Here is a 69,080-nt window from a genome sequence, read left to right on the forward strand (position 1 = left end):
GTCGAATTCTTCTCTGATTTCGTCAGGCAGTTGCCTGAAAAAAAGCATCTAAACTCATTGGAAGTAAGGGAGTAACCCTAAGAACGAACAAAGACGTAAAAGATGGCGCCCGAGTAGTGGAATGGATACGGATTATTTTTAAGCATTTTGGGCCACGACATTCATCAAGGAGACTGTGCTGAACGGTTGCACCTTTTTGGCAGCACAAATATGACAGCACAGTTTTTGATGGCCTGAAAAAAACCTTTCAAATGAAGAATGCAACAGTTGGCATACAATGCAAATAAATTTGGATGTCACAGATTCAAAATTGGTAGTCTGTTTAATTTCTCAATCTGTTTAATTTCTAACTTGGATGAAAGAAATTAAACGGTTAATTTTGCATTTCCTCTCCACAGAGTGGGGATTAAACCCACACTGCCTGGATTGGAAGCAGACAAATGAAACTGTGACAAAATAAGTGAGCCGTTCATTAAAACGCATTTTTGGAGCTTTTAGAAAGACGCCATAATCAGCCGTGTTAGGGTTTCTTTAGTACTACGACACGACCACAAGGTGGCGGCATAAGTACACGTTTCTTTTGGCTAGCCTGCATGACTAAAAAGGCAATAAACGTCACTAAGACATACACTCATCGGTTACGAGCAACATCAAAGATGTTGCACCAATCTTTTTCTGTAATTGATTGATCAGCAAGAAGTTGTTGAATTAAAAAAACTAACAAATAAATGAAGTGGGGCGCTTTTTTCAACAGCTCATGGCTTAATGTGGACAATAAATTCAATAGAGTCTTAGGGAGTCAGCTATTTTCTTTAGTTGTGCAATAGCTTGTACCATCCTTCGAATGAAGAAATGAACAAATGAGGACCTGTGGGCTCCTAAAAAGGGGGAAATCTAACCTGCTTGCCAAAGGCATATTGGTCACATCCAGTCGTACTTAGACTTGTCGTATTGATGACCTGGCAATACGGCCGCTGGCTCCAATTTTTTACTTTCAAAGCACATCATATCTAAGTAGTTATGTATGTGGAGACAGATTGGTGTTCGGCCCCCCCATCAAAACCCCTCTCCGCTTATGCTGGCAGTGCAATTTACAGCATCTGCTGTTTGGTGACAGGGCACTCCGGCCTGAGTGACGTTGGAAAATGACTGGTTCTTGGCCAAGTGCACCACGAAACACGAAACATTATTGATGAATGTAGAGGCAAACGTCTGGGGAGGTTTGAGAAGGCATTGCCTGATTTAAAGAAATGACATGGAGGCGAGTGCACTTCCTTCCACCGTCATTTATCGACACCAGAGAGGATGAAAACGTAATTCTAAATGTTAAATTTCCTTGCCCTCTGCATCATTGGGTTTTACACTGTGTGGTATGGCATTCGCTTGAAAGTGGTGTTGGATTTTCTACCAGTCAAGATGATCTTATCATTGGCATTCCATCGGGTTCCCGGTTGGAGAACATGACTACCTATGCAAAATGGTTTGTTCAGAAATAGTGTTATTTTTTTGGGGGGTTGCTTAATTTGGCAGTGCAGGCTCTCCCAAAAAAAAAACAGCTTATTGGTATGACAGCAGTGAAAATGTGATTTTTTTTTCTCATTATGACCCATTAAACAGTAAAATTCCACTAACGCTGGACAGTTAAATCGTGCAGCCAAAGACCATTTGCGGGTTAAATATCAAGTTAACATACTAAATTAATTATGAACAGAAAAAGGGGGGGTGAGGTGAGGAAGGCAACAGTGGAAATAAACATGAGAGGCCGGAAAGGAAACAATGCCACAAAAAAGAATTTTAGTATTATAAATCAAACCCCATTTTAAGTTTTGTCCTGCTTTGTGTAAACATTTAAAAAGTCAACGCAAGACTGCTCGTGTATGTTCAACAAAGGTTAAAATCGCCTTGTTTCGACTAGCGGGGGGGGGGGGTCATTTTATTTATGTTTAGTTTGTTGTCGTTTGTAAAACCGCCAGCATTTTCTAAACGGATTTTGCGTGGTTCGTAGATGCTTTTGAATTTTTAATACTCACCGTGTCGAGTCTGTCGACGTTGTCGTCTTCACAACGAGCAACTCGAATTCAGATTAGGTGCTTGGCACCTACACCCCAAAAATGACTGCCTGAGTCGTTTGGTCGCTCACTTCTCCTCCCTGTCGGTTGTTTTGTGCAAACACAAGCAAAGCAGCCAAGTGCAGCCAAAAAAGGGAGGGGAAGAGGAAATGCTAGTTCAACTGGGCTGTGTCTTCTTCAATCTATCCAGGCTGCTTTTGCTACGACATTCCTTAACTTATGAAGGAGGGAGAAATCTTTTGTGTTTTGTTTTGTTTTTCTACTCACTATCAAGCCACTTTTAGTTGCTTTCGGACAAAGGCGTGTAGTTTCCAACCAGAATGCCCCTACTAGGTTCCTGAATACTAGACGCCTGAAAATGGCTTCGATCGTCGGCAAAGTTGCCGGGAGACTTTTGGGAAGTGTCGGTTCTCGTCGACCGGTTTTCAAAACGCTTCCCCCGGCGACGTTTCCACACAAGGTAAATGGACGTTTCTTTCCTCGTGACGGTCACGGCGCTCGCACGTTTGCAAAACTAAGACGAGTGTTTTTCGGCGGATTCGAAACGCACAAAGTGTCGAAATTGCGAGTCGAATCCGAAACAGCGGAGTTAGGGAGTTTTAAACTGAAAGTTGTTCATGTTTACCTTTTATTGCAACAATACTTCAACTGCTTGGACGAAATAATATACATTTGACATGTGGGAGGGGCGTATCGAAAGTGCATTTGCGTTAAAAAATAATGTAATTAAAACGAGCTCAACACGTAATAATGTTATATCCTTAGGATAAAAGCGAAAGTTGAAAAAAAAAACATTCATCAAATATATTCTTGCTTGCTATTCCAAATGTACCTACTTGCCCCTTTCCCCCAACATCTCCAGTTATTTGCTGAACAAATTACACTTTTTTGTGCCCTTACTATAATGCCCCAAGTTGCTCCAAGATGACGCCAAAGCTTTGACTAATAGGAAAGTGATAGTTTGTGTTTAAAGCCGTATTGTTGTATTGATACATTTCGTGCACATTTTATTCCTGAATAACATAAACTGAGGCGATTATTTTTTTGTGGTGACCCCTTGAACGGAAAAGCCGAAAGGAAAAGAAGTTGTGAGATCATGTTTGACAACAATCACTGTTTATGGTGGAATTATAACATTTCGTGTCTCGCAAATTCACGGATGAGCACTGTGGTGATATACTGTAGCGTATTGGTTAGTATAATTTTTATGATTATTTTTATTACATGATCTACTTAAAACACAACATTGTAAAGTGGCTCAGCAGCTATTTTGCCTCTTAAGCATTACTATACGTAGTAGCATATTAGCAGTTTTTTTTACTGTTTGTGGATGGCAAACAGAACCCAATAAATTATTCATATCCATAACGACAGTGTGCAAGGATTTACAGTGTAAGACATTCACCTAAGCAGTGGCCGTTCAATTACTTTTCGGTCTGTGCCCCCGCCACGGAACACAAACCGCAATTAGGCTTTAAAATGTACTTTTAGACTAAAATAAATGTTCGGCCTTGCCCAATGCATTTTTTCCTCGGACACCGCCGCAATACCTCAGCAGAATGCTCAAGCGCCAGACTCTCCATAAAGTGACTCTCACACCGTGCCGAAGCATCTCCCGCCTCTGATTTATTGATTGACTGTTAAAGTGCCCCCCCCCCCCCCCCCGCTCCCCACTGTGATCATCCATGACTATCAGAGGGCGCAGAGGGCGGACCGATGTCTAATATCCATCAGCAGTAATGGCCTACCCGGTTGAGAGTGCTAGAAAGAAGCAAAGTATGCATTCTATCAAGATTCATTCTTGCCTCTCAGACTGATTAAAATGGAGCAATTGAGTTTGTTCCTGCACACTGGCTATGACCTCTGATTCACTCATAAATGTGCCCCCCCCCCCCATAGCAATATTCATTTATTGTGTCACACTTGAGTCACTGTACAAGTCACATTTTCACATTATAGGGAACAAATGTTGAAGAACATGATCTGGGATGCTTTAAACTATTCCTTTAGTAGTAAAAGGAGTCATCTTAACCGGTCTATTGTGGACATTTAACTCATTCACTCCCAGACGATGTGGAAAAAATGTGTCCACTCCAGTGCCAGGGTTTTTGTCATTTTCACTGAAATTACAAGACCCACAGAATATTGAGTTTTAGGACTACATAACTGTTCAATGCACCGTAAGAAACGTTAGACTATCTTCTTTCATCAGAAAAAAAAACGTTAATTCCTAAGTTATATGGGTCTGGAGTTATATGAGCTTGAAATGAGGACGGCTGTACAAAATACAATACAATACAATACAAACGTGTTGATTTCTATAGCGCTTTGATAACAGCTGAAGCTGTAATAAAGCACTAACATGGACAAAAGGCAAATGTTGCCCCCTTGTGGAAGGGAAAAAACATTGCCAGAGGTCTGACCAGCGCTTTATCAAACGCAAGAAAACAACAACCCCCCGAACAAATTCGGGAAAGCCGCTCCATGTCACACATTTCACACATCGTGCCATCTGAGTTGGGGTTGACGATTGCTTCCTGTTGATCATTGAAGCATGGGATGAAACAACAATAATGTGGATGTTACGCTTGAGTGTGTAGAACTGTTGTGGTTCTTATTAGTTTTTTTTACAATTTCCAGTTAACCCGCTGCGCTTTCCCCGAGCCAAAGCTGCTGGGATCAACGCTGCGCTGCCTGCACTTCATCACAATGACAGCTGGGAATAATTGAATTTTCTTCTATGTGGCTCTAACTTTTTGTTTTTTTCTCCACCCCTTAAGGCTTTTGCGGCTCAATCCCGCTACCCTGCAAGCTACAGCAAACTATTGAAATGAATGATCGGCCTACTGTACCCATACGTGCGAGGAGCATAGCTCAACGATTTTAAAAATATGGCTCGCCGTAAAAGGCTAAGTCGCCATTGTGATGATAATATTAATACATTTAATTTCTAAGCGCCTTTCAAAACTCTCAAGGACTTTATAGTCACGGGATAATAACTTATTTTTTTTATAATTATCCATCTATTTATCTAGCTAGCTATCAAGCTATCTATCGAGGTATCAAGCTCGATACCTATCTAGCTTCTTTTTAGCTAGCTAGCTTTTTTTTGAAACATTTTGATTTAGTGCACCTAAATTGTAATCATTTATTGAGTAACTGTATGCATTTTAATCCTGAATAAAACTTTTCTGGTCAAATCGGAGAAGTCTTTTTTTTTTTTTTAGCTCACAGTCGGTAGCAGTGCATGGGGCTATTGGCCCTCATTCTAAATCAATAACGATGGGGCCACTGCTTGCATAATCAAGTAGCTGTTACAAGGCAAAATTAGGATTCCGCCAGAGTAATGTTTTAACATTTGAGTCCACCTGGTGAACGCCAATCACTTCTCTGCTCTTTTTACCATGGGTGGCCTCTTTTTTTTTAATTTGATATTGATTGAACGGTATGCTTGCTGTAGGACAAATGGTGATGGGGGAACTGAGAGATCTTGTATGTGTGTGTGTGTGTGTGTGTGTGTGTGTGTGTGTGTGTGTGTGTGTGTGTGTGTGTGTGTGTGTGTGTGTGTGTGTGTGTGTGTGTGTGTGTGTGTTGGTTGATAGCTACATTAGTTTTTTTCAAAATATGACAATTCTTGCTGAAAGTTATTTTTCACGCCATCCCCGTAACATATCAACTCTGCACTTGTAGGTGTGGAGCTGTTGGGTCATGCTCACCCAGATACGATTTCCCCAGAGTTAAAACAGCTTGGGATCAAATTGACCCCTGCGCTTCACCAATTCCATCCATTCAAATATATGGAGAAAAGAAATGTTGTTTTTTTTCGGTTTTGTTTGCATTCCAATCCTTGTGAGTTCCTCCAGGTGGCAAAGAAACGCTCTTAGATCATGTTCGACTAATAAAGGTTATGTAATCTAATCTAATTATATGGTTTTTCCAGGTGCCTCTACTTGGAGTTTGTCAGGCTGTGTTCTGCAGCACACGCCCGCCCCCTTCAGGTAAAGATTGTTACTGCACTACTATGACATCTACTGGCGATAATACAATAAAAATGTTTAATAATAATAATAGTAAGAGATCAACTGTGGGCCATTTATGGTCCCTTTCCCTTGCAATATTTACTTCAGCACAAGAAATATAATATTCGGTGGAACATTTTTAACAAAAATTGCTTCATTAAATTTAGTTCATATATTTATTTTTCAGTTCTAATTTAACATTTAGTCACTAATTTGACTTGAGTCACCCAATTTAGGCTTCATGTATGCTCAAGTGGGCCATGACATATAAAAATAAATAAATAAATACAGCGACTTAACTCATTCGCTGGCATTCCTGAATTTATTCAGGAATTGAAAAGCATGACGTGGAGCGCCATTCCTGAATTTGTTCGGGTTTTCTTGTAGCAAAGTAAAAAACTGCAACTCTTTCTCACTTTGTCAGAAGTGTCGCTCACCTACAAGCACGGGCGCCTGGCTCTGGAGGTGCCATTAACGTGCAGGAGCGAGACGTGCCTTTTTTTCCTCCAGCCCATGCTGATGACGGTGGGCAACCTGGTCGGCGAGCTACAGAGGGAAGACCCCGGCGCCACCGCCACGGTGCTTTCCAAAGGTACCTTCTATTCGCTCTGCTTGGCATATAGTGTGATTGGTTATGTGACTTTTGTTAATTTGCAGGACGGTAAGTCATTTGGACGCTTGCCAGTTTCCAATGAGTTGAAATTGACTGTGGGCGAACGCATAATCTTTGCGTTACACCCACCTGACGTCTTAGCAAAATAATGCAAACAAACATAGAGCCGAGACAGTCTCGAATGGAATGCTTCACAAATCAAGTTGCCATAGAAACCGCTGGGCAATGGAAACCCACAACGCCTAATAGGAATAATAGATTTGAAGATTTTAGATCCAGTCACGGAATTTGTCATATTGAGTCTTGAAAGTTGTATTTTTTCATTCGTTTACCATTGCCGCGCCATTGTCACGAATAATTTGTGTTTCCGTGCGTTTCCCGGCACAGATGGCGAACGTGTGGCCTACAACACGCTGATCGAAGCCTTGCTGATAGACAAGCATTTCAAACTAGTCATCAACAACAACGTGTATGATGTTCATGCGCCAGAAAAAGGTACAGAAACATGTCCCCTCTCAAATTTTTCAAACCTGAACGACTTGTTCTAATGCGAAGGCTTAAAAAAATAAATATACAGTAAAGTCTCGTTATATCGATAGTACTGCTTATTACGATACTATTTCTATGAACGCAAGGAGAAAATTTACATGCCACAGGATCGGATATATCGATAGTCCGGTTATATCGATATTTTTTCCGACTCCCGAGAATATCGATATAACGAGACTTTACTGTGTGTATATATATATATATATATATATATATATATATATATATATATATATATATATATATATATATATATATATATATATATATATATATCTCATCCACTATTTTCGCCAGTGTGCAAGTCCAGTGAGCACGCCCTTCAGCTGGACGACATGAAGCATGTGGTGCACCTGCTACACACGGCCCTTCACTTGCCTGAACACCAACTGATTCAAGAGCGTCACCTACTGGAGAGACTGGACAGCCTCAAACAGGAGTTGTCCCCCTTGGAGAAGGTGCCCCCAAACATTTGATACCCACCAGAACCAAAGTATAATAATAATCATAATCATGTGTTCCTGGTTTGGTGAAGCAGCATGTGACTTATTTCACGGTCATTTGGATGTTCTGAACTTGTGGAATGTTTATGATTACAAGGTAGCTCAGTTTAGTCGTCAAATATGTCAGAAGGCCTTTTGTACTTCATAGGTGACATTCTTTATCCTCTGCAAAGAACGGCTAATATATTTAGCACTTACTGAACTCATTCACTGCCACACGATGTGCAAAAATGTGTCCACTCCAGTGCCAGGTTTTTTGTCATTTTCACTCACATTGCAGGATCCAGTTTTAGGACTGCATATTAGGACTTTTTTAGAACCGCAAATGTCCCTGCTGTGGGACTATTAAAGGCTCTCTGATTCTGATAAGCATTCAATTCAGCGTAAGAAACCTTAGACTCTCTTCTTTCATCAGAAAAGAATAGTTAATTCTTAAGGTATATGGGTCTGGAGTTATGAGCTCAAAGTGGTGGCGGCTGTACAAAATACAATACAATACATAGATATTGATTTATATAGCGCAAAAAAAAATAGCTGAAGTTGTGACAAAGCGCGCACATGGACAAAAGGCAAATGCTGCCCCCTCGTGGAAGGTAAAAAACATCACTAGGTCTGACCAGTGCTTTATTGGCACGCCCCACAAGAAAAGCCAAAACCCGAACAAATGGCGCTCCACGTCACACTTTTCAATTCCTGAATACATTCGGGAATGGCAGCGAATGAGTTAAGAGTTAAGATCAGTTCCATGTTGCGAATACACGTCAATGCTACTATGGTGACTTCCAGATTGTCATAAAAAAATGACTCCCCCTTCCCCCCCTTGTCTCTAAATATCACCGATGCTCCTCTACCACGTGGCCAGATGAAGGCACAGCTGTCTCAAACTGCCGAATTCCAAACATCCAAGGCGATTTGGACGGGTTTGGCGCTTTTGTCCGTGCAGGGCGGAGCACTGGCCTGGCTCACATGGTGGGTGTACTCGTGGGACGTCATGGAGCCCGTCACCTATTTTGTCACCTATGCCACCAGCATGGGGGCCTTTGCTTACTTTGTCCTCACGAAAAAGGCAAGCAAATCAAATTCCGTCTGGGTTACTCCATTGTTTGGTCGTTTTTCCTCTGCATATCATTTCCTCTTTTTTTCAGGATTATGTCTATGGCGATGCGAAAGACAGACAATTCCTGAATTACTTCTACAAGGGGGTGAGCAAGAAGAGGTTCAATGTGGAAAAGTACAACGAACTCAAAGATGAGTTGGCTCAGGTATGTTGTCATCGCAACAAGCGCAGACATGCCATGGAACAAGACGCAGCGCAAAGCTAGGTCTTGTCTGCTGGATGCTAATTTTGTTTTCTTCCCCCCCACACACTGCCGCATTCTGCTATCTTATCTGCTATTGTTAAATTTGCTCTTTTTATTTCGGCCCTAACCACTTTGGCTTGGTGACATAAAAGAAAGGTTGAAATTACACAGGCAAAAGGCAGACGGTGTGCAAATAAATAATTTAAGAAAAATGTAAAGATGCGCTAACTCTGCTAAAGGGTAGCTAATATCAGAAACTTGAATTTGAATGACACTTTTTTTAGTTATGATCATTTTGCGATCATTTTGTCACTATGATGTAAAGAGAGTTTTGAAGGGCGCTTGTAAATGAAATGTAATATTATTATTAGCTATCTCTTAGCTAGCTAGCTAGCTAGCTTTCTATCCATTTGAGTTACTTCCGGGTTGAGTGAACGCTGGCGCGTGTGGCTGCCGCTGCTCACCCACAGATTTTTTTTTTCCTGTGATTGTAAAGTGACCTTGAGAATTTTGAAAGGCGCTTATGAATGAAATGTATTGTTATTTATTAGCTATCCATTAGCTAGCTAGCTTTCTATCTATTTGAGTTACTTTGGGGTTGAGTGAACGCTGGCGCATGTGGCTGCCGCTGCTCACCCAGAAACCTTTATCCTGTGACTGTAAAGTGACCTTGAGAGTTTTGAAAGGCGCTTAGAAATGAAATGTATTATTATTATTAAAAAATAAGCGCTTCGTTAGCGTGCGGGCCTATCCAATTTCCCTCCAGACAAAATTTGTGAGGCTCAATACTAACGGCGTTTTGCACCAATCGAAATTTGTCAGACATTTAATTTTCCTCAAAGTCCAGGAAAAAAAGTTATTTATCGTTGTTACAAACCAAGTTATAAAAGTATGTGGATCGAACCATTTTTTAATGTATTGTATACACATTAATTTCACAAATGAAATATGTTTGCGTCAATTGAAAATGTTCAGACATTTACTGGTAATTGTCTCCCAAGTCCCAGGAAAAAGTTATTTAATGTCGTTACAAAGTTATAAAAGTATTTGGATCAAACCACGTTTTTAATCTATTTTATACACATTAATTTCACAAATGAAATATTTAGCTGTATTTATGATAAAACTCCACATGTTCCAGGTGGAGGATGACCTCAAACGCCTGCGCAATCCAACACAGCTTCAACTCCCCATTGAACAGATCCAGCCCAAGGCATGATGTCTTGGCAGCGCACCCCCTCCCCCCAAAAAAATCAACATTTAAGAATTATTTTCATAATAGTGCATTTTTAATCACAAATATTGATGACTGTTGTACTTGGATGGTGGAGGGTTTGGAGGAGGCGATGGGTGTGCGGGACGGATACAAAAAAACTGGAAAATTGAAATAAACGTACTTGTTGCATCTGTTTTGTCACAAATAACTGCGCTGAGACGGATGACTAAAACCGGATTGGAATTTGCGAGTTGCTCTGCTTCTTTCCTGAGTCATACAGTGAATCTTTTATTTTTATTTTTTTAAATGCGCACACCCATACTCCCTGAGCTACAGTCATCATGAGTGTCAACTGTGGTTTTGGGTGTAAAAGGAAAAGGAAAAAAAGATCATATTCTTGAATACAAGTTTGACCACTCACACAAGTTGAAAGATGAATACAAACACAAGCAAATACATAAATTCCCTTTTTGTAGGGGAGGGGGGATATTGAAGAAAAGTCATAAAGTGTCAAGTTAAGATGTACTTTTTCACGCGACAGCAATAAAAGGTTAAACAACCCTAACAGGGGCACCGATTTGTAAACTTTAGATCAAGAAAAAGGCGTGTTCAAGGCTGTCATAATTAAAATCACTGTCATTCCATAAAAAATATTGCATCACGTGTTTGTTCGTTAGCACGCTCTGAATACATAAAAAGGAACAGCTTCCCGTATTTTGATTAATGTAACGAAAGGGGAAGATTTTTCTTATGAGTTGAGCACCAGAAAAAAAATCTTAAAAAAGAACAAGTAAATTTTGCTTTTTTAATTTTTTTTGATATGGGCACAATTATCTGAATACTACTTCCCGGTTCATAGATAATGATGTTTTTTTTCTGGAGCAGTAGAAGGGTTCCACATTATTTGACTGCTTTTTTTGGAAAATTAATTTTTGAAGGGAAAAAAAATAGTTCCTGGATAAACCATAACGTACTGTGTCAGTAATTGGACAGCGTATCCCCCCCCCCCCCCCCCCCCCCCCCCCCCACACACCCAAAAAAAATTGTTTTTTAATTAAAAAAAAAGACCCCCAAGACTCCAAAAGGCACTGTACTAACTGAACTGTTGAGTAATGGCGGTCTATTGACTCAGCAAAAATTCTGGCAAGCCCTTTTCCATAAATCTTGAGCTTAACTGTCGTATTTACATTCACGCAAAAAACATTTGAATGTGAGAGAAAATTAAGCCAAAGAGAATGTCAGCAAAAACAGGAATTTGTCAAGCGCTTGATAATGGACCGGAGAAGTGCCGGATGGTTTTACTTTTTAGGGCGGAAGTAAAGCTTCTTGGTGAGCATGGAGGCAAAGCAGGGCACCTGTTTCTTGCCGATGGCTTCCCTGTCCCTGCATGCCCAAACGCTCCTCGCCGACACGGTGCGATTGACGAGCGTCAGGAGTTCGGTGAATTCTAGAGAGTCGCCGTACTTCCTCAGCAGCTCGCAAAGATCCTGAATGTACCACGAACCGTTGGCTGTATCCCGGTGTGAGTAGTAACCTTAAGTGGGATGCCGCGGACATGACGGTTAGACAAATGCCTTCAAATGGGGGATGTTATGAATTTGGGGAAGCCATTACAATGTTTTAACTCATTCACTGCTTTTCCCAAAATAATTTGGGAATTGAAAAGCATGGCATGGAGCGCAATTCCCGAATTTGTTCGGGTTTTGGTTTTTCTTGCAGTGGGGTGCCGATAAAGCGCTGGTCAGATCTTTGGCAATGTTTTACCCTCCCATGAGGGGGCAGCATTGGCCTTTTATCCAAGTTAGCGCTTTGTTACAGCTTCAGCTGTTGTTGAAGCACTACATAAATCAATATGTATTGTATTGTATTTTGTACAGCCATCCCCATTTCAAGCTCAGATCACTCCAGACCCATGTAACTTGGGAAGTAACTCTTTTTTTTTTTGATGGAACAGGAGAGTCAAATGTTTCTTACGCTGTATTGAATGTTTATGTAGTCCGAAAACTCAATATTCTGTGGGTCCTGCAATTTGAGTGAAAATGACAAAAACCCTGGCAATGTAGTGGACACATTTTTTCACATCGTCTGGCAGTGAATGAGTTTATCCCCTCCACATATTAGATGCAGAGTATACAAAAATTGATGAATGACTAGTTTTCAAATCTGAAGTAAATAATAATGACTGTTATTGTGGTTTTCATATGACAATTTGACATTTTGGTTCAGACTATAGCCAGCATCATGGAACTTGACATGCTTGATTTGCCTTTGCGGGCTGAATAAAATGATGTGGCCGGCCAGATTTGGCCCCTGGGCCTTGACTTTGACACCCGTGAGGTTTTCATTTGAGGTAACTTGTAGGTTTCGTGACTCACCTTCCGCCACCGAGTAGCACATGATGAAATCGGCTCCGGCCGGAAGGGTGTGAACTGCGCTGGCGTCGACCACCACCCCGCTATGATTCAACTCGCTGTCCACAGCATCATAAGGCACCACGGGATCGTCATGTTTATCTCCGCGACACGCCTGCCGTTGTGACAATTTCATTTTCATCTATCCGAACAAAATTGCGCTGATGAATTGCCAGGTGCGTACCTGCAACACAAAGATCTTGGGCTTCCCAACCAAGCTTTGGCACTTGTCGCCTTTGAAAAGCGACGTAATGTGCTGAATGCTAATTTTGCCGTCGTATGTATACACGTGCTCGTCCTCGCCGTGGCTCAGGAAAATGAGTATGAAGCAATCCGAATCCGAGTGATTATCCTCAGCGGCTAGTCGGACAAGAGGTGGACAAATAGGAAACATAAACGTTCGTTGAGAACAGAGGACAAACAATCCTAATATGGATTAGCAAATTCCAGTAACGCTGCTAAGAAGCAGACATAACCAGCTAAAAGAAACTTTTTCGGCAACCACCTTTATGGATTATATCCAGAACTTGCTCGTTTTTGTAGTTGTCGTAAACCTTCACGTCAAAGTTGAGCGCCTTCAGTCTGAAAGAGAAAAAGCAACACATCGCAAAAAAAGATTTGGCGGATATGGAGATGGACTATACCTGATCTCTAGGTTGTAACGGTCAGTATTTGTGCCGTGTCGTTCGTTCATGCCAAGGCGCCAGAAGAAACGTTCCTGGTTAAAAATGAGCGCCTGGCCTCGTCGTTTGTAATCCATCCTGTATTCCTCGGCGGGGTCCAAAACATTTTCTCTGTGTGAACACGGAACACTTAATATTAAAGGCAAAAAGTAAACTAACCGAAGCTTTCTTGAGGATGTCGCCAGCGGCATACCTTTTATAGGCATCCGTCTCCGTTACATTCTGGTCATACTGACCTGAAATGAGACGTAAACATGAACATGTGGCATTGAGGCTTTTTTTAGGGCCCGAGCTGCAACAACTGCAAGGTCCCCATTGTTGTATTTTTTTAAATAAATATTTGTATAAATATTTGTATTGTTCTCCGCAAGGACACGAACAAAAACTCAATAAATCAAAGAAAAACTATGCTACTCTTGAGTCTCAAAATCGGAACAAAAACTCAAGAAACACGTCAGGCCTGGCATAAACGTTCATATTTTAAGACTTTACTGGATAGTGGTGAGAGTTGTGAGGGCCTTTTACAGCTGCTCACAGCTCTGATTTAACTTGCAGGAGTTTTTTTGGGAGGGGGTTGGCATCAATTACAGGTGCACGAGTGCTGCTTGCACAGGATTTAATAATCAACATTGTTGCACGTTTTTACAAAGGACTATTAAAAATTGAGAGGGTCTTCCATATGAATCCACCAAAGTGGTACAGTAATCCCCTGAGATTGAGGGGATTACTTCATCCTCCACTTCAGGAGATAAAATGCATTCCCTATGATTAGTATAATGTATTATTTCTTTTCTAATTATTATTATTATTATTATTATTATTATTATTATTATTAGAGGGCGGCCCTTAGGCGGCAGATTTTGTGACTTCAAGACCCGGTCAGCCTCCCTGTTTGGAGTTTGCATGTTCTCCCCAGGCCCGTGTGGGTTTTATCCAGGTCCTCTGGTTTCCTCCCGCATTCTAAAAACATGCATAGCACGCTGATTGAACACTCCAAATTGTCCCGAGGTGTGAGTGTGTGCGCAGATGGTTGTTTGTCTCTGTGTCCCCTGCGGTTGGCAGGCAAACCATTTCAGGGTGTCCCCCGCATAGTGCCCAAATATAACTGGGATAGGTTCCAGCAACCCCCATGACCCGAATGAGGATTAAGCGGCCTGGAAAATGGATGGATATTAAAAATTCAAACCTCACCCTTTTTTTAGACACCGTTACAGTATATTCTATGATGATATGTAATGTGTGGATATACCCATGAGTAGATAGAAAAGGGCAAAAGCTCATCTTAACCAAACCATATGTCATATTTTATTCCTAAATCTAATTCCTGTGTATTGGTTCATAATAACCGATAACGTGAATATGAACCCTGCTTTATACGTGAATTCCCTTGAACGATTTTCAGGTTATAAACAGTCAGGTCAGATTAACTCTTGCATGATACTTTTTTGTTTTGTTTTCAAATCCCCCCCACCCCATTTCCTTTTGTTGAACCAACTCATACTTTAATATGACATTGAACACCCTCGAATAATGTTTTTTTTTTTTTTTTTAATAAAAAGCTAGTGTCAATCACTTACTCGTCCTGTCTGTGACAGTCGTGTGGTGCATCATTGCAACGCTCGCTGCTAGAACAAAAGAAGTCCGGAAAGAAAGAAAGTGAACATTGAATTAAAATACGCCTGAAATGTTACCAGTCCTCCTCGTAACATTTTTATACGAAAATGGCGCGACAGCCACCAAGTAATTGTATCGTTGAGCAGCTGACGACAACTATTTCAACTTTGATTCAAAAGAAACATTCGGGTCTTTCCTCCTCCAAATACATTATTATTATAACGCATATAGGCACATTTATATACACGTAAATATATATATCACACTCGCGTAAATGTCGTTTTACCTGTAACTTTCCCGTTTGGTTCTCGAGTCCACCTTCCCACTGACAAGTTTGCCAACTCCTCACAGTACCCTAATCAGCCCCGCCTCCCCTGCGCTTATTGGTCAAGAGATGTGAGTCGATTGGCCCAAACGACCTGCCAATCTAAGAGGGCGCTTCCGTAGTACACTTCAAGTCAAAGTTCGAAATGTAATAAAAGCAGTGAAGTGTAGTCGATGATTTCAGTCGCCTCCAGAAAGGCTCAATCTTCTGTTGTTGTAAAACTTTTCGCTTTGTTTTCTAAAAACAACCCCTTGTCTTTTCTTCTCCGCCTCTTTCCATTTGTTCCTGCTACCTTCATCCACTTCAAGCTTCTTTTGCTGTCTCCTTTTCCACATCTTCCCCCTGTATGATCGTTTCCTCCACGTGCGTCCTTTTTATCGTTAAACTGTTATCTTTATACATTTCTCCGTTATACCATCAGCAGTTATAAGTTTCATGCAATAAAATGCACAACTCTGCAGTATTTGCTCAACACACCCAGGCTACCACGTTCTCAATGCAACGATTTGCGAGCTAACAGCCAATCCAAGTGAACAAGTTTTATGTTCGGCTGACGCTGCTTTGCATACGGGTGGGTGGCTTGTAATGAAAACAATACTTAAAAAGCACAATGACACGAATATATCATTTGCCAGGTGTGACTCCGCCCTTGATCTTTCCTTCTATCAGTTGCCGCGTTTCCGCCTTCTCTGCAGCTCTTTAGCTTCTTTGTTTGCAAAAGTGCCCTGCATTCTTCCTTTCCTCCCAGTTTTCAACTCTTGAGTCGGTCCTCCCTCAGGGTTGAGTGTTTACTTAGGTAAGACTCATACTAACCATCTATCTTTAAATGTGAAGTTGTTTCAATTGTAAATTCTTGTGCATCCTGTTTGACAGGTTCTGCCATGGATACATGTCGGGTTTGGAATAAACGTAATGCACCAGACTGTACAGTAGTTCATAATGTTTGTAATATTCGGTGACAACAGAGCATACCGCGTGTAAAATGTTTGTCAGGTTATTTTGCTAGAAAAAGGGAGGCATTCCAACTCATTGTTCCAAAAAAAAGAAGAAACAAACACGCCAAAACTTAATGAATTACAGTAAAGTCTCGTTATATCGATATTCTCGGGAGTCGGAAAAAATATCGATATAACCGGACTATCGATATATCCGATCCTGCGGCATTTAATTTTCTCCTTGCGTTCATAGAAATAGTATTGTAATAAGCAGTACTATCGATACAACCGATATCGATATAACGAGACTTTACTGTATATTCATTTTGTGTTTTTTTATCGATTGCACTTAACTAAAGCAAAGTACATCCTGGGATTTGAAACATCTCAACCAATTTTTAAAATGTGAGACGAGGAAAAAAGAAAACCACAAATCCACGATTAGTGCTCAATACTTGTTATGTGTCGTTCGCGAACAAGCCTAAAAAGGAGCCGGAAATGGGAACCGACTTTTTTGCCCTCTATTCGCCGCCCCTAGTCTTCGGTTAAAGCCGCACGTGATTGGTCAAGATCTGTGGAAGAGGAGGGAGGGGAGAATTACAGACACAGGCAGCAGTGAGAAGGGGGAGGGTTAGAGAAACAGAAGCACACTGTGAGTAGCACATGAAACAGGAAAGGGAGACGACAGAGCTTGATAGCACTACAAAGAAAATACTGAAGTGTGTAAAATGATTGCAAGTGATTTTTAGCCATTTTCAATTGTAGATGACAAAGAATTCATAAAATATACTCATGGCTCTCAACACAATCTATGCAATTCGAAGCAGGAAATATCCCCATTGTTGGGCTACTAAAGGCTTCTGATTTTGAAAACACTTTCTCAAAGAATCATACCAGAATCATATATAACGAAGAACGTGCTGGAGTCCAAGAATGGGTCAAAAAAGTAGGAGGAGCCGAAATTCCCATCACTAGTGAGAACTCACAAAACAAATGGTAGCTGACAAAGTACCAAAACCAACCGGTAGGAGGAAGCAAAGTGCAATGAAAAGCAATAACTCGTCTCGTGGCAATTAGACAGCGTTTAATTCACTTCCCTCGTTTGGCCAAATTCTGTGTTGACCAAATAAGGATTTGAAAAAAAAATAGTTTAAATTGAACAGCTTTAACATTGATTAATGTCAGCTTAGACGTTTTTTTGTGTCTGGGAATTGAGCAGAAAATTCACTCTTAGCACACAACATACATAAATGACATAAATGATCACACAAATGGTGACATAAATAATTGAATGCATTTCTAATCGTTTACAGGATCATCACTGAAAAAATATTCACGCAGTCTAGTGTCTAAAAGAACAGCAGCTTCATCCCTGAGAAATGTCTAATTTGTGGACCCCCTGTGGTCATCAAATGAAATGTCCATCCACCAACTTGATCACAGCTCCTTCTTAACTTCATACTGACACACGCACGACCCCCGCTGGCTGTCCAAGTATGGTTTGCAGCCCAAGTGCATCACGGCGTCGAACAGTAGCGTCACCGCAGTCTCGCACGCTGTGTAATAAATAAATGAATAAACAAGTAAATAAACAAATACATACATACATACATACATACATACATACATACATACATACATACATACATACATACATACATAAATAAATCACAAAGAACTGATGACTGAACAAATATGCCTGAAAAAAATATTAAACTCTATACTCTATAAAGCTATATAAATAAAACTGAATTTGCCTTTTGACTCTATTGATAAAATGAGAGTGTAACCCCCGCCTCTTCCCGTATATGGATCGTTTACCTTGAACACTTTGGGCCAATCCCAGTGTCCGTTGCACGTTCTTGCAAATTGTTTCCAGACAATCCTGGAACTGCTCATCGCAGTCATGCTTCTCATTGCCGCATGTGTCGTAGCAGCGGTCGTGCTGGTTGCAGCATTTCGTCATGGATGGAATACCGATGTCGAACTGGAAAGAAGATATTTTTACATTAAAACCAATGACGAGTCAACCTGTCGATTTTCTGTCATTGGAAGAAATTTGACAAACAGTGAGATTTTCATTTGTCACTATTTCACAGCAAGATAAACCCAGAATTATGGGAAAAATAGACAACCATATAAGCTTCCGCCAACAGCTGCAGTATCACAAACCACTTTCTCACTGCCTTTTTGAAAGTGGTCTTTCATACAAATTCAAATAGCTTTACCTGAAATCCAAACAGCGGCGACCCGCATCCGTTAGGTGGTGGCGGCTTGTACCCGGGACGAAGCACCGGTCTGTAACCTGGGAAAGGAGAGCAAAGGTGAACGGGCTACCACTATTTCTTTGTGTTTGATAAACACATCCACAACATATGCCACTCAAGGAACAGCGGAAATATTAACGCAACAGTATTTAGGCTGCTTAAGACTCATTAAAAGGGCCAGACTTAATTAAAAGGGCCAGACTTAATTAACACAGAGCACCTATGTTGCTTCTCTCCAAGAGAAATCAGGTGATGGATGCTTTATTTAACAAGCCACTTTATAATGGTAGATTACAAAGTACATTTTCAGTGTATTGTATTGTACTTGAATATTTATTTTACAAACGCCTTTATACTTTAACTGCCAAAATTTCAAGGTGCATATCTGTACTTTAATTCTATTCAGTGCTTTACAAAACAAATGTTGACTTTTTCCACTTCATCTGAAAGTACGACGAAAAAGGACAAGCACAGTTTGTTCAAAAGACACATAGGAGGCACCTGCAGATGCAGATGTATCACGGATTGTCTGTGTTTTTCAAGAAGAGACAGAAATACAGCGACAAAACCTCATATACGATGTTGACAATCTACTTTACCGTCACTACATTTGTAACGGCACAAGCCGTCGTCGCCGCCGAACAAATCAAGAGCCGCGTTGAGGTACGTGTCGATCTTATGGATGCCATTTCGGATAGTTTTCAGAGTCATTCGCCAATCAGGAGTCTCCGCTTTCTGTTCACAGCAACATACGGACGTCGCACATACAACCAGGACAAAAATAACATGGTTTATCGTGAGCATGACCAGCTGGAGTGTAAACAATAGCCGATTGAGAGATAGCGTTAATGCTGTACACGTCGTCTTGTCGGCATTTTCAAATGTTTTCATTTTCTCGGGGAAGCTTTCATTTCCGGGTTTGAGGCAGTCACGTGATTTATGGTGCGTTCCAGCATTTTGGGATTGTTACCGCTTTGCGCCTAACAAAACCACTCAAAAACTCACCACACAAAACCGTGGGGTTGTTTGTCATATTTTTTCTTGATTTAGTATTTTCTAGGTGTTGATGAAATTTCGGTCGGTCTCCAGTGGCGTTTTAATGTCATTTTAGACCGAGTCAACGTTGGCTATTTGATTTCTCACTAGATATGAAAGCACCGAAGGGATAACCCATCAGACATTTGTGGAAGCTGTTACGTTTAATTGTGTGACGGCATTCACCCGGTGCCGAAGACTTGACGGCTGAAGAAACCTTCTCATCTATTAGGAAAAGTTTTTTTCAATATCATCCATGCACGATTCAGATAGACTAATGAATTGCGCAATTCAAATACTGTATATTTTTCATATTTTTATTTTACATTGCACACCAATCTTTCTAAACAGAAAAAAAAACATCCCGTTTTTAATAACGTTACTTTATTTCATCGACAAGCAAGAGTGGAAGAAAATCACTTTCTTCTGTAGTTGCTTAAATAACTGCGTAAACGGCGTAAACAGTCTCAAAATCCCAACATCTTGTATGAAAGCACCAATATCCCACACCAACTCAAATTTTCTTTCTTCCACTGCTGGCTTTCCATCCTTTTTCCCACGTGGATATTGATTTCAGGCTGGAAGCTGATTGGTGCTTTTCATGACAGGGATGTAGATGTGCTCACTACTTTTAATTTTTTAAATCCCCCTTGCAGAAGAATGCTCCTCCGGAATGTTGAGTTTGTTTAGGATGGAAGAGTGAGGTCAACTTGTCAGTCGTATTTATCTTCTGTAGTTTTTTTCTTGTATTCCTCCTAGTGGAAATGGTCTTCTTTAACAAAAAACATTCACACGTCTATTGGTACACATGATAACATCTAATAGCCTCGAAAGAGGTTATTTAGTCTGTCCAACTCTTTGCAGTTTTCCATGGTCATGAGCTCCGCCTTTTTGCTCAGGCGGTTGTCCCCGTACACTTTGGCGGCATACAGCAGTTCTGTTTCTGCGGGGGAGACAATTAATTTGGTGTAGTTGATATGACAGGATGAAAAATAACTTTAATTATATTTAACCTATGTAATAATCAAATGTATTTTTTTTATATATAGGCACAAAATATCAAAAGTTGCTCCCTTACTTGTCTGTCTCTCCTTTGAGCAATTTTTTTTGACATTGAAAACATAATCTTCCTCCACACTTTTCTCAATCTGCTGCAGCGCTGACGCTGTCTTGTACTCCGATTTGAAGTCTCTGGTGACGTAGTAGTTCACGTGCAGGTTTTCCGTCTGCCGCTTCACCGTCTGACCCGTGGAGCTGGAGAAAACGTGCGGCGTTATGAAACTTTTGAACCAGTGTCTGAAATATCGCCTACCCGGACGCCCGGGGCGTGCAACTTTTACGTCGGGTGTACAACTTACAAAACGTCGCCGCCCGGGTGGCCGACAACTTTTTCAAGAAAAAAAAATAATAATAATAAAAGGAAAGATCTTTGGGCAATTTGCATACTCGGCAGCCAATCAGAAGCCTGCATCAAATAACGTTGTGCTTCTGGACTTTCCCGAGCATCATAGACCTAGAAGAAAGATTCATAAGAAGCTAACAAAATTTATGACGCTACAAAACGTACATTAAAAGCCTCGTGGAAAGAAGAGTTCACGTGGCTTGTAGCAGACGATGCAACGCAAACATTGCATTGTGCAACATGACAAACAGTGTATGGACAAACGACAACTGGAGAAAAAAATATCAGCAAGGGATATTTACCATCAATTAAGCAAGGGAGCATTTGTGGTAGGTACATCAATTACTTAACTTCAAAAAGTTTTGTTCTGTTATATATTCTGATTATCAATCCTTAATACTTAATCCTTGTTTTCTATCCTTTCACTCCCACCCCAACCCCATCCCTCTTCAATTGCTGCTGTGGACTGCAAATTTCCCCATTGCGGGACGAATAAAGGTATTCTGAATACTTTGCAACCAACAATGTTTTTTTTTTTTTTTTTTTGCAATTAGTCGTCTTGTTGTGTTTCAAGTTGTGAAAATTGGGGCAGGCAACTTTATGGCTGGGCAGGCAACTTTTCAGAGTTGTCTGCCATGGTGTCCGCTAACTTTTTGTCATGAGTTTCAGACACTGATCTGAAATAATACAACTTGATGACTATTTAGTTTTTTGTTGTTGTTTTGACTTTAAGATGACGCAGCGAGATTGGCTGCCTTTCCAGCGGCTCATTTATTTTGTTTTTCTACTTTCATTCCTTTCATCACTTTGCTGCTGTGAAATGTAAATTTCTCCACTGTGAGACTAATAAAGGCAACTCCAATCCAATCAAAAAATAATAATAATAGCTTACGGTCGAGAGTAGAGGCTGTAAGGAGGTGGAGAAACCATCATCTGGCTCAGTATCGACACCAAGATTAACACCACGATGGGCATCAATTGAATCAACATGGAGAAACCACCCTGGAGACAAACAACGAGTTTCATTCTACATGCGCACTGAAATACATACGGTGGCAATGTCCCGTCACGACACCGCGGCACATACGTCTTCTCTTTCGTCGGTCCTCTCCTGTCGGTAATCGGCGTGATGGCTGTAGCTCGTCCTGCCGTTGGTGAACGACTGTGCGCTTGCTGAGGAGTAGATGGAGAGAAGGAAAAGTTTAGTTTCTAACTTGGATGAAATGAATGGAATGCCCAACTATATACAGGTAACATCCGATTTACGACCGGTGCGAGTTACGACCACCCACACTTATGATCACGACCTGGAAGAGGGTCCAGGGCGAAAGCCGAGGCGGGATCGGCGCAACGATAACGCCGCGTCGGGCCCACGGCGCCCCGCCTCTTTGAGACTTTTTTCCTTCGGCGTCCGCCTAAGTCTGAGCGTGTGTGTTGGGCGACCTCTTCTGGCTTCTCCGTTAGCAGGGAGAAACATTTTTCAACAGCGCGTAATGTGTGGGAAGCCGTGCGTATTTAGGTCAGCAGAACGACACAGTAATAAAAGTCGATAATACGAAATATGAAATAATAAAAATGACACTGAAAGTGATCAAATGTATAAATGAAATGTAAACAGTTTGGTATATAATCGTATTCAATCGAAAACGTTGCTTAAGAACAACAGATTGACGTCGTATACGATCCTGTCGTGTAAACATCACGTTTTGAATGGATTTCGATTTACGTTTGACTTACGGCCATTTTGTCGGAATGGAAGCCGTTCGTAACTCGGATGTTACCTGTATTTCTAGGCATGAAACGAGAATGGAACAATTTATCAGTGAATCGACAACCAACAAATACTAAAATGAATAGATAAATAAATATTTGGATGATTGATTTATCATTTGGAGGCCTTATTTTAAAATCATCCAGAACTTTGGATTTATATATCCACAATGTGTCCGTTAACGTGTAACTCACAGGATGGAAAGCCTCCTCCAAAGAACATGTTGAAGAGGTCTTCAGGCGTGATGTCTGCCTCGAAACCTCTGTGGAAGTCAAAGCCGTTGCCGCCGTGCGCGTGGCCCACCCCACTTGACTCTTCGCCACCCGTCAGGTTATACTGCCGCCGTTTTGCCGGATTGCTGAGCACCGCATAGGCATTACCGATCTCTGGAGGGCGACATGGAGCTTCGATTAATTTCAGACTCTTCATGTGGCGGGCCGTGCATATCATATCAGGTGATTAAAGGGCACCAGAAGAATAAGCATCTTTTGGACCACATTTATGGACGACTTCAAGAATGGCTGTTCAAATTTTAAAATCTGCTTTGGCCCACTGTGTATAGCCGATTATAATCGAAAACTAAGACTTTTACTCATCTAAAAATAAAGACATAACTATACTAGAAAAATTCTATCTAGTTAGCTATCTAGCTGGCTATGTAGCCAGCTGTCTAGCCGGGTATCTAGCTAGCTATCTAGCCGGCTATCTAGCTAGCTATCAAGCCAGCTATCTAGCTGACTATCAACCTAGCTAGCTATATAACAGGCTATCTATTCGCTATGTAGCTGGCTATCTATTTGCTATATAGCTAGCTTTCTAGCTGGCTATCTATTAGCGATCTATAGGCTCTCTACTAGCTATCTATCCAGCTTTGTATCTATTTGAGTTACTTTGAGGTTGAGTGAACGATGGTGCGTGTGGCTGCCCCTGCTCACCCATGGAATAATTTATCCTGCGACTGTCCCAAAACTCCCTTGAGTTTTGAAAGCTTATAAAAAATGTATTAATATTATTATTTCCGACCTTTCTTAATGGTGTAGATTTCTGACCCTGGTAACAAATGATGGCTGAAATGTGGTTAAATACTTAAATACAAAAACACACATCTGGAGGAAGCACAACTGGGGAAACGCAATAAAAGGAAGCTGAAAGATAATTTATAATTATTCCATAAAAAATTATGGACAAAATATAATTAATCAGTCTGTGATTCTGATATTTTTAGGTCAGCGGGGAAGGCCTTGCAGGCCCTGACGGCCCGCCACTGACAGAAAGTGACTTTAAAGAGGGCATACTCTTAAAGGCATCCGTTGCTCCGGGAGCGTGATTCTTGTCCGGGTGAAACTTGAGAGCCAGTTTCCTGTATGCCTTCTTCAGCTCATCTTCGCCGGCTTCTTTGGTGACCCCGAGCACTTCGTAGTAGTCTTTACAGCATTTTATTCTAACAGGAAGAAAACAAGGGTGAGTGTTAAAAGATACATACTCGGGCTGAACTGAGAGGATTGATTTCAAAATTAGCTCCCTGTCAATGCATGCTTGCGGATTAGTGGTACTGCCTGCACATTTTCCTAAAAAAAATATTTGGCCCACATCTGATATTTTGTAAACATTTGTCGTCACTTTCCCAAACTTCCAGCACAAAAATAGGTTGACGTCAAATTGACCCCCTCAGGTATTGCCCGCACTACAGTTTAACATCGTCACAGACAATGGAACAGTGATGTCTCAAGATGAACATTAACAAGTGCCACTGTTTACATTTTAAGCCGACAAGCTCACCTTTGGACGCCATGCACCTGCTCTTTCGTGAACACCTTGGAGGATCCCTGTCCTGTGCCTTCGGTGGTGCGTTCGTTGGCCGCATCTGCACCGCCATCTTCCGCATTATGTGTTGACCGTCTCCGATGCGCGCCATTAGCTGCAGAACTCCCGTTTTTGGTTAGCGCTTCCAACAGGGCTGTGATAAAAAAAAAATGAGTGGAGAACATTGTATTGACGTTGAACAATGATTACAATGTTGTACTTCTATCAGAAGTGCTACACGGGCTACCTCAACTGGTATACGAATTTTTGACTGGCTAAGTACAGTTTGTTTGGACAGTGGCAATGTTCCCTCTAAGCTGGTTGGCAATGTTCCGTCTAAGCTACGCGCGTGCACAATCGCGCACCGCTTGCACATACTCAGCGCAGAAGAAAGAAAACAGAAACTGAACATACATTTTTTGTATATATGTAACGGAGTTGTGCGCTTAGATTATTAAATTATGAAGGAAGTGACGCAACGACGCACAGTGTGGCACTATGTCCCGCCCATAGTTTCCAGAACAATCTCGAGGAGATTCAGGGTGAGTCGCAATTTTCTGTTGGTCTTGATTAACGCGTATTTTCATGACAATATCTTATTTTGTTTCCCCTTTTGTACTGTCTAGTGTTATCTAATTAGTTCCCTTATTCATTTCGAGTCCAGATTACTTTTTGTGTCATTATTTACTTCACGTTTTGTCGAGTGGAATTTAGGAGCATATGCGCTTTTCTATCGCAGTTAATCAAGACCAACAGAAAATTGCGACTCACCCTGAATCTCCTCGAGATTGTTCTGGAAACTATGGGCGGGACATAGTGCCACACTGTGCGCCGTTGCGTCACTTCCTTCATAATTTAATAACCTAAGTGTACAACTCCGTTACATATATATATATATATATATATATATATATTTGCAAGTGAGTGCAAATTTCTTCACTTGGTTTTATATAGTTTTTTATACTAAATATCCATAAAAATGGTTTCCTATGTGTGATGTATAAACTGTTCAGCTATTGTTTTTAGCGATAAAACTAATAGAAATGCGGGATATTTTATTTATGATCAATATTATAAATAAAGTAAAAAATATATACATATATTTCTGCATTTCTTGATTGATATGCCTTCCTTAGAAGCCAATGAAATTATTCAGCATAAACATTTCTTCCAAAAATCAAATTTTCGGATTATGGTATCGAATGGTTTAATTTATTACTTCAAATGTTTTGCATTTAGTCTCTAAAGTTGCTTTAAAACATTTACATATGCGGTTATTTACTTACATTTCAGGTGAAATATATTTGAAATGAATCGTCCATCCATCCATCCATCCATTCGTTAAATTGGCGTTCAAATGAAGGTTTAACTAATTTACTTTGTCGCGCGGACGCATTTCTATGACGTCACAGAACCGACAATTCTGACAGCAGTGTTAGTGTCAACATGTTGTCGTTGCCAAATAAACGCAGCGTGTCTCGTGGGCGAGAATTGGAACATATCCACGATTGTTATGAACAACTCTCTAATTTGATACAACGACACACAACGCCAAAGCAGCGGAGCTTAGTCTATTAGTCTATTTACTCACTAGTAGCTTTTTAAAAACCTTAATTTTTAGGTGACTATTTGTTATCGGCACAAACTTTCAACCATTATGGCATCATATTCAAAAAAAGTGAGCGACATATTTAAATGAGATAATACAGTCGGTTTATATCGGTCTGGCCGACGAAGGCTGTCATCCCTGATGCCCTCCCCCCCTGCCCACTACGTCGAGCTGGAGGCTCGTCAAGCCGGAAATCGCCTTACCTTTGGCGCGCGCTGACGGGTAGAGCCTCTCTGCTTTGTGGAGGAACTTAAGCGCCTTCTCCTTGTCCCCCACCTCGATGGATTTTGACGCAATGATGATACATTTCTCAGCTTCGTCTCGGTTCCCTTCCATCTTCTTTCCTCATCCCTCCTCCGCTTTCCTTTCCCGGGCGGGTCACGTGATACGTCACGTGTTATTGTAACATCATGCCTACGACGATCCTTTCATTGGTATGACTGCACCCGCATAAACTGTTACTTTCATGTTTGCTCTATGTATTTTTGGTCTCGGTCTGATCTTCATGAATCAGTCTCTGACATGACATTCACATTGGCTCCAGTATCCAATTTGAATTTTAGATGAATGTTGTTCACTTTCAATCCAATCTTTTTCTTCTCTTTCATCTTTTACAGCATTCACATAAAGTTCCCCCGCTTTATAATGATCATCTACTGCATCAAATGTGAAGTTATTGTAGACCTCTAGAGCCTCCTCTCCCACAATGTGCAAAAACATGGATGCTGTTGATTTGCGTTTTCTATCCGTATAAAAATGGTGTAAAAGCATCACTGAAAATTGAAAAAAAGTCTGAATTTAGACATTATCTTTTGTATTTCAGTTCTTGTACACTCATGTTGTTTTTTTTAGATTCGTTGCATTCTACTGCATTTCAATATTTAAATAGCTACATTATCTGACTACTTTGAATACCTGTATTATACATTGTGTGTGTGGGGGGGAGGTGTTGGTGTGCAGATAGTTTGAGGGCAGATTTCACAAAATTACAATTATTTTGTCCAAATTAATTTGAAACTGAATGAACACATCACCATTGTGATAAAAAAAAATCATGACTATGATTATGTTCTTTTTTTAAACATTTATTCACCACATCTGCTACTCCATATAATTTTATCTTGAGGGAAAAATGGTCAATCAACTACTGTATTTGCAAGACATCACATGCACAAGGAAGAGAGTACATTGTTTCCTCAGAGTGCTGCCTAACCTTAAATTTAATAAACACATTTCTCAAATACTAGATGCCTCACTTTTCCCATCAGGAGGCAACTGATGGAAACCAAATATTCAGAGATAATTTTTTTTCCTCAACCTACGCAATACCTAACTGCTGAGCTATTTGAACATCTTGGCTCACCCCCAAAAAAATAGCACCTCAAGAAACCTTTAAGGTGCCCCTTTAGCTCATGTAACAAGAATTAAGGTTAATACATAATCCAGAGGGGCGGCCCGGTAGTTGAGTGGTTAGCACACCGGCTTCACAGTGCAGAGGTCGCCGGTTCGCGTCCCGGTCCGGCCTCCCTGTGTCCCCGGAGCCCTGTGGGTTTTCTCCAGGTCCTCCGGTTTCCTCCCACACTCCAAAAACATGCATGGCAGGCAGATTTACCACTCCAAATTGTCCCTAGGTGTGAGTGTGAGAGTGACTGTTGTATGTCTTTGTGTGCCCTGCAATTGGCTGGCAACCAATTCAGGGTGTCCCCCGCCTCGTGCCCGAAGCCAGCTGAGATAGGCTCCAGCAACCCCCGCGACCCAAATGAGGAATAAGCGGTACGGAAAATGAGATGAGAGACATAATCCAGAGACTGCATTTTGAACAGATATTCTCAAAATGTGCATGTGCAATAAAGATCTAGACCAGGGGTCGGGAACCTATGGCTCGCGAGCCATATATGGCTCGCCGATAAATCTAAATACATATTCTCGTTTTTTTCGCCGTTCATTTCCTATTGGGGCTGCAGTTGGCGGAAAGCGCAATTTTGATTGGATGACACTGACCTAGATTGGCCGAAAGCGCCATTTTAATTGGATGATACTGGCCGTCATGTTGAAACAGGTAAACGCCCCTTTTATGAGACCAACGAGTGCACTTCAGCTTGAATGCACCGGAGCATTCGCCTTTGAGGAGAGAAAAGGTTCTGATTCTAAATTGCAATGAAACAATACCATCGATGAAACAGTCAAATGTCAGTGACATTTTAACAAGCCCCATGTTAACGTTAGCATCAGTATACTTCTGCGAGAAGATATTGCAGATAGCAAGTGTGGAAGCTTATGAGCCGTGTGCAGGCTAGCTAGCAGTAACTTCGCCTCTGGACCGGCAAGTTGAATTTCATTCCGATCGTTTGCCTCGATTTTTACCAATCACGAGGAACAGAAAACCATTCATGTTAACGGTGAGTACTATCACAAAGTTATTTTAAATAATACATTCTGACATTTTGTTGGAAAGTGGCCGCGCGTGCGCGCGCATTTGTATGTACATGCCGCGTGTGCGTGGCTCACACTGAAATACATTTCTAAATATTTTACTTTTATGGCTCTCTTAGTCAAAAAGGTTCCCGAGCCCTGATCTAGACCTTGATGAATGAGAATATTCCCAAGCATCAATAAAGGACCTGCTCCATCTGCAGTTGAGCACAGAAACAACCCAACAATTTTAGTACCTACGCAGACATGCTCCACATAAAAAGTGGGAAAACAAGCACATACATGTAACCTGATGCTGTGTGTGTGTGTGTGTGTATATATATATATATATATATATATATATATATATATATATATATATAGAGAGAGAGAGAGAGAGAGAGAGAGAGGCTTCATTATAAATAAAAAAGTGTGACACATCCACGGTACAAAGCTGAGTAGGAGAACTCGATGATGGAGAGCGTAAACACGGAAGCTCTCACGCCGGCATCTGGGAAGGTGACATCGTGGCCGCATAGGAGCCCATGCTGTTGAGTACGGCGTGGATACGGAAGTGTAGCCGCGACTCCATGCTGTAATCTTTGTAGTCCATCCTGCAAGTCATGGTTCCTGGTTTGAGCGCTTCTTCCAGGAAAAAATACATTTGGATTTGGTTGGAGATACTTACTTGGCACTTTCAAGCACACAGATAGCTTTTTCGACGTCGCCCCTTTGCTTGTGCAGCAGGCCCATCTCGTACATGGTAAACGGCACCAGGTAGTTGCTGTGCTTCAGGTCGCTTTCGCTGGGATGAAACAACAAGGTGACATCAGAATGAGTCTTGCAGTGAGACTAGACAGTAATTGGTTTTATTTTTACAAATGCTAATTACTCTATGCACATTGAGATACATGCCAATGTCCCATGTTGGGCTTGACTTCAATCTATCAATGAGGTGACTCAACGGGTTTGACATGACAGAAGAAAAAAAAAAAAATCACGATCCATTTTTAGATATTCAGAATTCATCAGACCGGTTTAGCAGTTGACAGAATTTGAATATGTTATCATTAAAAATGTTTTGCTTAGTATTGCTGCATGCTGAGGTATGTGTCAATAGTGCATGCAACAGGCCTGTACTATGCTCCTGAAAGGCCAACCGACACCTCCGGACAAGTTGTGTCCATAATTTGTAAAATCACTTCAAGTGACTTCAAACGAGCGCATTTTACAAAGATTCAACGGCATATAGCTATATTTTACGTTTTAAGACCCGTGCTGAATATTCAGGAAGTCTTGTTTTCGAGTTGATGACGATGCTTGACTTGGCGTCATATCTGGAACGCCCCTGACAGAGAAAGCGACACACAATGCATTTTGGGTACTTTGTTTGGTCTGAAAATTTCGTGTTGATCTGTGTTGATGATGAAATTAGAAGGAAAACACATAAATAACGCTATGGTGAATCCTTGTGTGTTACACCAAGACACTGATACTAGTTGACACAAATTCCCAGTAGACAAATCAGCCCATTTCCAACGGAGCTTGGGCGCCATTTTCTGGGACGCTACATTGGAATCCTGATGGCTCAAATTGATAGGCAAGTACTTCTTTAATGAATTGCAAACATTAATGCTTTCCTATTCAGAACTATTTGAATCATATTCATAACTGGATGAGTAACAAGAAAGCATCTTCTCCGAATCCGAAGCCATTGTTTTGATATTAGAGCAAGGCAAGACGTCCTGGCGTGACGTCACGAACAAGGGGGCGGGACCTTCTGAAACTCAGCATCCCGAGGTCATTTTGAAGTAGTGTTGGGACACTCACTCATTTTTATTGGTGTTTTGCATTTGACTAAAAATATCAGCCTGCATGTTTTGGGTATTTTAGATGCTATAAAATGTTTTCCTGATGTCAGTTACGAAACAAAAAAATGGTGTAGGTTGTCCTTTAAATGGATCCTCCATGTTGCTGTGACTTAACAGGTTTGTCATCTGGTTAATTAAATGAAGGGATCATTAAAATTTAACATTAGTAATTATTCAAAGTGAAGTTTCACGTGTATTTCACTTGGTGGCTGTGACTCGACGGGTTTGACGTGGGGTGATGGGGCAATTTTAAATTAAATGAAGGAACCATTAAAAAATAATATTTTGTACTCATTCAACACAAAGTTTCATGTGTAGTCCACTTGATGGCTATGACTAGACGGGTTTGACAAGCGCTCACGTGTAAATTAAAAGGAACCATTAAAACTTAACACTTGGTAGTTATTCAATATGGAGATTTTTGAGCATTCCACTCAATGTCTGACTGGATGGGTTAGACGTGGTCTGAGAAGGGATCCGATTGAAGCCAAATGAACCATTAAAACATAGCATTTGGTAAGTGTCATTCATAGGCAGGTTTCATATGTATTTCACTTGACGGCTGTGACGAGACGGGTCGTGAAATTGCCCTTTTATCATTTTTTTCAGGCCAAATTTTAGTACGTGGGTGAACCTAATGTAGATCTCACCTGGATAAGACGCGATTGAAACAGACCTCCGCCTGGTCGAGCTGCCCCAACTGCCTCAGACACAAGCCCTTGAGCAACTGAACCACACACTGGTCATCCAGGTGGTAGTCTGACGGGTCTGATCATATTGAACACGGCGTTATATTTCAAGGGAAAAAAAACAGAGCTTTTTCTTTACTGCCGCTTTCTTTCTCCTCACTTGAATTATACTTAAGCTCCTCCTCCGCTCTGTCCAACGTAGCCAAAATGTTTTCCGTCAAGTCGGCTCTTTTGCCAACGATGGTGAAGCCGTTCCACACGTACATCATTTCCTGCGGGCGGCAAAATGGGCGACATTGGTCAAAATATTGACATGTAATCCGGCGAATTATAGGGAAGAGCCCTGACCAGTGCCGGGACTACCAGTTTGACGGGCTTGGACGACACGTAGCGCTGAGCCTTCTTGGCGGCAAATTTCTCAGTCGGGATGGACTTTCCGGCCAGCTTCAGCCTCAGACTGTCAACTTCCCTGCAAGGAATATTCACTTCATTACGTGGAGTCCAGATGCAAAACAGATTTTCTAACCATCCGATAAACCGGATTGGCTTTTCTGACAAAAATATATCACAAAAATGATCGTTTTTTTATGGTCACTCGTCATCATTGGCCGATTTTTTGAGTGCGTTTTGGTAACGGAAATTTTTAATGTAGTGGTCCATTCTCATTTTATTAAACAAAAAAAAATCATAATCATATAAATGCCGCTGTCTATGATTCATTGATCTATTTATGCATTATTAATTTAGTTATTCATTTGTATTGTTATTCACTTATTCATTTATGTAGTTCTATACTTATTTACTGATGCACTTATTGACTGATGTACTTATGTACCTATGTATTAATTTATGTACTTGCGCACTTGCTTATGTTATGTACTTATGTCCTTACTTACATACTTATGTACTTACATACTTATGTACTTACTTATACTTGCATGCTTGCATAGATACTAATGTACTTAGATACGTATGTACTCACTTAGATACTTGTGTCCTTACATACTTACGTACTTACTTATTTCCAGTACATACTTGTGTACTTACTTCCAGTAAATACATATCTACTTACTTCCAGTACATACATATGTACTTATTTATTGAGGTACTTATTTATTTTAAAATACCTGAACAGGTCAACCACATTTTCACCCATTTTCTTGACTTCTTCCTCAGGGAGCATGCTCAGTATGGATGCCTTTTGGAACACGTAGACAGCCTACGAGCAAAGAAAAATGACAATTTTAAATTGTCTCCGAATGTGCTTGAGACTGGTAGGCATCTTTTTTGTTACAAAGACAATTTCACGCTCATCTCCAATGAAGGTCTTAAGTCAACAAGATGTCACCTGTGACCATTTGCTCTCCTTGCAAAGCAGATCGGCATAATGGTACGCTTCCCGCCAATTCTGTTCAAACGAATGGGCCCACATGAGCTCCCAAAAGCACAGGTGGTGAATCTGCCGCCACTCCTGCTGAGCAGCGACGCAAGCGCGGAATTTTTCCTGAGCCTACAGACAAAAGTGGCAGGTCAGCAAAACCAGCGACGACGCGACTGCGGTGCGAATGAAACTCTTACAAATGTGATGTTTCCTTTGAGCAGGGCAATTCTCGCCACGTAGAAAAGTATTAGAGCGCCCTGTGGATGAAATAAAGATGTTGGAAAATTATGATGCGTTGAAGACATTTTAGATTTCACCGAAACTGACGTATACATTTTTTGTTAGCATTCAAGACAATTTAGACTCCAGGTGTCAAAGTTATGGCGCGGGGGCCAAATCTGCCCCACCATCTCATTTGAGTCGGCCCACGATAGCAAATCCAACTTGTGAAATTCCATGATGCTTGCTGAAATCCGAACCAAAATTTCAAATTACCCCATGTAAACCATGTAAACAGGCATCATTTTTTACTTCAAATTTGAAAACCAGTTATTCATCAATTTGTTGTGCGCTCTATATATAATATGTGGAGAGGATTAAAACATTTCTAAAAATGAGTTTAACTCCCTTAATTTAGATTTTTTTTTGCAGAGGGCCACATTGTAGTTACCGTTTACTCTCGGGGGGCCGTTATGAATTAGAATTAATTTATAGTGTTTAATATCCTCCACATATTACATATAGAATGCACAACAAATGAATGAATAACTATTTTTCAAATTTTAAGTAAAAAAAATACTTATTGTTTACATGGGACAATTTGACATTTTAGTTCAGACTTTGGCAAGAATCATGGAATTTCACAAGTTTGATTTGCTTTCGCGCGCCGAATAAAATGATGTGGTGGGGCAAATATGGCCCACATACCTCGACTTTGACACCTGTGATTAACACAATCAAATACAGCTTCGCCAAAGCATCCAGCGTGTTGGTTTTCACAAACACGAGATTCTACAGCAGTCATTGAAATTATTTTAGCCACTTAACAGTAGTCACTTTAGAATTAAACAGTAGTCACTTTAGAATTAAACAGTGCGCGTCATTCGGTGTCCTATATGATGATGTCACAGGAGGTTGAACAGTTTAGCTTACATTTGGGAACCTTTTAGCATAAGGCTCCAGCAGAGCCTCCGCCTCAGTTAAGTCCACGTCACCAGAACCTTTAGGGACAGGAGAGATTTTATTTTTTTTGAATAAACAAAATTTGAAATTAGTGCTCAAACAAGGGCCACTTCTTACCCAGAATGACCGAGATGTAGAGATGAAACATGAGCAGTGTCAAAGTGCTGAGAATAGAACGCAGACTGTCGCTGGAGGCGCCCGCCCGCAATTCAGACAAACCCAACTCCTGTGGAATATATATATAGATACATATTTTATTGAATGTGTTTGTAGAAACCAAAATTCATCTACAAAAGGTGCATCTTAGGTTCATCTTGACATTTCACACCAACATGCCAATTTTTAAGTGGGATGTGCATGTCTATATATTGAGCGGCGGGGGACCTACCCTGTCCCCGGAGAAACCTAAAAACTCCATCAGTTTGAGAATTCTCACCGGTAGCAGAGATAGCATCTGTTTAAAAAAAATAAGATAAAAAGTTTGAATTATAATATGTTTTTGTGTGATTGGCAATATTGTCGATTTGAAAATTCTCCCACCAGATTAAAAGACCCGATGCCCATACTGACGCCGCCCTTAAAGTGAGTATGTGTGCTGCTCTGCTCCATTTCCGCATTGCCGTGAACCATGGCCTGACACTCCCTGTGTGTACACAACATTTTTCTGGATCTTATTTAAAAAAAAAGACTCCAAGTTAGCTTACTTGAAAATCTGATAGCTGTTTCGGATCCTCATGCCTCCCTTGATGAAACCGATGATGCTCTCGTCGAGGAAGGTGAGCACCGCCTTCTGCAGCAGCACTTCGCCGTAACAGAGCTCGGCGTGCATCTCCTCTGCGTGGAAAATGGCAAAAAACATGAACCAAGGCTTTGCTCATGGCAAATAAAATTTGGTCACGAATTGAATTTGTAATTTCATAAAAAAAACACAATAATAAAACAATTGTGACAAAATAATGGTAATAAGAATTATTATAATTATTATTATAGACACTGATTCACTATGGCGACCCATGAAGGGAAAAGCCGAAAGGAAAAGATTATAGTAGTTATAATAATTATAATAATAATAATAACCAAATACATGCATGCAATTTCATTAAAACCTGAATAATATGACCATAATTATTATTTCATCATATTTTCATTATTAGTATAGTCATTATTATAGTATTAATATTAATAATAATAATAATAATAATAATAAATAACCAACAAATAAATATTACATTATTATTACAATTATCTAGTATTTATAATAATAATAAAAAGAACCAAATATTACATTATTCTTACAATTATCTAGCATTTATAATAATAATAATAATAATAATAATACTAATAATAACAGAACATGCAATAAATAAATACATGCAATTTCATTCAAAAACCTAATAAAACAATAATGATAAAATGATAATAAAATAATAATTCTGATCATTATTATGATAGTATTTAAAATAATAATAATAATAATAATAATAATAATAATAATTAACTAAATACATAAATATTTAATGAATGCACTTTCCTAAACAGATCATTTCGTTTGGAGTAATAGTAATTCATACATCAAAAATGTAAGAAAACTATCAAGTGTTTTTTTTGTCCAACTTGTTTTCTGTTACAAAGAAATCACTTTACTGACACGTCACCTTCTGTCAGGCTTTCAGGTGATTGTCTTTGCCAAAGATTAACCAGAGTCTCCATAATTCCCGTTTTCTTTCGAAACCTAAAATAAATAAAAAATGAATGCCATGTTTCAAGCCCGTGATGTGTCATAGGCGGGGGGGCACACCTCTGGCACGTGAGCAGGGCGTCACTCAGCGCCTCCATAGCAGCGTTCATGTCTTTCGGATCAAAAGTCATGCCCGCTTGCATCACCAGCATGCTGCTGTAGCCCATCGCGTGATACATACTCTGGCCCCTCCTGTGGTCAGTTCAAACATCTGCTGTGGTATCATGTGACTCAAAAGCGTGAGGACTGTGAAGTGGGACTTACCAGGGTTCTAAAAGAGCCAAGGCATCTGCAAACTTGTTGTTTAGAAAAAGATCAAGGGCGCTGGAGCATTCCTGTAATGAGGTCTCTAAGTCCATTGCTGCTTCTCTGGATGGAATGATAGAAACTTACTAACAAGATATTTTGGGAAACAAAAGAAAGACTCAAAAACACCTGCAAAACCATACACAGCACAGAATTTCATGAAGATGACTCGAGATACGACACACAAAAAGGAAAAGTACAGAGAGGAGCCGGTTAATTGTGGGAAGTGTTTTCAGGATCAACGAGATGAAGTGGAACCTTTGCCAAAGTGATTTGATGGATTGCAGAAAGATAGCATCAGCTTGTGATTCCCCCAAAACCCGCAAGCTCGGCATGGTTCAACTTTACATGGATTCTTATTCTTCATAGAGCTTAGGGCTCTCTAATCTTCACTGATGAAGATGTCAGTGGCAAGCCGAGGCAAACCTGTGTTAACAAAATTACTTGTCAATCCTTTACCATACAACACAATGCTACCAAAAACAAGCTAGGCGCAATAAATACGGAAAATGTGATAGGCCAATTCAACGTAAACCCAAATGAGCATACATTTTATCTAGTCAAAGGAAAATTTAGGGAGTTCCAAAAATGACACCATGGGACTCACCATGACAAGTTTGACAAGCTGACAAAAGTGTCATAGTATGGCAACTTGTCAAAACAGTGTAAAACATGTCACGGAGTTGAAATAGTGACAAAAGCCCCATGTACTTTATCATCACTATTACTATTATTATTACGAGCAGTGGCACTAAAACTATCATCAGAAACAGTAACAAAGGTTCGTATAAAAGCGGAAAGAATTTTAACAATAAAATGTAATTCATGATGTACTTAGTGCCCCCTTGTGGCTGGATAGCATACCGCAAATAGACGTCGTTCGTTTCCGTCGGAGAAATTATTTATTTAGCTTTAAAAAAAATATAGTAAAATGAACGAGAACTTACAAAACACTTCCAGAACGGGGTTTTTCCACCTAGAAGCAAAGAAACGGACAATCTACACTTTTTGACAAAAAAGTTGTTAAATTTTAAAGACGTTTTTTTATTTAATAAAAGCAATTAGTAGCAAACACGAACCTTCTGTTGGGAGTAGATATCCATTCGAAATATATATTTTCTCCGTACGATTTTTGATGTTGCAGACAAGCTTCTTTGCAGATCTTAGAAAATATATGTTCATCATTAGGGAGTCCCTTGACATTTATACTTGACTAAGGTTACTAGATCCAGCCCACTCTCGTGTCTCCTGATATTACACGTACACACAGCATCACTGTGAGTGCAGGCACACAGTCCGCTGTTTGTTTCCCCATCTACAAAGCAACCAATCCAGTCGGCATTGTTCCGTGAAATTGCAATTACGATTTGGCATTGTGCTCTCATGATGTTTAAAAGGGCAGCCAAAAGGCTAAGAGGAGACGACTGTTTGTGGAACACCTTTGTTTCACTGTAAGGAGCATTCCTGTGGGCCAACCCCTGCAGTTTGGTACCCAAAACTCAAGACACTCTTCATTATTTTGAGCCATTTTGGATTTAAAAAAATATAAAAAGCAACGCGTTGCTCCCTCGCAGGCATTTGTTTACTTTTCATGCGCCCCCATTAAAACAGGACTGCGGAAAGGTCTGAATGGCCGGAAATATCCACCGTTGGATGGCACGCAATTTCAGGAAATGTACTACATTGCCCATAACCACCTACACGGAACAAGAGAACTTTATATGGAATACAAAAATAACACTGCCCGATTGGATAGGTGGAGGGTAAAACGCCCAAATTTCAGTCAGCTTGGTCAAACGACGATGAATTATTCTGGACCGCCCATTCTATTCGCAATATTACCAGCCAGCCAGACGGTAAACACGATTACAAAAGTGGTACTACCTTACCCAGAATTCACAGCGCGCCATTTCCTTCCTTATAGTGAACATGGCGGCTTCGCCATCAACGCCGGATCCAAACATCCCAGAATACGAATTAGGCAACGCGAATACCAAAAAGTTTCACATCGAGGCGTTCAGGAAAGAGTGGCTGAGTCGACTCAAGCCTTGCGATTACTCCTACGGTGTCGAGGACGAAGATGCGTTTCACGCTAACTTTGCTCAGGAGATGGGAGTCAGCGTGGACATGATGCGGAAGCTCAAAGAAGTTTGCAGGTACCTTATATCGCACCGGATGGATCAAAACCGATGTCGGAGAAGTGAAAAAAGACAGCACCAATCAGGCCTCCTTAAGGAGCCGACATAAATCTTTTACGCCAAGCGTAGTCAGGAAGAGAGCGGGAACCGACACCACACGGAATGCTTTTATGAAATAGAATTAATTTCTCTCACACCAGATACACATCTCTCTTAATTACAATGTTCTTGATCCTCTTTCAATTATGAGCCGATTGCAAGCTACGTTGTGTTGCATACCGCCACCTACCGCACACGAGCATGTAGCAACCAATTGGCAAATAATAAAGTACAGTGTTTAATTAAATATGAATTATTGGTGGGAGTTGCCAGCATTTAAACAGAAGAGGAAGGACCTCGGAAGCTCCAAGTAGACAAATACGGTTGCCCCTTGGTGAAGTTATGAAATTGTCAGATCCCATTAACTCAGTCACAAATTTATTCGGGAATTGAAAACTTCAAGATGGCGCTGGAGAGTGGCTGCCTTTCCAGGAGCTCTTGTATTTTGTTTTTCAAATTCTCCCTTTCCTCATGGATGCCGATAAAGCACTGGCCATGGCCTCTGGCAATGTTTTTTGTTTTCCACAAGAGGCAGCATTCCCCTTTTCCCCCCACATTTGTGCTTTGTCCCCGCTTCAGCTGTTGTTAAAGCGCTATATAAACCAATATGTATGTATTGCGTTGTATTGCATTGTATTTTGGACAGCCGTCCTCATTTCAAGTTCCTATAACTCCAGACCGATATAACTTAGAAATGAACTTTTTTTTCTGATGAAAGAAGAGTCTAAGGTTTGTTACGCTGCATTGAATGTTAATGTCCTAAAACTTAATATTCTGTGGGTCCTAGAATTCTAGTGACAATGACAAAAACACTGGCACTGGCACATTTTTGCACGTCTGACAGTGAATGAGTTAATCTCTGCGACATTTTATACAGTTAGGAAGTAGACATGCCCCCTATTTTCTTGTCTTGTTTTATTTATCTGGCATGTTAATTTATTTACCTATCAAACAGTGTTGCGTCACTTCGTTGTCATCCGGAAGACCAGGAGCCTGATACGCAGGTTGTACCCGAAGACTCCACTTTGAAAACGCTCATGTATGAATTTTTTTTTTTAAACTTTGATTTCATCTATTGCCAGCTGTTGAAATCCCCCATTGACGACCGTGTAACTTTGTCTGAACAGTGAAAGGAAAAAGAAGCAAGATTACAAATCCTCTTTAAAAATCAGCAAGAATCGACACGACCTCTACGCAGATGAGCAGGTGAGTTGAAGCGGATGCTGAAACAAAATCATCACGATTGCTTTATAGCGTTTTTGTTTTGCACCCTCATAGGAGCGGCTCGCCATCACGATGAAACCAGAATCCGGGGAAAATATGGTCTCTGAAGGAGACGTCATCCTCACCATCAATATCTACTACCCGGCTACTTTCGAAAAAGTATGTGGGCAACCTGCTCTGAACCCTTCAAAGCACATGAGAAAATCTAAACTTTCCCAGTATTGAAGATACGCCAACAATTTGAATTTGCACCTCGTCCTGATTCCAAAAATGTGTCCACTTTAGTGCAAGGGTTTTTGTCATTGTCACTTGAATTCTGATTCTCCTACCCGACCCAGTTTTGCTACGTCCGACCCCACATGACACTACTGGTGATGGGCTCCCAAAGCCTAACGGAACTACGGGATGCCATTTGCTGCGCCAGCGACCTGCAAATGTGCGGCGAGTTCAGCAACGCGCCCGGCATGGCGCCGGATTATGTCAACAAGGTGAGTGTGAATCAGTTTTGCCGACCCTCCCTCACCTCCTCCATTTTTTTCCCTAACGCAGAGTTTTTTTCGTATTCCAGGACCACTACAAGTCGGCTTACTTTTTCTTCGAAGGGGTGTTCTACAACGACATGCGCTACCCGGAATGCCGCGACATCAGCCAGTGAGTTGGAGTCGTTCCCAAGAAGAGTTTGTGCGTGTCTGTGAATCCTGAGGGGAATTCTCAGTAAAAGTCTTGTGGGCGAATCAGCCGATAACATAAGTCGAGGACGGTCCAGATGGGGAGGCACGAAACAAAGTGTTATGTGTATGTTACACTCTTCCGTTGCAGGAAACATTGACTACAAATATAATTACGTGGGTAGAGCAAACATTGCACTTTTTATGTCTTGGCTAAAAATAGATGTACTCCTAGGATGGATGTGTAAGAGTGGACAGATATACAGTGGATGAAATTATACTATATACATTTTTTTTGCTCCCTGACAGACATTAACAGTGACCCCCCCCCCCCCCCCCCCCCCCCCCCCCCCCCCCGATGATTTATCGGTTTGAGTGGATTAGTGTGAAATATTGAACAGGAAATATTTGTAATTAATTCACTGCCATTCACGAAATTATTCGGGAATTGAAAATATGACAGAGCGCCATTTCGGAATGTGTTCGTGTTTTGTTTTTTCATGCTTGGGTGCAGATAAAGCGCTGACCATGGCCTCTGGCAAATTATTTTCCCACAAGGGGGCGGCATATCCCTTTTTTCTATATGAGCGGTTTGTTCCAACTTTAGCTGTTGTTCAAGTGCTATATAAACCTGTATTTTGGACAGCCGCCCTCATTTCAAGCTTTCTGATGAAAGAAAATAGTCGAAGGTTCGTAACATTGTATTGAATGTTGATGTAGTCTTAAAGGACAACCGACACCTCCGGCCGGACAAGTTGTGTCCATAATTTGTAAAATCACTTCAAATGACTTCTACTAAGGGTATTTTACAAAGATTCCATCGCATATAGCTATATTTTACGTTTTAAGACTCGCGCTAAATATTCAGGAAGTCTTGTTTTCGAGGTGATGACGATCCCCACGTGACGTCACGTTTGGAACGCCCCTGACTGAGAAAGCAACACACAATGCATTTTGCGGTACTTTGTTTGGTCTGAAAAGTTCGTGTAGATCCGTGTTGATGGCGAAATTAGAAGGAAAACGCATGAATAATGCAATGGTGAATTGTTGTGTGTTGCATCAATAAATCTATTTGATACTTGTTGACACAAATTCCCAGCAGACAAATCAGCCCATTTCCAACGGAGCTTGGGCATCAGCTTGTGCATTTTATGGGTGCTACATTGCTGTTATTGACGGCTCGAATTGATATGGGAGGACTCCTTTAATCGATTGCAAACATTTCTGCTTTCCTCTTCAAAACTATTTGAATCATATTCATAACTGGATGAGTATCAAGAAAGTGTCTCCTCCGAATCTGAAGCCATCGTTTTGATTCTCGAGCAAGGCAAGACATCTTGGCGTGACGTCACGAACAAGGGGGCGGGACCTTCTAAAACTGGCCATTTACGGTTTCATTTTGAAGTCATTTTTGGACAGTTTGTCATTTTCATTGGTGTTTTTTATTTGACTAAAAATATCAGCCTGCGTGTTTTGGGTATTTTAGATGCTATAAAACATTTTTCTGATGTCAGTTCGGAAACAAAAAAAATGGTGTCGGTTGTCCTTCAATTCAATATTCTGTGGGTCCTGCAATTTGAGAGAAAAGACAAAAATCCTGGCACCGGAGTTGACACATTTTTGCACATCGTATGGCAATCAATGAGTTAAATTAATCGCAAAACAAAAAAAATTGGACCATATCCACTTCCTGTCAGCCATTTTGGAAATAGTGTCATCAGCAAATGTCAATGGAAAGCAAATAGCTGGCTGCGGTTGAATTTCTTGCTTTTGGAAGGGAAATTTTATGACTTTATCATCCAGCCATGACGCTCACTCAAAAACATATCCGAAAAGGCGCCGAAGGAATATCGTAACGCATTTTCATGCACAAATACAGTAATGCCAACCGGTATCCCAATGACTATGTAACTAAATATGCAAAGAGGGCATATATTTTTTTGAGCGAACTGCGTTTTGTCACCGTTTGCAGGACAACAATCGCATGGGCCAAGGCTAACAATTTCCCCACGTACACCCAAGCCAAAATGGAGGACACGAAGTTCCTGGATCTGCAGGTCAAAGTGGGCTTCCCGTACCTCTACTGCCACCAGGGCGATTGCGAGCATGTCGTCATCATCACGGACGTCAGGTAGGAAGCAATGCCACGTTTGGAACTTCATTATGACTCACGGCCATCACGAGACTTGGTCGCCGTCGTCTAGGTGTCGTGCAAGCGCCCTGTCTGATGCAAAGTAGCGCAGTTACAAGTCACATAATTTGAATTGTTAATGTCATGCACTTTTAGGATCTGCTTTACAACAGCAGAGGTTATACAGTGAGACCTCAACTTACGAACTTAATTGGTTCCCAGACAGAGTGTGTAAGGCGAAAAGTGTGTATCTAAAAAAAAAATCCCATAGGAAACCATTAAAATGGGAATAATCCGTTCCCGGGTTTCCATAAAATATACTTTTCAACTAAATAAGCCTTAAAACTACACATCGATGAGAAGGTTTCTTCAGCCGTCATTGACGGCTGAAGAAACCTCATCCACCTCTCATCGATGGACCACTCCTGTACGACTGAGAGCTTACACAGACTTAAAACTACACACAACATACCTTATTCTACGTATAATAAATGTGCTATTGTAATGAAATAAATACACTGCATTGTGTCCTAAAGTCACTTGGCGTTGGAGGTCTAAGGTCAAAGGGAATTGCTGTTTGGAAAGAGAGGCGCATTACATGACGACTGTAATTAAAGAAATAAACTGTGCTGTAAAATAAAGTTGTATTTACCTTTTTGATGGTCGTTAATGGCTTATGGAAGGAGAGTCACCTTCCATAAGGACTGTTGGTAACTTAACCTCTGGTGCTGTTCGGTCGTGTGCTTCCGCCGAAGATCACTCCGCCAGCCGTGGTGGGTGTGTATTATGAAAATAGTGCTTATTATAAGGTTTAATCTTAATAAATTTGACGTTTGTAAGACAAAAAGTTTGTAAGTTGAGGTGTTTGTAAGTTGAGGTCTCACTGTATTTTTTTTTTTTTTTTGTGTATGTAAATGATAGGATTGGAATTCGTGGATAAACAAGCTTGATAGTAATCTTTTTTTCCCTGCAGAGCAAGAAATCAATCGATTCTATTATATTTTTTTTATGCAAATCAATTAAAATCCTGACGACACTGGTGCAATTTGTTGCGTGGGCACACTTAAATACACTTCATCCGTTCCAGGTTCCACCCTGAATTAGATTTTTTTTTTGTGGAAAAAAAAAGACTACTATCATACTTCATAAAAACACCCAGTGACATAATTTGTGTTTTAAAAATGCAACGGTTTCAATTTCGATCGGTCAGTAGGATTGATTTATTTATTATTTCTGTCGATTGTATTCATTTATCTGATGTGATTGTTGCGTGAAAAATTGAAGCAATAATGTTAGTCGTTTTTCTATATTGTCATTTTATTCATGGATGTTATCTTGAATTGAAATACACAAACTGTTTTTAATCCTAATTCATCATCCATGTGGATTTATTATTTACTTGAGTCATCTTGCTAGGAGACAAAAGCAGATATGCAAAAAATAATTAACTAATACAATGCCAGATAATGTGCAAAAATGTGTCCGACAGGACCGACAGAACTACATGAACATTCAATGCAGCGTAAGAAACCTTAGACAAGACTCTCTTCTTTCATCAGAAAAAAAGTTAATTTCTATCTTATTTAGTTCTGGAGTTATCTGACCTTAAAATGGGGGATGCTGTACAAAATACAATACATACATTTTGATTTATATAAACCTTTAACAACAGCTGAAGCTGTTACAAAGGGCTAACATGGACAAAAAAACAAATGCTGCCCCCTTGGGGAAGGGAAAAAACATTGCCAGAGGTCTGACAAGCGCTTTATTTGGAAAGCCAAAATAAATTCGGGAATGGCGATCCACATCACACTTTTCAATTACGGAATAAGTTCGGGAATGCGCAGCAAATGAGTTTAAAAAATCATTTTTTGGGGAGGTAAGAAAAATAAAAGACATGGCTGTTTGGTTCTTCACGTACAAGGTTTAAGTCGTGCGGCAGCGAGCCGACCCGTGACCAAGTGGAAATCTTATGTTCAAAAGCGGAAATTAATCCAAGTCACACACCCATTGGCAATGAATGAACTCCACCATTTGTGCCTCGGCGAACCAAATAATCTTGCGGCCACCCCTTGTCTCCAAGGATGACGCACTCGGGAACCTCCCCAGTTTTGGGCGAGATGAAAAGCCGTTTGTTTCACCAAGCTCTTCAACAGACACTTTAATGACCGCGTCTGAGATTGCGTACACGGGCGCGATAGCACGTGTGAAAGACCACCCTTCGGGTGGAAAGGACATTTGCAAGCCAATGAAATGTTTGGATTATTATTATTAATATAATTTCTTTGGGGTGGTCTGTTTATAGGCTGACACACAAGGACGACTGCCTGGATCGGACGTTGTACCCACTGCTAACTCACAAACATCGAATCACCACGCAGAAATGTGCCGTTTGCTACACTTTCATTGCCAGGTGCGTTGAGAATACAAACTGAGGCCAAATGAATATTGAAAGAAAAGGCTCGTCACATTCATTGCAGTTATTTAGTGACAAAGTGAATGTTTTTAATCTTTTCGTGCACCCTGTAACCTGATAACATGATCAAGCTGTTCACTGTGGTAACCGTTGCCCCTGAAAGGGTTGAGACGACGTTGATTCCTTCATACAATTCGGCAGCCGCATGTTTGGTTATTGGAATTCTTTCTTTTTCTGAGTGTTGCCAAAACACAATTTTTCACATTTTAAGGCACACCCAAAAGTTTTCATTTTCTTCAAAAGATGAATGCTGGGACATAGAAAATGGCATTTCATGTCATTAAAATTACCATATGGAATTTCCAATGGAAAATTTGGCGGGTTTGGATTGGATTGACCTTTATTCGCCTCTCAGTGGAGAAATTTACATTTAACAGCAGCAAAGTGATTTGAGTAAGAGGAAAGGAAGAAGTAGAAAAATAAAATACAGGAGCTGCTGTAAAGGCAGCAACACAAAGACACGGTCATTCCATCTTAAGCACACTCTGTTGTATGAAGCAGTTCTAGATGAAAAATCTAAGTGTCCTTTTCACCAGTGGATCAGAGACATTATGGTGAAATGTGCACATCTGCTACAAGCTAAATGTTGAAAGCAAACACCAAGCTATAGCATCCATTGACGAAAAGACAATGTCTAACATCTCCTAAATCCACTTCAATTCCAAGCCGCGACCTTTCCACATACGCATTGGCGCTCTGCGCTGACGCTCCTTTCTTTTTTTGTTGTTTTTGTATTAATAGTGTCTCAAAAAACCAAATTACAGTAGTCTCGTTATATCGATAGTACTGCTTATTACGATACTATTTCTATGAACGCAAGGAGAAAATTTACATGCCGCAGGATCGGATATATCGATAGTCCGGTTATATCGATATTTTTTCCGACTCCCGAGAATATCGATATAACGAGACTTTACTGTAGTTTATTTCTGAAAAATTTAAGGCCAAAATACTCCATGAAAACCCCTATGGAACACAAGTTTTCAAGAAGGAAGAGTGGTAATGTCTGAAAATTGTATTTGTTTTATTATAATAATTCAATTCAAAATTGAGATTTATTTTACTCAGCAATTTTTACTTTCTAGACCCACCCAAACAATGCAACATTTTATCGTGGCCCCCGAGAAAGAACTTTTCACCTTGACATCCCACCACCTGCTATTTCATTTTTTTTTCAACAGGTGGTACACCACCGGCGACCAGTTCGCCCCGAGTCACCCATGCGTGTTTTGCGACAAGTGCTTCCGCATGCTGCACTACGACGCCGACGGCAACAAATTGGGAGACTTCCAGGCTTACCCTTACATCGACCGCGGTGCTTTCAACTGACGCCGTCGTTGTGTTGACACACGTTGACGGTTTTGGCGGCGGTGGGTCGGATTTCGTTTTGTACATTCTGTTTAGATTTCTAAGAGACTCATAATAAAATAAAGACATTGAAAGACTGTTGATCAATCATTCATTCATCATATCTAACATTGCTGACTCGAACAACAGGTCAACGTCATAATGAGTTGCCTTTACTTACTTGAAAGTCAATGAAATGCAACATCACTCACCTCATCGTAACTGTGCGCTACTTTATTATTTGACGCTAAAATGTATACAACCAAAAGGCACAAAAATAACTCTTATTTACACACATTTAAATGGGGAAAAAATAGCACATTTCAAAAACAAAAAAATGAAAAGCTATTCCCCCCCTTCACTACGGTAACTGTAAAAGCTGACAAACTTCGTTATCTTCTACGACTACCACTACCGAATGATCGATAACTTGATGCAGTTACGTTGACGGGAATAGTCGTTAACGTGGAAACCAGTGAAGGGTGTTCAGTCGCAAAGCAACGATACGCTGTGACATCCCAGTGTGAATACCTTGAGGGAAGCCGGGGAGGGGCGGATAAGTCAGGTGGAGGCCTCCGCAGTAACGGGAGCACTGGTGGAAGAATGGATCAAATGAATTAAGACCTGTTGTGGGAAAATATATGATGGGAAATAACTACTGAATCTGTACATTCACTGAAAACATTTTTAATGTGGATGCAAGAAACAGATACCAATGTCGGATACTATACAGAAGACATGTCCGAAGACTAGCTGGGGGGCCAAACGCAGCCCGTGGTCAATTTTCTTCCGGCCCGCAGCCTCCGTCATAAAATCAATAAAGTCTGACCCGCTTGTAGAATGGGCAGTAGCGCTGTTACCAGCGTGTGCTCAATGTTGCTATCTAGAGGCTTGATGAGGAACAGCAAAGTAGTATCGGAGTAATGACTGAATGAGCCACCCCAATTCTCTAAAATGGCGACAATCAACAAAAAGTTGACTGTCAATGTCAATTCCATTTTGATATTTCATGTTTCAAATGAACCGAAACACATGCTTCACTCATTCACTGCCATTCACCAATTTATTCGGGAATTGAAATTATGACGTAGAACGCCATCCCTAAATCTATTTGGGTTTTGCTCAGGTGCCGATAAAGCACTGGCCATTGCCTCTGGCAATGTTTTTTCTTTTTCACAAGGGGGCAGCATTTCCCTTTTTTCCATGTTAGCGCTTTGTTTCAGCTTCAGCTGTTGTTAAAGCGCTATATAAACCAATATGTATGGATTGCATTGTATTTTGGACAGCCACCCTCATTTCAAACTCATATTACTCCAGACCTATAACATTTAGGAATTAACTCTTTTTTTATAATGAAAGAAGACAGTCTAAGGTTTCTTACGCTGCGTTGAATGTTTATGTAGTCCTACAACTCAATATTCTGTGGGCCCTGGAATTTGAGTTACAATGACAAACACCCTGGCACTGGAGTGGACACACTGTTGCACATCGTCTGACAATGAATGAGTTAAGACAAATAAAAATAAAAAAAAATGAAATGCAGAATGGCGCGCTGAAATGTATTTCAATTAATTACTGTTATATGTAAACTAGACTCTGCAGCGCATCGTGAGGACAGCTGAGAAGATCATCGGCGTTTCTCTCCCCCCCCCCTCTTCAGGACATTTACAACACCCGCCTCACCCGCAGAGCCATCAGGATCGCTGGCGATCCCACCCCTCCCACAGCCTCTTCAGCCTGCTGCCATCGGGTAGGAGACTGCGGAGTCTCCGAGCCAAGACCAGCAGGCTCAAGGACAGTTTCTGCCACCAGGCAGTCCGGAGACTCAACTCCCTCCCAGCCCTGCCGCTTCCCACTGCCACACTCACCGAACTCTGAGTACACGCTACACGCTGTACTATCATCCTGAACTCTATCTTTTGTTCTCTCATTTTTTTCAGCAAGACCTCACTTCAACCCTTTTTTGTTGTTTGTTTTATTCATTACTACATTGTCACTTTACATACGACACTACCTCACTTTACATTCAGAAATTACATGTATTGTCTGTTCTCAATTGTATGTCTTTTTTTAGCCGCGTTATAAATGCCTTGCACGCTGGGTCCGAGAGGACATTAATTTAATCTGTGCTGTATGTCATGCATATTAGCATATTTGACAATAAAGATGACTGTGACTCTCTGACTCTGACTAAACATCAATTACTGTAATATTTAAACATCCGCCAAGTTTAACACCCCCCTCCCAATACCAAATCTGGCCTTCCTGCTATATAGTTTTGAAAAAAGCTCTGATCATACAACACCGATACTTTCTCAAACTGATACGAAGAGATGACACGAAGAAAAAAAAAAATCGAATGAAAAACAAACGCTATTTTAGATGGCGACTGTTTGGCTTTCAGAAGCACTCGAAGACATTGAGACAAAAAAATGTCATGGGGTTGGATTATCTAGCGCAGGGGTGTCAAAGTCATTTTTTGCCGCGGGCCACATTGTAGTTATGGTTTTCTCTCGAGGGCCGTTATGAATTTGGGGAACCCATTAGAATGTTTAAATCCCTTCAAATATTACATATAGAGCACACAGCAAATTAATGAATAACTCGTTTTCAAATCTGAAGTCAAGAATAATGACTTTTATTGTGGTTGACATCCAAAAATATGAAATTTTGGCGCAGATTTTAGCAATCATCATGGAATTTAACAAGTTTGATTTGCTTTCGCGGGCCGAAAAAAATGATGTGGCGGGCCGGATTTGGCCCGCGGGCCTTGACTTTGACACCTGTGATCTAGCGGATTAGAATTTCATTTTTGTCTCATATCGACAGGATATACTTATTTTACATACACATTAGTGTCCGTTGTGTTCAGAATGGGACACCCACATCACTAAATTCTAAAATGTGGCTGGACTGTGAGCTGAATCAGCATAAATGGCATTTTTTCCATTCTTTCAGTTGATATGATAAAAAAATTAATGCATTTCTTTGTGAGAAAACTGCTTTTTTGGGGGGTAATTCTTACAAGGCTACCTGACGTTCTCCTTGGCCGAGGCATCCTCACATGGCTCCTGCTTGTTTTCCACAGTGCTCTCATCTCCTTCGCTTGCCTTGTCTACACAGTGAAAACACACACACACACACACACACACACACACACACACGCACACACACACGCACACACACACGCACACACACACACACGCGCACACACACACACACACACACACACACACACACACACACACACACACACACACACACACACACACACACACACACACACACACACACACACACACACACACACACACACACACACACACACACACACACACACACACACACAAGTTCAGACATCCCAAAAAGAAAACCGCAGCAAAGAGCAGCACTGGGGTAGCATGCGATGACACGTCTTAGCCTCAGACCATGGGCGGATAATTCCAATTTTGCGCGCTTTCGTCTGAAAAAGGAACCTTTTCACGCAAGTAAAAGTAGTCATCCGGTTCCTGCGAGCTGCTCAAGCTTAGGACACGCTGTCTCCTCCAAAACCAAACCCACGCTTCTCACGAGGTCCTGTGAGCTGGAATGGGGATGCGGTACGATGTGACTTGTCGGGTCTTACTTAACATTTTTGATTGCAGTCCTCTCATTTGCTCTTTCACGCACCAATCATGATAAATTGTAGAGTGATAACATGATAAGCTGTCCATTGTAGTTACCGCTGTACCGGAAAGGGTTACGTAATTCTCAACTGGATTTTCTCAGGCACGTGAACAACCACTACTGTAGGAGGAGAAAATATAGATGCAACGAATTTATTTGTTATATAAAGAATTTATTTGTGCCATTTTGAGGCAACATTGGGGGAAAATCTCTCACCCAAAAAAAGAGGCACAAAATGGCGACCTCCTGTGGCCACCTCCGTTTCCACAGGCTGATAAATTCCTTATATGGAGCTTGGACGCCCTCTTCTGGTGGCTTTTGTGTACAACACGAGATCCCCTGACCAAACAAGTACAGCAAAATACATTGACGTGATGGAAGGACCGCTACAATGCGTCTTTTTTCGGTCGTGCGTTCCTTTCATGACGTCACGTACGGACTCGTCACCAACTCAAAAACAAGACTTCCTGAATATTCAGCGCGAGTCTTAAAACGTAAAATATAGCTACATGCGGTGGAATTTTATTAAAATACGGTCAGTAGAAGTCATTTGAAGCCATTTTACAAATTATGGCCACAACTTGTCAGGAGACGTCGGTTGTCCTTTAAGTCTGTGTGCACGTTTATCATGTCTTCCTAGATGGTGAATGATGGACTCCCCACCCCGCATTAACGCCTTCCCTGAAGATCTCGGATGTTCTCATTAATTTTTCATGAGGATGGGCTGGAGGCGATGCGTATTCTTTGGTTTTGTAAAGCGGAGGTTGGAAAAAAAAACCAACCCTTTGAACGCATCACAATCAAAATGATGCGTGACAATGTACGTAAAATGTGGTACAGTGAAACGTCAGCGCTCCACAAGTGCTGCCGGTGCTTTCTCTTCGTTTGTATTATTATTTTTTGCAAATCCAATTGGAGGGTAAGAGTATGAAAGATTAATAAAAAAAATACGCTGTGCAAATGCATTTTAATCGATTTGCAACCAATTCATTAGCTATTTTCAGAATCAGAATCAGAATACCTTTATTCGTCCGGCAATGGGGAATTTTTACTGTGTCCTTTTCAATTTCCAGCAGTTAAGTGGCCCAAAAATATTTTTTCCCCCCACCTTGGTCATTGCTCTGAAGTGACAGTGGTGTGTATTCAGCTATCTATCTCGCCATCTATCTCCTGGCTACCTAGCTAGCACTTTATTTGCTATCTATTCACTATCTAGTTGGCTCGCTAGCTATTAGATATCTAGCTGGCTAGCGAGCAAGATAGCTTTCTATCTATCTAGCTGGCTACCTAGCTTGAACTTTATTTGCTATCTAGCTGGCTTGCTTGCTATCTAACTAGCTATCAGATATCTAGATGGCTATCTAGCTAGATAGCTTTCTATTTTTTTGAGTTATTCCGGGTTGCTGGCGCGTGTGGCCGCTGCTGACTCACAGAAACCCCTGTGACTGTTAAGTGACCTTGAGAATTTTGAAAGGCGCTTATAAATGAAATGTATTATTTTACAATGCTGGTACTATGACATATTTTCACGTTGCTGACAAACTCTTAATGCTGATGACACAGTGACATATAAAGAGGAGCTGGCTTCCTAAAAAGATATCATTGTCATTTTTTGAGAATTGGTTCAGGCTTGCAAAGTGAGAAAAATAACAGTCGTCCGTAAAAGTGGTTGAAAGGCCTTTTGGAACCAAAGAGCGTAGCGTAACCATATTTTCGTCTTTATTATGTCAAAGACTGAACAGTGACAACAGGAAGTGTGTCGGGGTACGCTTCAGTATTGCTCAAGAGATAAGACGATTTCTCGATCCTCTCCCATCTTGCTTTTTACGCCAACAGAAAGCAGCAGCGACATAATCATTCTTTCTATCATGTACATCAAGGGTGTCAAAGTCATTTTTTGTTGCGGGCCACATTGTAGTTACAGTTTCTTCTGGACTTTGGGGAAAGCATTACAATGTTTAATCCCTTCCACATATTACATACAGAGCCCACAAAGAATTGATGAATAACTAGTTTTCAAACCTGAAGTCAAGAAAAATAACTGTTCGTGTGTTTTCCATGCGACAAATTGAAATTGTGCTTCGGACTTTAGGAAGCATAATGGAATGCTTGATTTGCTTTCGCAGGCCGAATAAAATGATGTGGCGGGCCAGATCTGGCCCCCGGGCCTTTACTTCGACACTTATCTTTGAGCGTGATTATTGTGAGCCACTAAATGTGTACATTTGGATTATTCGTAGGATTATTTGCATGAAGACTTGTGGACAAATTTGAGCCACAGAGCCGCTGAAAAAAAAATCAAGAAGCCCCTGAAGTCTTTTTCACTATTCCCACACAAATTCAGGTACCACTGTGTTTTTATTTCCCCCGGAAATGGCTGACACCTACCTGCGGCCGTGTTATTCTCTTGCGCTTGCTCCATTTTCCGCAGCGTTCCTTTCTTGGCCTCCTCATGCTGTCGCTGCTCGGCCAAGGACCTGTTCAGGACCTTGCTGAGCATGCACTCGCCCTCGCCCACCAAGAACATGGTCTTGAATTTGTTGTACAACATGGTGGCTTTGTCCATCACGTCCTGGCTGGCTTTAAACCTGCGGATCTGGATTCGAGAAAAATGTGACGCAGAAAGCCGGGGTGCCGTTAATTTTTTGGCGGGAGTGGGGTTGCGTCTTGCCTTCTTTAGCGTGGCGATCAGTTCGCTTTGCTTTTGCAGGTGCTGAGTGGTCACCTGGAGGGTGCTGATCTCATCCAGGGCATCTAGGCATTTCTTCACGTCCTTTAATACATACAAAGTCATATGTCATCAAGTGTATTCATGTTCTAAACTCCTGAAGGAGTTGTCGCGGCGGAGGTCACAGGGATGCATCTGGGAAATTAAAAAAGGGGTCCAGTTAGCCCCTTTGTGTCTGAAAAGGGGGCCAACTTCTAAAACGGATGGTGCCCGGTTTAACTAGATTGCCGAAGCATACTAAACTGATTGAAATAAACCAAAATACATTCATTGGAGCATGATATTTCTAAATTGCAAATGAAAAACCATTATTTGAGTAAAATCTATTTTTCTATTATATCAACAATTTTAATTCAAGTTAAATAATGTATTCATACATAAAATAAACATTTTCAATTTTCTTTAGTTACTACACAATCAATCCTGTGCTATTTTATATTGTACATTAGTACAGAGAAAACAAAGACCTAGGACAATATTTCTTACGAGTGTCGACTTAAACACATTTCTTTGACTGTAACGTGTCCTTGAGAGTTTTGAAAGGCGCTTATAGATGAAATAGATAATTATTATTATTTGCTTTTGAAGATTTCCAATGTGCTGCAACAGCTCTGAAATAATTCCCATTAGCCATTCATTTCAAATCATGAACAGCAGTTTGCGGCAACGAATTGTCACTACCCTCCACAGACTTATTTGATTGTTTCTTAAAAACCGTGAATATGTTTGTTTGCTACCTGTTTTTAATGTCTTTAAGAGTTTTACATATGTTCAAACGCTCTACATTGCAACCATCCCACCATGTTTGAATAAAATAATGCAATATACCATGGGTAAATGAATATTTGATTAGCCCATTCAGAAGTTTCCGGCAGAATACGGAAAAGCCCGAAATATCATCTAAATTAACTTTGGAACACACCAAAACAAATGCAGGGTGATTATGGCTTGTAAGGCAAGATGGCAGATGACGAAAGTTAAAACATTTGATTAAAAACTAACAGTTTGCAATTGCTGTTTAACTCATTTTGTTTCTTTAGCTATTTTAACAGCAGTATGTCATATATGGCACGATGTGCTTCTTTCGATGGCAAAATAGTTGCATCGCCAGTGTACCTTTGAACTTAGTTGATACAGGAGGTGACTAATAAGCAACCAATTCCACACAAACAACGGGATTCATTGACAGAAACGGAATAACATTTATGCAAAGATGAACAAAAAACACTTCATGAAATCATAAGGGAAAAAAATTGGCCGTGTGACACCTTCCAAGTGATACTTATTTCACGCATGAAAAAAAAAAAAGACTCACGGGGTTGTCTATCTTCAGGGAAATCTTAATTTCGCTGTGCAGGCGCTGGAGCTTCACCTCTGTTGAGATTTCTGTGAAGGCAGAGGCCCACTTACATGGATTTCCCAAAACGAATGTGAGGCATTTAACATGGTAATAAGATGTTTGATTACTTTCGTTTCACCGTGCCACTTTATGTCCTGAAACGGGTTTTGCAGCATTAGCATGTTTTTATTATTATTATTCCCCCCATTGATTCAGGAGGGATGACGGAAACAGAAAGCACAATGCTTTGAGATATTCTAACTCACCCTTTTTTTTTGCCCCGGACCGCTCTTCATTTTTCTTGGGTTCATCTTTGCCCAATCTGTTAGGGAAAATAACAACAAGGCAGTTTCGATTTAACACCAGAAATCACATAAGTCACAAAATAAACACCTCCCCAAAAGCAAATGTAAGAAATGCTAAAATGCTGATGCTAATTCCAGTAGCTCATGTCTGACTTTTTACATAATGTTTCATCAGATGAACCTATGTGGCGCTTTGTTTCACTCTGTGTGTACTTTCTCTTTTAGGTTAATTTCCCCGTGAGCACTCTGCTTCTTTTTCAGAAACACTGTACAACATGTACAAGTCAGAATGTTCCACAAACCATTTCTAGCTAGAATTAAATACTGTACAACATAGTATTCAGTAAATGTTCCCTTAAAAATATACATAAATAAAAATAAACAATCACTGTCTTGTACTATCAGCATGGCAGTAACTAAGCGCGTCCTCTTGTGCTGCGTGCTTAGGCTGCGAGGCAAAAAACGCACGTGGAACAAATACATCCGGAATGCCGCACACCAAGAACTCTTTGGCAGTGTGGATGGAATGTGGCCATTGTGCTTAAATGTTTGTGATCTGATATAACATGAGTCTGAAATCTTATTTCGAGCCCTTTTGCAATGGGATACTTTTTTGTAGCACTTACTCCTCTTTCCGCCGCCGTCCATCCTTTTCTGTGTCTGCGTTTGGATGTTTTTTCTTGCTTTTGTTTTTCTAATTAAAGAAAATTGAGTTAGCAGATAGTTTGGCCCATTGAAAATTCCAAATGTGAGTCATCTTCAGTGGAAACAAACAAAAAAAAAAAAGAAAGAAATGGAAATGGTGGCAGGTGTGTGCTGGCTGCAATGTAGCATCACCTTAAATTCAGGTTAACTCATTCGCTGCCAGACGATTTGCAAAAATGTGTCCACTCCAGTGCCAGGGCTTTTATCATTGTCACTTGAATTCCAGGACCGACAGAGTTTTAGGACTACATAAGAATTCAATTCAGTGCAAGAAACCTTAGACACTCGTCTTTCATTCGAAAAAAAAAAAAGAGTTAATTCCAAAGTTATATGGTTATGGAGTTATATGAGCTTGAAATGGGGGCGGCTGTCCAAAATACAACGCAAGACATACATATTGGTTTATATAGCGCTTTAACAATACCTGAATCTGTAACAAAGCGCTAACATAGATAAAAGGCAACTGCTGCCCTCTTGTGGAAGGGAAAAACAATGCCAGAGGCCTGACCAGCGCTTCATCTGCACCCCCCTTTGCCCCAAGAAAAACCAAAACCCGAACAAATTTGGGAATGGTACTCCATGTTACACTTTTCAATTCCTGAATAAATTTCGGAATGGCAGAGAATGAGTTAATTCGAAACAGTTGCATCCTAACGATAAGAGGGTGCGCACATTAAACATTAAAATGATTCTCAGCTGTGGTGATTGTTGCGAACGTTCAGAGCAGAATAACTGTTTAAATCATTAGTTGTACTAAGTTCATCCTGTCTACTTGATATCTAATTTAAAACACCTTTTTCAGCTGACTTGCCTGTCAGATTGGACAGGTAGGTCAGACCCTCATGGAAACACCAGCTGAAAAAGGCGCGTCACAACAACATCCGTGACACTCTGACGAAGGCGGAAGTATACGCCGAAACATGTCAGGTATTTGAACACCTACAATACACTGTCTCGAAGAAAATAATCTGTTTTAAATTAAAATTGTTTAAATCATTTCTTTGTAATCACCCAAACCTGGGGTGTGTAGACTTTTTCTCCCCACTTGACATGTTGCCCGGTGATAACACTGACCTCGTCATCATCCGAGGCCTCCGAGGAGGTGCCGTCTTTGGATTGCTTTTTCTTCTTAGCCTCAGGCTCTTTCCCCTCGCCGTCCTTCACTTTGATGTCCTCCTTCCTTGTCTTGTCCTCCTCGCAGTTTTTGGACTTGTCCTCTGCTGTCCTCTTTCTTTTTTTATCAGACTCTGACGTGTCTCTGAGGGGCGCGGAAGACCAGAGTGAAAATTAGTATTATTATTGTATTAGTATTTCTTTTAATATTTTTTAACAACTGGATGTCCGTGCGGCCCGTTTACATATCACTTCCTGAGCCTTGTCGGTCTTGATGCTGCAGCAGAAGTAACTTTTCACTTCTGGGCTTCCTTCCACGTCTTTTGGGGACCTCCCCACCTGACAAACATAGACAAGGTGAGTTATTGTTGCATCAGAGGCAATATTATAACATGCCCAAGAATATTTCAACTTGCCCGCAGGACTGACTGGACTCCCTGGGGGAGCTTCCCCTGTCTCAGTGTCTTGGTCCCCCTCATTCTGAATTAAAACAACAAGATGAATCGTTCAGTTGTGTTCTTGAAACTTCCAGAGAGGTCATTTATAAAAACAAACCTTTCTTTTTCGTCCCCTTTTGGGTTTGGGCGCCTCTGGCTGGACTGCGTCCTGTAAAGTGACGGGTTTGAGTCAGTACATCTGTGTAAGCTCTCAGTCGTACAGGAGTGGTCCATCGATGAAAAGGTTTCTTCAGCCGTCGTCTGTACTTCTTTGAAGGTGTCGGACGATAGGGCCAGATCTACCAGCAAAATTTTAGTTCGATGCCGAAGTTTTTCGGATGAGGAGCGAAACGTCCGACACCTTCAAAGAAGTACAGATGACGGCTGAAGAAACCCTTTCATCAAAGTTTGAGTCAGTTTAAAGCGAAAAAAACATCCCAATTTGAGATGCATTCACAGTGCTGTGTTAAATAAGGCAAACACGTTTCACATTGAAGAAGCCCATTTGCTTCATTTTTCTTCCCGCTGGCACTCAAGCAAAATCTTGTTATATCAGAATCAGTGCACTTTTCAAACTGTAGCAATGCACTTTTGGGTTTGACTTTATAGAAATAGCTGTGCAGTCTAAAACCACAATGTTAAAGAAAATTTCCAATAGATTTGAAGAAGTTTGCATCCAGCAAGGATTTCAAAATAAACATGGCAAAACCCATTGAAAATTTTCATATGAAACACAAAATACAACCAAAACATGCAGTGTAGGAATTGTTGAAATTTTCTTGCGCAAGATGCAAACCAGGAAGCAGTGAAGCCATGGAGGACATTTTATCAATTAGCACAACCATGAACACGCGTCAACTGGACACCTCCCAGCATGCAAAGTACGTACATCCTGTTTCTGAGGGCCCTGATCAGTGATCACCAAGCCTTCTTCGTCGTCTTCATCGTCGTCCTCCATCTCCACCTCCTCAGCCTCACTTCCTGGAACCTAATTTTTTGCGTGATTTGGGGTGAGGTTACCAATGGCGGCATAGATGAAATTCTGTGCCATGCAAAGTTTAGTATTAAAAAAAAAAGAAAAAAAACACCTACCTTCGATGACTTGACTTCCTTGTCGCCCGTTTCATCCTCGCCCTCCAGGCCAGCGTCTGAATCCTTCTCAGATGAAGATTCAGGATGAATTGGCTATCGAAAGATTGGAAAATAACGGGAGATGCAGCAAAATGTAATTTTTACAAATAGGTTTTGCCCACAATGCTGGATGCAAACTTTGGGTGCGGTCAGCTCCACTTTGGGGTTGTTCTCAATTTCCCATAGTCCTTCGTTGAAACCTTTCCTCTTGTTTGGTTTTGCGTACTTCTCCTTGTTGGGGTGATACGGAAAGATGTCTTTGGGGCCGAGAAAGGCACTGTGGGGAACATGTTATGTATCATGTTACCCGGCCATCTTTAAAAATTTCTGCGAGGGAGTCGTTCTGCACTTCTGTGCCACTTTTACATCACAGTGGGGCTAATTTATACAATAACAAACTTCCACATTGATTTTTGCGCGATGATCGCTTTGAAGCGACCCATTTCAGCAGACGGAAATATCTTGTCACTCACGTTTCATGGGTGCCAAAGAAGAAAATGGGTAACTTGATGTTGGACGGCTTCACGGCACCATCCGGGACTTCATCTATCTGTCAACGGGATGAACATGAGAAGTGAATTTATGACCGTCACGATAGTAGACCCTTCTTTTAAGTAATATTAAAATCTCCCTCTGTGTCACATGTTAAACCCTATTAGATAAAACTAAAGTATGGTAGAAATGGTGACGATAGTGAATAAATGGAATACAGAGGAAGAATACAGTAAAGAGTGCAGAGTGCAGAGCAACACTGTCACCTAGCGGTATTTTGTATACTTTGAGTGTCTGAAATGCACTTTGAGTGCCTTTCCAGCAGCTCCTGTGTTTTGCTTTTCTACTTTCATTTCTTTCATAACTTTGCTGCTGTGAATTGTAAATTTCTCCACTGCGAGACTAATAAAGGCAAATCCAACCCAATCCAATCCAATCCAAATTACACTCGAGATTGGTCAAACTAACTATAGTTACAGCAGAAATGTACTCCGTTTTAATCAGTGACGTGCGGTGAGGTTCATGGCTGGTGAGGCACTGACGTCATCACAGTCAGATTTACAAATATATGAACTCTACAGAGTAGCTTATTCACCATTTGATTGGCAACAGTAAACGTGTTTTGTTTAAAATGTCATGTCAGCATTCTTCATATAAACTGTAGCATAGAAAAAAAGAATTTACAAAAACGGGATTATCGTGTTACCTTTACTTATAAATGAAGTCCATGCACCGCTCCTTCTGAAGAAAGGCATCAATAACTTCCAGTTATTGATGCAACAGTTTTAAAAGTCTCTCTATTTCTTTCAATTTAGGTATGGAATCGTCCATTCTGAAAATAAGGCCAAGCAACACGAAAAAATGACTGGATGGTTGCACTTCACTTGCTAACTGTTCACTGTAGCTTGCTCTCACTAATTCTACTATTGTGCAGCCAAGGAGGCGCAAGAAGAATCTGTAACCACCAGCGCCCCCTGTCATGAGGCAGGAGAACTGTGTGCCTCACCTATGCACATAGTTTTGATAAAAATAAAATAAAATAAACACTGTAGTACTGTGTTTATAATATAAAGTGACTCTATATTATTATATACACCAGCTAAACTGTAGAAATTTAGTTCATATACTAAAAGTGTTTGAACACTTTAATAGCGATATGCAGAGGGAGAGCAATGCGGTCTCACCGCAGAGCAAGCCAGCACAGTTAGCATAGCATAGTCATTGCGCAATACATGGTGAGGCTCAGCCGGCTGCTGCCTCACCGCTCGTCTCTACTTAGTATTTACGGTAAATGTGAAAATTCAGCGATTTTGAAAAAAAATCCAAAAACGGTGAAGTTAAATGGAAAAGAACTTTAAAGTACAAATCACTAAATAAGTATAACTGTTTAATTTATTTTTTCATTTGATATTGCCATGATGACAGGTGAGGCATGGCCTCACCTGCCTCTCCTGACTATTTATCAATTAATATCACAGTGAGCTTGTGAGGTACATTTTAATGTTTTTTTCAGCATTAATATGTTGAGCCAGGAGGAAAGTTTCAGCGGCCATTTTGCCTTGCATTGCCACTTGCTGTCAATTGAAAATGACATCACGAGTCCTTAGTTCATATCTCAAATATTGGCTCACAAAAACAAAGCGAAGAATATCGACCAAGGTGTGAACTTAAAACGGAATTTTCGCGTAAAGGCCCAACTACTGAGAGGTACTCTCTTCTGATGTGTCATAATTGCATACTTACTCTCGCAGGCCAATGGGGATAGCCTTTCATTTTGGCAAAAATCAGATCACCAGGCTTCCAGTCTCGTGCCATTTCTATTGAAAAAAACATGAGCGAAACATGAAGCTTCCAGTCACTCAACGACAGATGTTGACAGCACATGACAACATGTAGGTGCCCCTCCCCCTGAGCGCCATCATCTTTTACCATTCATTCACATACGCTGCGCATTCAAAATACAACACTGATTATAATACATCGCATAGATTAATATGACTAATATAATTAGCAGCCATCACGTGTGTGGTAGCAACTTACGTCAACAACCAGGCTAGCAGTTAGCTTGCGGTAGGTTTTTCGATTGTAATGCTGTTACCACGACAAAAACTGTGCCTGCCGAAAACGGAGCTGCGTGGAGAATATTATAACATTAATCACCAATTGTTTGTTTACCTGACAGTCTCTGTGGTGTAACCTTTTCCTCCCGACACAATAGCCCCTTTCCCACAAACAATCCGAACCACGTTTTACCCTCCCGCGTTCGACGTCACTGGACAGTACCAATACAACGTACATGACAGGAGCGTACTACTTGAAAAAATAAAAGATAATATTTCTCTTATGTGTTTTGAACCACAGCGAAGAAACTTACGATTTTAAAATAACAATAATACATATTAATTTGGTTCTAGGAAGACAAATTACTTATTTTACGCGTATAAATAGAAATTAAAAAACATAGCCTCCCCCACCCCGTTAAAAGTATTTGATAGCCGTTGTGAAGGCCATCGTTGCCGACAAACATGGATGAAAGTATGACGTCACAACCGCCATGTTGCTCCGGGATTGTCTAGCCGTCCCTCTGTGTTTGAAACCCATGAATTAATCATGATTCATTCAATTCTATGCATATACCTTGTGTTATAAGATATCAATTGACCGAGATCTCTTCTTTGCCTGGTATGGAAGTCCATCTATGGATTTGCATTAAACTATCGAGGCGGTTTAGTGACCTCATGTGGTACAAAAAACAAATTACACGTACAGTTGACTGTAAAATTGAAGCGGAGTACTGTACGTATATGTAACGATTTTCCATCTTTCTATCTGTATTTAAAGTTTCGTCCTTGCAGGCCTGCTCTCGATGACATTACCAGCAGTTTCCATTTTTCCATCCTCTGGTTGATTGTTCAGACCAAAATTACATTTACAGTCATCATAAATTGAGTTGAATGTGTATGATGTATTTGATTTATTTTAGATTTTTTTTAAAGGTTTATTTTGTCATGTGATGGCATGCAAGTCTCACAGGTGCACTGTTTTTTCCCTGTATTTTATTGACGCTTTCAATCATGGTTATGTGATAGTGGGTGGGATGACGTGATGGGTTGGACCAGTACAGTTCAAAATTAATAAAAGAAACAATTTCAAAAAATGTTTTCTTCAGTTTTAATGTGACTTTTCCATCAGTCAATTTTGCCATGGTGCTAATGAACACACTGACCTGTCTTGTGACCGGAACGCGCTGAAGACTTGCCAGCAGTAAAATGGGGAAAGATGCCAATCCATGTGCATTACACACACACACACACACACACACACACACACACACACACACACACACACACACACACACACACACACACACACACACACACACACACACACACACACACACACACACACACACACACACACACACACACACACACGCCGGTGTAACCTCACACGCATGCACATTAAACACACACCGACTCAAGGACGCCATCGCTCATTCAAGTCCAGGAAAGGTGCCCTTCAACACAGGAGTGTTTCTCTGGTCCAGCATCAAGGATTTTTTGATTTGTGTAAATATTTAAGTCGATTACTTTAATTTCTCAATGTTAACAGACCTTCATAAAATAAACATTTCTCTGTTAAACACAAGGTGGTTTGTCAGTTATTGATGTCTTCGAATCTGAGGAGGCTACAGTGAAATCTCAACATGGTTCAAGAAATCTTGGCGAAATGTGCTGCAAGAATATTAGAATAAGAATGTGAAGGCGATTAGTTTTGAAAGGCGCTTATAAATGAAATCGAATAATAATAATAATAATACATTACATTTATAAGCGCATTTCAAAGTTCTCAAGGTCACTTTACAGTCACATGATAAGTTTTTCAGTGGATGAGCAGCGGCAGCCACATGTGCCAGCGTTCACTCAACCCGAAAGTAACTCAAATATATAGAAAGCAAGCTAGCTAGCTAATAGATAACTTATAGATAGCTAGCTAGATAGATAGCCAGTCAGATAGCAAATATATATTATTACTATAAAAGACTGGGGAACAATTTAGGTCAATGACTTTAATTTACAACCTGAATTTGGACGTAGTTTAAAAAAAAGTTAAAAAAAAATACAAATCTCAGGAGGTGTTCTGTCTTTTGACGTTTCCTCATCAAATGAACGCTCTCATTGGCACGATAGCCAGAGGGCAGCAGCCAACCTGGGAGAACTGGAAAAAGTAGCTTCTCAGCGTGAGTTCGCTGTAACAAATGAAAGCTTTTTACGAGACCCTCCAGAAACAGAGTAGACTGGGATGATGTGCCAATGCCTCGTCTGTCGGGGTGAAAGATACACGCTCAGTCATACGCGTCGTCGTACACACTTGTCATCCCCTTGTTTAAGCAGGACCCCCCACCAAGCTGGCTGGGCTCCAACACGGAAGGTCTTTCACCTAGCAGTATGGGCAGGGGAGGAGCAGGGGGTGGGTGCCACAGTATTTTTTTCTGGACCTTCCGGAACCTCCTCATGGCCTCCAAGACAAGCGTCCTTCAAGTATCACCGGCATCCTTCATTATCTTTAAAAGACACGCAGAATGGAGGCCTAATTGCAAGCATACGTCACGAGAGGGCGAGGCAAGCATCACTGCGCCATCTGCAAGCGGGGTATTCTTGTCATGTGACAAATATACACACTTGCGTACGGCTCTCACACTTTCATCGTAAAATAATCCCAATTTTAATTATGAAAATAGAACAATGATTAACATAATGACAACGTGATGGTGAATTTGGATCCTGTTTGCTAGCCCAAGAAGGTCACCAAGGAAATGATTGTCAGGTATGATCTTATAATTTCAAAAACTTTTGTCTTATGTTTGGATTTAAAAATTACTGTCAGTCTGCATTTCGGCAAATTTATGTTACAGTAAAGTCTCATTATATTGATATTGATTATATTGATAATACTGCTTACTATGATACTATTTTCATTTCCTGTCAAATTTCTATTTTTGTATGTATAATTAGTTCCGTTTAGTACGATTCATGGTTATTATGCGTCTGTGTAAGCTCTCAGTCGTACAGGAGTGGTCCAACGATGACGGCTGAAGAAACCTTCTCATCCATGGTTATTATGATAATCCGGTTACTATGGTGCTCTTTTTCATCTCCCGCCGGCCATTTTGCTATGTTTATATCGATACAAAAGCTGTTTAAGGTGAATCGATATTTGCTTAGGGGTTTCTATACAGCACCACCTTTATCGAAATTCTTTATCAGTGGCACCGTTGGTCACGTGACGAAGTCACGTGACCAGCTTCCATGTGTTGCGCAGTGTAGCAAACGCCATTTTCTACCATAATAAAGACGGCATACGAAGCGTTGGACTTCGGACCAGGATCAAAGAGGATGGGAACGTCACAATACTGTAGTCTTCTTATACAGTATACAGTTCAGCTGTGTAAGATCTCAGTCGTACAGGAGTGGTCCATCGATGAGAAGGTTTCTTCACCCGTCATCTGTACTTTTTGAAGGTGTCGGACGTTTCGCCTCCTATCCAAGAGGCTTCGTCAGCGAACTAAAGTCTGACTGGTCGTATCGGCTCTATTTGTATATCCCTAATGTCCAGACATGGCGGCGCCGGACACAGCTATGATAGGTCACTACTCTCAGGTTGGGGGGAGCAGAGGACCACTCCCTGTGGCCCCACTGATTGTTCCTACATTCCTGACTAACAAGTGGCCTATTTGCCCCACTCCCACCGGTATCACCTCATCAGCATTACAAATGTTGCCTAACCTGTGTTGCTTGATACACAGTCAGACTTTAGTTCGCTGACGAAGCCTCTTGGATAGGAGGCGAAACGTCCGACACCTTCAAAAAGTACAGATGACGGCTGAAGAAACCTTCTCATCGACAGTATACAGTTGTTTGACACCAATTTCAACCATGGGGAAACGTAAGAATTGTGGTATCCGAACAACGTACAAGTCAATTGTGGCTGTGGGGATCATCCAACAAGAAACTCCTTCATCGCGAAATAGTTCGACGTACCGCAGAATACTTCATCAATGTAAGTAATGTAAACGTTGCAGTTTTCGTTTTCCATACATGTATTTAATTGTGTTGTATTCAGATATCTTTATCCCTTGCAACAATCACTATTTTTCACGTTTGTACATACTGGCGTTCGTGGTTTCTCTCGTGTGTACAATGTCAACAATGTCGAGTGATACGCAGATTCACGATTGCAAGAGTGCGTTCTAAAAATAATAAATGACCTTTGTATTTAATGCATACGTTTATTTTTCACTTTACTACAGTACAAAAGCATGCTAGATACGCAATCCATGAACCCAATGAGAAAATTACATGCCATATCAAAGATCCTCCATTTATTGCCCCCGCTTCATGCCGTCAATAGTACGGTTATATTGAATTTTTTTTCTGACTCCCAAGAATATCGATATAATGAAACTTTACTGTATTTAATTTATTGAACGAACGACAAATGTGTCCATTTGCTGCCAAAGTTATACAACTGAGCTGAAAGTGGATGAAAAGATGGCAGAGGTTGCAATGTGTGAGATTTTCCAAAGGAGGCGTCCAAGTGCTTCTCATGAGAAGGGAGGAGGCAATGCTAGCAAGCGGACCAGTGAGCAAAAGGAGAAAACAGGACCAGTCTGGCCCTCGGACAGCAGGTGAGTGTATGAAGGCGAGGGGATGACAGATGCTTCTGTCAGAGTTCCAACCGCCGCCATTTTATGGGAGCTGCGCAGATGCCCAGAGAACTGCCTCCTCTTGCTATCACCGCCTTCCACCATTCCTGTCAACAGGCCATGAAGAGGGGCTAACAAGCCAGGAGCGCTCCCTGTCAGTGGTCCAGTGACCGCGTTGGCAGTCTGTTGATGGAGCGGGCCCCAATTCTGGTCTGGAGGTTTAGCGGCATTATAAATGTCGGGGTCATCGCGCGAGGACAGCGGAAAGGCTCTCTCTCACCAGGGCCGCGGTGGCCAGCTGAGGTGCTGGGGTTTTTAGGGGTCCACGGCAGTCGCACCCGCGAGGAAAGCAGATGTTTTCTCTCGGGGGTGAGCCAAGTTTGCCAAGCAACCTTCAGCTGCTTGGAGGTCAGCTGTTTAATAAGGGGCCGGGTGCCGGGGGCGGGACATTTCTGAGGCAAACACTTCAACTTTGATACGACAACGTATTAATTACAGCACCGGAGCATAGGGGCAGAGGGCTGTCGAGGAACATACCGCCCCGCCGCTCCGTAGCCTCCATCAGGCTGACATTTGCCAAGAATGGCTGTCGGAAGCGCTGTTTGTCCTAGTTTTGACCCTCAACCTGACCGCTGTCATACAACACAACTGCCAGAGAGTTCTTTGACATGAGGTGCACTCTTAAAAAAACAGCCGACTCAAATTTGACCCCAATTGGTTGAACAGCTATCATGTAAACTTCAGTCGATTAGAATGAGCAACTGTGAGAGTAGTGCTAACGCCACCGTTAGCACAGTTGCTTTAAATTCACATGTGAAACCTCATAACACTCATGAGTCACACGTTACATAGTAGAGAAAATGGCTAAATGGCCCCAAATTGGACCCTTTAGTTGCTGACAGTTTAGTCTGTAATGGTTATTTCTTGAGTTATTTGAGTCAATTTACTCCGTTATAATAATGTAACAGCGATAGTGAATGTATATGTCCTCACTCGGGCTTCAAACAGCCTAGGCTACATACCAAAACTGCCAGACAAGTGGCTAACTTACACAAACTGTATGCTAGCTACATTGTAGAAAAATCTATTTTTTTTGTACTGTCATTTCATAAAAAAGATGTAATTGTTACAAAAACGTGATGGGGGGTATAGTCGAAAATAATGGAATGACAAGCTTGTGTCATTGTTATTGTCTCCATGATACTTCTGTCCTTGTTTTTTTTCTGCCAAAGTGCGAAATATATAAATCAATATCAATGTCAATATCAATACCACTATCAATATCACTAACAATTACAGTTGACTTTGCCTCTTTATTTACTTTTTCTTTGTTTCCCCTCAAGCTCACAATGAAGAGCCTATTTGCCTGCCGTGGTGGACAAACAATACACACAATGCCTGCGAAAAAGGACATCATGTGAAGTGACGAGGGTGCACGAAATTGCACCATTAGTTTCATCATGACGCCACTGCGATTGCAAAAAAAAGTGATCCCAGGACTTTATCACTTCCCATCTCGATGAGTTAAGAGGGAAGTTTCACCCCCTCTCAACCTCAGTATTGATTTCCAAGAGAGTGGGAGATCTGGGGATTACGTCGATGAAGACCAGGCTTACTGGGTCTTTTTTTGTATTTGGCAAAAAGATGGAGGAGACAAAATCTAGGGCTTATGGCCATGGCACCCGAACGGGGGAACTTGAAAGCGGCGGCGGAATGGGAAGCTGGCAGAGAAGGTACCTCATTTAGGAGTCGTAAATTTGAACGGGGGAATGCGGGGAAACGTTTTAAGTAAACCACCGAGGCCCCAACAATCGTCAGGAATTGAGACGTTTTTAAACCTTTAACGGGGGACTCTGATCAAAGCCTCCGCCGATCCTCGCTGAAAGAAGAACCGGAGGGAGCAGGGTGAAGGATTGCAGGAGGGATCATGCAGGTTCAAAATGTAAAATCAGCACATTAGCTTTTATAAGGGGCGTTGGAATACAGGATGATCGGAGGGGATCACGGCACCCGTGGGGAGCCTGGAGGAATCAGGCAAGTTTTGGAGCCGCACGGAGGAAAATCAGGCCACTCGTGAGAGGATTGATGGATGGAATGGTGGATGGGTGGATGGATGGATGGATGGACGGACCGACAGACCAACAAACCGACAGACCGACCGACCAACTGACAGATAGACAGATATTTGTATAAATTTACACTGATGATTATGATGAATGGATGGGTGGATGGATGGACGGACGGACAGACAGACAGACAGACAGACAGACAGACAGACCAACTGACAGAACGACCAACTGACAGATAGATAGATAGATATTTGTATAAATTCACACTGATCATGATTAATGGATGGATGGACGGACAGACAGACAGACCGACCGACAGACCGACCGACAGACCGACCAACTGACAGATAGATAGACATTTGTATAAATTCACACTGATGATGATGGATGGATGGACGGACAGACAGACAGACAGACAGACAGACCGACAGACCGACCGACAAACCAACAGACCGACACACCGACAGACTGACAGACCGACCGACAGACCAACCAACTGACAGATGGCTAGATATTTGTATAAATTCACACTGACATAACCAATAGAATGACTCGTTTCCCCACATATTTTCATAATGTAGGCTCACTTTTACACTTTTACATTTCCATGTTAAGTGTCCTGTAACCTGCACACCAGTAGGAGAAGCCACAGAAAAAAATAACGACTGATCCCATCTTTCATTTCTTCACTTTATATGCTTCACCTTCTTCAGCTTGTCTCTTGTACGCCACATTCTGTGATCTCACGCCTCGCAGGTACAGGTATGGACCTCACGTCTCCCCTTCCCTTTTTAAATCCACCTCAAACGGTGCACAAATTAGTCGGCTTCTCTCGCTCGAGCCCCTTTCCGCCGCCGCCTTCCCTCCCCGCTGCTGCACAGGCTCCCAGTCGCAGGCATCATTCCGAGTCATCCCCCTTAGCCTTGGGTTAGTGGGTGGAGGCGGGGGGTGGTGCTTACTTTTCTTGCTTGCTCGCACTGAATTATAAATCAAAGCGCCGCTACGTGAACCTCTCAAATTGCACTTTTTTCTTTCCTCAGAGTGTCACTTAAGTCAAGGTACGGCGATGCTTCAGAGCCACCGTTTTCCTGTCATTACCTCGCATTGATGTTGATCATACCTACTTTGCGTTCGGTCCTACATGTGTATGGCCTGTGAACAGACGGTTCAGGTGCAGCAAGGTCTTCTCTACAGCAGATGATCTCCATCGCAAAGTTGTGTGCTCTTATTTTTGTGTGCTTACACCAATGATATTTTTATCTCCAATGTCTGTATTTGTGACTTCCTCATCCCCTCTGTGTCCTCTGAGTGTCATTCTCTTCCTTCGCCTCCCAAGTCTGCGATGCGAACCCATTTATCACGAGGCATCACTTGTGATGTGTTTTTCAGGGATGGTTCTAATGAAGGGGGGAGGTGTCGAGTCCTCGGTGGCTCCACTGGGACTGAGGAGTCCATAAAGTCCAGTTCTAGAGTCCAACCTGGGGAAGTAATTACCCATCGGATGGACTGCTAATATACAGACGTTGGGCCCCTATTGTTAGAGAAGTGCCCCCGAAAGCTGGATGTCATCTGACCTGGATGTGGAGAGATGCGGTGGTGGTGGGTGGGAGTGGGGTGTTCTCCACAGGCCTTGGCTAAGTGAAGCTGGTATTGGCGAACACATGCGAGGATCAGTGCCAACCTCAGCGGAGACCAATGTGGGGTTGGGGCAAGGAGGGGGGCTTTGACAGGAAGAGAAATGAAGTGTTCCAGGGAGATAAATAACAAGGGTTGGGAAGTGGGCAGTGGGTGACCCTCAACGGGGCGGCCTCGTTGGGACGGCGACCGACTGACCTACAGGCTGGCTCTGGTTGGGTTATATTTGGGGGAGGGCGAGGGCACACGCTGGCCATCAATACACTGGCTTCTATTAAATTCAGGGAGACTTTGACTGTGAAGATTTTTCAAGCTAGTCAATAGGCCTCTTTGGGAAATCAAATCCACTAACCCCAATGTTGTCATTTCTCATGAGACCTGTACCGAAAATTGGACACAAGGTCACCATCAGGTCAGCGGGTCGATTTTTTTGAGTCACTTTTTGTTTTCCATCGGCAAAGAAGATTTAGTTGATTTGGGCACAACCAATATCTCCTCAACTTCGCCGCTGCTTTCCTGCTTCGGTTCAATAAATGTAGGGGAAACAAATCGTCTCATCTAAAGAATGAGCCCAGAGAAGACACAGACCAATTAATTAAAACCGCCGCGACGAGTCACAGTCTTTAATCTAACTTGCGCAAAAGGATCCCAGAGACTACGTTGGCTCACTTCCATCGTCTTGATTGCAGTACGGTGAGCCTGAAAGGGGCTTCTGGGAGATGGTTACGAGATGTTCGCAAGCACATCATTTCCCTGGGAGCTTACATAAAGGCGAAATTGTCGTAGGGTGACAGGTGGCTGTGACGGAGACAGCGATGGCCTTTGGAGAGTCGATACCACGTTCGAGGTGAGGCTTCGGTAGGGTTACAGGGGTGTGGGGAAGGGCGCCAAGGGTTGAGGGAAAATCAGATCAATTTTGCTGTTTGATCTTACACAGGCTGTGAATAAATGTATGTTTTATTCTCTC

The 69,080-nt window shown here is 41.3% G+C and overlaps 7 protein-coding genes across 13 annotated transcripts; 2 read left to right on the forward strand and 5 right to left on the reverse strand.

Annotated features, from left to right (window-relative positions):
• Nucleotides 1-2,200: 2,200 nt before the first annotated feature.
• On the forward strand, nt 2,201-11,289 carry LOC148892450 (calcium uniporter regulatory subunit MCUb, mitochondrial-like). 3 transcript variants are annotated; one of them, XM_089005978.1, is made up of 8 exons: nt 2,201-2,529; nt 6,010-6,067; nt 6,513-6,680; nt 7,089-7,196; nt 7,548-7,708; nt 8,697-8,819; nt 8,899-9,015; nt 10,196-11,289. In XM_089005978.1, the coding sequence occupies exons 1-8, from the start codon at nt 2,428-2,430 to the stop codon at nt 10,271-10,273; spliced, it is 915 nt and encodes a 304-aa protein (XP_088862104.1). In that variant the 5' UTR covers nt 2,201-2,427; the 3' UTR covers nt 10,274-11,289. The 3 variants fall into 3 exon arrangements, with proteins under 3 accessions (XP_088862104.1, XP_088862103.1, XP_088862102.1); XM_089005977.1 differs by having other exon boundaries at nt 2,202-2,529; nt 6,516-6,680; nt 8,616-8,819; XM_089005976.1 differs by having other exon boundaries at nt 2,205-2,529; nt 8,616-8,819.
• A 39-nt stretch (nt 11,290-11,328) lies between these two features.
• On the reverse strand, nt 11,329-15,348 carry LOC148892451 (caspase-6-like). Of its 2 annotated transcripts, none has more exons than XM_089005979.1 (8): nt 15,265-15,348; nt 14,942-14,989; nt 13,558-13,600; nt 13,326-13,475; nt 13,187-13,263; nt 12,866-13,041; nt 12,646-12,796; nt 11,329-11,804 (listed from the first exon to the last, which is right to left on the reverse strand). In XM_089005979.1, the coding sequence occupies exons 2-8, from the start codon at nt 14,973-14,975 to the stop codon at nt 11,569-11,571; spliced, it is 867 nt and encodes a 288-aa protein (XP_088862105.1). In that variant the 5' UTR covers nt 14,976-14,989; nt 15,265-15,348; the 3' UTR covers nt 11,329-11,568. The 2 variants fall into 2 exon arrangements, with proteins under 2 accessions (XP_088862105.1, XP_088862106.1); XM_089005980.1 differs by having other exon boundaries at nt 14,942-14,986; nt 15,265-15,334.
• A 1,957-nt stretch (nt 15,349-17,305) lies between these two features.
• Nucleotides 17,306-19,415, reverse strand: pla2g12a (phospholipase A2, group XIIA). Its single transcript, XM_089006221.1, has 4 exons — nt 19,105-19,415; nt 18,467-18,543; nt 18,060-18,225; nt 17,306-17,794 (listed from the first exon to the last, which is right to left on the reverse strand). The coding sequence occupies exons 1-4, from the start codon at nt 19,394-19,396 to the stop codon at nt 17,676-17,678; spliced, it is 654 nt and encodes a 217-aa protein (XP_088862347.1). The 5' UTR covers nt 19,397-19,415; the 3' UTR covers nt 17,306-17,675.
• Nucleotides 19,416-19,907: 492 nt separating this feature from the next.
• On the reverse strand, nt 19,908-26,506 carry dnajb14 (DnaJ heat shock protein family (Hsp40) member B14). Its single transcript, XM_089005841.1, has 8 exons — nt 26,329-26,506; nt 24,493-24,670; nt 24,009-24,154; nt 22,908-23,099; nt 22,030-22,115; nt 21,835-21,944; nt 20,619-20,794; nt 19,908-20,483 (listed from the first exon to the last, which is right to left on the reverse strand). The coding sequence occupies exons 1-8, from the start codon at nt 26,459-26,461 to the stop codon at nt 20,359-20,361; spliced, it is 1,146 nt and encodes a 381-aa protein (XP_088861967.1). The 5' UTR covers nt 26,462-26,506; the 3' UTR covers nt 19,908-20,358.
• A 683-nt stretch (nt 26,507-27,189) lies between these two features.
• Nucleotides 27,190-36,866, reverse strand: LOC148892454 (tetratricopeptide repeat protein 39B-like). Its single transcript, XM_089006875.1, has 18 exons — nt 36,784-36,866; nt 36,652-36,680; nt 35,663-35,767; nt 35,459-35,590; nt 35,316-35,392; nt 34,365-34,494; nt 34,201-34,303; nt 34,049-34,114; nt 33,778-33,886; nt 33,631-33,698; nt 32,676-32,735; nt 32,446-32,607; nt 32,225-32,316; nt 31,446-31,566; nt 31,258-31,369; nt 31,059-31,176; nt 29,226-29,342; nt 27,190-29,151 (listed from the first exon to the last, which is right to left on the reverse strand). The coding sequence occupies exons 1-18, from the start codon at nt 36,805-36,807 to the stop codon at nt 29,037-29,039; spliced, it is 1,740 nt and encodes a 579-aa protein (XP_088863001.1). The 5' UTR covers nt 36,808-36,866; the 3' UTR covers nt 27,190-29,036.
• A 673-nt stretch (nt 36,867-37,539) lies between these two features.
• Nucleotides 37,540-48,806, forward strand: snapc3 (small nuclear RNA activating complex, polypeptide 3). 2 transcript variants are annotated; one of them, XM_089006880.1, is made up of 10 exons: nt 37,540-37,860; nt 38,897-38,980; nt 39,069-39,147; nt 39,220-39,324; nt 39,504-39,653; nt 39,734-39,816; nt 41,806-41,964; nt 44,270-44,377; nt 45,622-45,810; nt 47,381-48,806. In XM_089006880.1, the coding sequence occupies exons 1-9, from the start codon at nt 37,634-37,636 to the stop codon at nt 45,767-45,769; spliced, it is 1,143 nt and encodes a 380-aa protein (XP_088863006.1). In that variant the 5' UTR covers nt 37,540-37,633; the 3' UTR covers nt 45,770-45,810; nt 47,381-48,806. The 2 variants fall into 2 exon arrangements, with proteins under 2 accessions (XP_088863006.1, XP_088863005.1); XM_089006879.1 differs by lacking the exon at nt 47,381-48,806 and having other exon boundaries at nt 37,561-37,860; nt 45,622-45,885.
• On the reverse strand, nt 41,935-59,966 carry psip1a (PC4 and SFRS1 interacting protein 1a). Of its 3 annotated transcripts, XM_089006876.1 has the most exons (18): nt 59,879-59,966; nt 59,447-59,520; nt 57,685-57,761; nt 57,350-57,488; nt 57,173-57,265; nt 56,970-57,068; nt 56,199-56,249; nt 56,060-56,123; nt 55,889-55,982; nt 55,605-55,788; nt 54,452-54,519; nt 53,787-53,842; nt 53,497-53,567; nt 52,125-52,226; nt 51,842-52,049; nt 48,821-48,902; nt 46,319-46,379; nt 41,935-42,057 (listed from the first exon to the last, which is right to left on the reverse strand). In XM_089006876.1, the coding sequence occupies exons 2-17, from the start codon at nt 59,516-59,518 to the stop codon at nt 46,349-46,351; spliced, it is 1,491 nt and encodes a 496-aa protein (XP_088863002.1). In that variant the 5' UTR covers nt 59,519-59,520; nt 59,879-59,966; the 3' UTR covers nt 41,935-42,057; nt 46,319-46,348. The 3 variants fall into 3 exon arrangements, with proteins under 3 accessions (XP_088863002.1, XP_088863003.1, XP_088863004.1); XM_089006877.1 differs by lacking the exon at nt 41,935-42,057 and having other exon boundaries at nt 46,001-46,411; XM_089006878.1 differs by lacking the exon at nt 41,935-42,057 and having other exon boundaries at nt 46,001-46,379; nt 59,879-59,952.
• Between the last annotated feature and the right edge of the window lie 9,114 nt (nt 59,967-69,080).

The sequence above is a fragment of the Hippocampus bargibanti genome, linkage group LG10 (assembly GCF_051943395.1).
Source record: "Hippocampus bargibanti isolate YZ-2025 linkage group LG10, ASM5194339v1, whole genome shotgun sequence".
In the NCBI taxonomy this organism is placed as follows: Eukaryota; Metazoa; Chordata; class Actinopteri; order Syngnathiformes; family Syngnathidae; genus Hippocampus; species Hippocampus bargibanti.

Bases quoted from the DNA above. Each gene is read 5' to 3' on its own strand.
- LOC148892450 (XM_089005976.1), top strand. From the start codon at position 2,428: ATGGCTTCGATCGTCGGCAAAGTTGCCGGGAGACTTTTGGGAAGTGTC. The intron at 6,068-6,512 runs GTAAAGATTGTT...TCACTTTGTCAG, and splicing joins CACACGCCCGCCCCCTTCAG to AAGTGTCGCTCACCTACAAG. The intron at 7,197-7,547 runs GTACAGAAACAT...TATTTTCGCCAG, and splicing joins TGTTCATGCGCCAGAAAAAG to TGTGCAAGTCCAGTGAGCAC.
- LOC148892451 (XM_089005979.1), bottom strand. From the start codon at position 14,975: ATGATGCACCACACGACTGTCACAGACAGGACGA. The intron at 13,042-13,186 runs GTGGTTGCCGAA...TTGTCCGACTAG, and splicing joins TCTGGATATAATCCATAAAG to CCGCTGAGGATAATCACTCG. The intron at 12,797-12,865 runs GTACGCACCTGG...TCACAACGGCAG, and splicing joins CCAAGATCTTTGTGTTGCAG to GCGTGTCGCGGAGATAAACA.
- pla2g12a (XM_089006221.1), bottom strand. From the start codon at position 19,396: ATGAAAACATTTGAAAATGCCGACAAGACGACGTGTACAGCATTAACG. The intron at 18,544-19,104 runs GTAAAGTAGATT...CTCCTTTCCCAG, and splicing joins CCGTTACAAATGTAGTGACG to GTTACAGACCGGTGCTTCGT. The intron at 17,795-18,059 runs GTAAACGATCCA...TTTATTACACAG, and splicing joins ATTGGCCCAAAGTGTTCAAG to CGTGCGAGACTGCGGTGACG.
- dnajb14 (XM_089005841.1), bottom strand. From the start codon at position 26,461: ATGGAAGGGAACCGAGACGAAGCTGAGAAATGTATCATCATTGCGTCA. The intron at 24,155-24,492 runs GTGAGCTTGTCG...TCTTCCTGTTAG, and splicing joins CAGGTGCATGGCGTCCAAAG to AATAAAATGCTGTAAAGACT. The intron at 20,795-21,834 runs GTAAGCTATTAT...CGTTTTCTCCAG, and splicing joins TACAGCCTCTACTCTCGACC to CTCCACGGGTCAGACGGTGA.
- LOC148892454 (XM_089006875.1), bottom strand. From the start codon at position 36,807: ATGGATATCTACTCCCAACAGAAG. The intron at 32,608-32,675 runs GTAAGAGTTTCA...TTTTGTCTGTAG, and splicing joins TCAAAGGAAACATCACATTT to GCTCAGGAAAAATTCCGCGC. The intron at 29,343-31,058 runs GTGAGATCTACA...GTTTCATCCCAG, and splicing joins TTCAATCGCGTCTTATCCAG to CGAAAGCGACCTGAAGCACA.
- snapc3 (XM_089006880.1), top strand. From the start codon at position 37,634: ATGGCGGCTTCGCCATCAACGCCGGATCCAAACATCCCAGAATACGAA. The intron at 39,817-41,805 runs GTGAGTTGGAGT...CACCGTTTGCAG, and splicing joins GAATGCCGCGACATCAGCCA to GACAACAATCGCATGGGCCA. The intron at 41,965-44,269 runs GTAGGAAGCAAT...GTCTGTTTATAG, and splicing joins GTCATCATCACGGACGTCAG to GCTGACACACAAGGACGACT.
- psip1a (XM_089006876.1), bottom strand. From the start codon at position 59,518: ATGGCACGAGACTGGAAGCCTGGTGATCTGATTTTTGCCAAAATGAAA. The intron at 57,762-59,446 runs GTAAGTATGCAA...TCCCGTTGACAG, and splicing joins ATCCCCATTGGCCTGCGAGA to ATAGATGAAGTCCCGGATGG. The intron at 54,520-55,604 runs GTCAGTGTTATC...TTCTTTAATTAG, and splicing joins AGGCCTCGGATGATGACGAG to AAAAACAAAAGCAAGAAAAA.